This window comes from Amblyomma mixtum, chromosome 1 (genome assembly GCF_055824585.1).
Source record: "Amblyomma mixtum isolate Tamu chromosome 1, ASM5582458v1, whole genome shotgun sequence".
Lineage (NCBI taxonomy): Eukaryota > Metazoa > Arthropoda > Arachnida > Ixodida > Ixodidae > Amblyomma > Amblyomma mixtum.
Window position 1 is genome coordinate 103428049 of NC_143012.1, and position 72089 is coordinate 103500137.

General features: G+C 50.6%; 1 long non-coding RNA gene and 1 pseudogene across 1 annotated transcript; one reads left to right on the forward strand and one right to left on the reverse strand.

Annotated features, from left to right (window-relative positions):
- Nucleotides 1-6928: 6928 nt before the first annotated feature.
- On the reverse strand, nt 6929-28720 carry LOC149367373 (uncharacterized). The gene is made up of 2 exons (XR_016284831.1): nt 28491-28720; nt 6929-9352 (listed from the first exon to the last, which is right to left on the reverse strand). It is a non-coding gene; the product is annotated as an uncharacterized LOC149367373 (long non-coding RNA).
- On the forward strand, nt 15546-28282 carry LOC149367374 (uncharacterized; annotated as a pseudogene).
- Nucleotides 28721-72089: the final 43369 nt, after the last annotated feature.

Sequence of the window (72089 nt, forward strand, 5' to 3'; positions counted from 1 at the left end):
TGTCCTCGTACACCGTACCGGGATCTGCGAAATTTTCACCTGTTACGGTATATGCTGTGCTAAATCTATCTAATGTGGCTATCTGGGAGGAGCATTTGCGCAACACATTGCTTTTTCAGCTTCGAACCGTGTCATGTGCACAGAACTTTCGCCAAAATGGCAGTATTCGGTGCGGATCTCTTCGCTTCCCCATTCGTCTGTGCGGCGAGCACTATCAGAACGTTGTATACTGCAGCAAGAAAGGCACGCACTGTGTGTAGCCTTGGCCTCCAGTGGAGTGTGTCTGTCGTCGTTGTCGCCGGGCCTAGTGTATTTTTTTTCTGTATGAATCATCATGTGTCGGTTCTTTGGGAGAAATAAAACAGACCAAACAAGGGTACGCCTCTTACCTCGCATGCTCAACGGGCGGCCGACGCAGACTGTCAGCAACGCCGCCCAAAATGTGCACGATTTTGAAGCGAAGAGCTTCACTACCCGCACCACAGCCGCGCTTCCCGTGAGCCGTCGGAGCCAAGATGTGCCACAGCTGCGCATGCGCGAAACCGAGTGACGTCACACGTGGTACAATTAAAAATCTTAGTAAAAGACAAACAGTGCGCCAGGAAACTTTCATATCTCGGTGGACACCCGAACCGCGCCGTAAGAGAAGGAAAATGAAAAGAAAATTGGTTTTAAGGAACGGAAACGACGCCTGTCTCTCTCATATCTCGGTGGGTACCCGAACCACGCCGCCTTAAGGGCCTTTAAGGAAAATGAAATGAAATGAAAATTGCTTTTAAGGAAAAGAAATGCCTGTGTCTCATATCTTGGTGTACACCCGAAAGGAATGGACACCGCAGTCTCTAAAGCAACCTTCTAAGACAGCACCGTATTCACTACACGCGCGTCTCCTCCTCCGCCTCCGTACAGGCAGTATGTGGACGACCGAACGCCTCCACCGTTATCGTGGTGCTTGCAAAGATGCCCTGCGGCTGGCCAATGCATTCGTGACCAGCCGGATTTTATATTCGGCTCCCTACCTCCACCTACGCAAATGCGATGAGAATGCCTTAGAAGTAGTTCTCCGCAAGATTTATAAGAGAGCGCTCGACCTCCCCATAACGACGTCCAACAAGCGTCTCCTCGGTCTGGGGATGACCAACACCTTTGGGGAGTTACGAGAAGCTCATCTTAACAATCAATACTTGCGCCTAAGCAAAACACCTGCGGGGAGCCGCCTTCTGACCCGCTTACACATATCCTACGCAACACATACAGAAGAACGGGTCCGCATCCCTGAAGCCTGGCGCTTTGCACTCCAGGTGCGACCCCTTCCGAAGAACATGACTGCAGACACCCATGATGGTCGCCGTCTCGCGCGGGCGGAGGCTATTTCTCAACAATATGGCCATAAGCCAGGTGTCTTCTATGTGGATGCGGCCGGCCCACACCATGGGGGTTGGTACACGGCGGCCGTCATCCACCAAAACACTACAGTTCAGGGCCTTACTTTCCGTGCCCCAAACATTACATTTGCGGAAGAGATCGCCATTGCACTGGCCGCCGCAGATCCAGAGTCACGAGTCATTATTACGGACTCCAGGGGCGCCTGCCGCAATATTGAGCAAAGGTATATTCCGGACCGTGCTTTCAAAATTCTCCACGCATGCGAATACACAGGGTTTCCGACCCATCGTACCATCGTGTGGGCTCCGGCTCATGCGGGTCTTGAGGGGAACGAGGCAGCCGACGCTGCCGCCCGCGCGCTTACTCACCGGGCGTCGCCTCATCCGCAGCCTGATCCGGAATTCAATTTCAATCCGGCCATCACCTTTAAAGAGATCACCTCTCTTTATCAAAATTTTCATGGTCTCTATCCCCCTCCCTGTAAAGGCCTCACCAGGGTGGAGGAGCGCTGGCTTCTCCGCCTCTATACCATACTGTACTGTGCCCGGCAGTACTTAAGCACTTCAATTCTTTCTCGGGCGCGTGCCCACACTGTGAGGAGGAGTTTTCGGACACCTACCACATGGTGTGGGCATGCCCTTCCAATCCTGCCTACCCACCCCACCTCAACCCCACTCGAGAGGACTGGGAAGCTGCCCTGCGCGGCTGCTCCGAACTCCATGCCCAACAGGCTAGAGCCCGGGCCGCTGCGGAAGCTACAGGGATTCCGGACTAGGGATCCCTCCTAGTGTTTGTAAGGGGCGGGCCCTTCCGGCTCGCCCCATCGACTTCTCACTGTAAATAGGAATAAAAGTTTTCCTCCTCCTCCTCCAGTGCATTGTGCGCCAACTGCGACATCCATGGCGTCGAACCAAGCACAACTGCAGCTTTTCGCTTGTATATCCAGGCTTAACCAGAGCTAAGCCACTGCCTAAATTTTCTTTAGGCTCTGCAGAACACGACGGCTGTCAACAAATAAAGAAATACAGCATAGGCGAGACAAGTGCCAGCATAAAAGACATATTTTGCAGCATCATGAGCGCGGCCAGTTGGTTCATTTTTCTACTTAAAACAGTGAGCAGGAACAGGACAAAGTCGAGAAACACACAGACACAGCACTGACTGACAACTGAGGAATTTTCTGCTTTGCTTGCAATAAATACAGAAAGTATCGTCGAAAAATACAAAGAAAGCCATGGAATCATCATTTTGTCACTTCTGTCGTCATTGCTTGTCCAGATAACTCATTTCTTTTTTCGTCAACGTTAGTGACGGTGTGCTTACGCAGGTGGAACGATTCTTCTGAACGATGAACGCTTCGTATATCTCTCGCAGGCACCCAGTGCGGATGCCGTGGAACCTCCTACCCCACTACTAACTTACAATGACATTCTTCAGAACTTAAGTTTATCCCGTCGGGTCTACCCTCTGCCGGCTAAGACACTAGATAAAGGGGAGGAACATTCCGAAAGCTATAGACCAACACTTACAGCAACCTACGAAGACTACATGCCATAGACCCGGAGTAAACCCTCTTACTAAACCCTCTTAAATTTACTGAAGGCAGTTCGGCCGGAAGACGGCGCCACGAGAGTGCCCAGGAATGTGGCATTGCTCCCCCCCCCCCCCCCCCCCCCCCCCCCCCTCTGGAAAGCGCCGCCCTCGGCGCGGCAGGGCGTGTGGACCGACAGCCGCTTCTCCGAGCACGGGATTTTGGGGCACGAACACCTGCTGTTCATGGAGTGCCTGTGCAGAGGCGCAGTAGTCCTGGTGCATGTAGCCGTTATCGGCGACGGGCGCGGAATCCACTGTCTCGGCCGTCTTGATCTCGTACGCGAGGAGGAAGAGGCAATAACACAATCATCTTAGATGCGGATAGCTGGATCATATGGGCAGTCAGGATGGAGAAAGCCATGACCTTTGCGCTCTCAGTCGTCTGGACATTGGCTACTTCCAGTTCGAGCAGCACGCGGTCGTTCAGCGTTCTCGACACCGAGGCGTGGGTACTCTGTCCGACGAAATGTTCAAGCTGCAGCGTGTTGTGGTTGAAAAGCACGGCGAGTGTTGGATGGACGTTGACGTTGGCGGATTCCATGAGGCGGTTCTGGCCGATCACCATTTCGACGGGTGCGCACGTTGAAGACCTTAGTAGAGAGAGAAGGTAGAGACGAGTGAGCTGCTAGCGGGCGTGGTACGGCTTCATTCGTGCGACATGCACAACCTCGGACGTTGGTCGTCGAGAGGAACGAACAGTTTCTTGATGGAGAACTTCATAGTTTACCTCGCCGAGTTGGCATAACAATTTATAGGAGCCAAAGCTTTTCAGAGCGCCCTCGTTGACGGATTGGGCTCCACACCCAAACATTTTCTCCGGGCTGGTAAGTGACATCCCTGTGGCAATGGTTGCAACGGTGAGCATCTTTTTCATGTTGATGCCGGATATGCTGCCGAGCAAGTTGGCGGGCGGCCTCGGCTTCGTGAACAAAGCGGTCGGCCCACACGACAGTGGAGTTTTCACTACCAGGGAGCAGCATTGCGTCGAGCATAGTCATGGCCTCGCGACCATGGACTAAGCGAAACGGTGAGAAGTGAATCGTCTCTTGCAGCGCAGTGTTATATGCGAATGTAACGTAAGGGAGTACTGTATCCCAGTTGCGGTGGTCGTCGCCGACATACATGGAAATCATGTCGGCGATCGTCTTATTTAGGTGCTCAGTGAGTCCATTAGTTTGGGGGTGATAAGCTGTTGTTCGTCGGTGGCTCGTGCCGCTGAGTCGCATAACTTCCTGTGTCAGCGCCGAGGTAAAGGCCGTTCCTTTGTCAGTTATAATGACCGTGGGTGCGCCATGACGAATCACGTTGTTGTGCGTGAAGAAGGTGGCAATTTCCGCTGCTGATCCACGGGAAAGAGCCTACGTCTCACAGTATCGACTGAGGTAGTCGGTGGCGGCCACAATGTACCGGTTACCCAGTGAAGACTCGGAAAGGGGCCGAGTAAATCCATGGACTTGTGGTGGATCAATAGGCTGCAATAGTCCGGCTGGCTTAGTCGACGACGTCTTGCAACGTTGACATTCGCGGCAAGTTTGGACGTAGCGTTTCGAAACCTACGCGATATTGCTATAAATAGGGCTCGGTTATATTCGCATTTCTCTATAAAATGATTGATAGTATGAATACGGTCTGTTGTCGAGTATAATTTATGAAAGTCTACCTGATCATTTTGTTGATTGAAGTATAAGGTTGACCTGACTCTATTAGTGATTACCTCAGTAAACACTTTGCAGCCAATAGACAGCCAGCTGATTGGCCTTTAATTTTTCAAGTACTTGACGTCTGCTTTCAAACGAATTAAGGTAAAGTTAGCGCTTTTCCAAGCTTTTGGTACGATCGAGGTCACAAGGCATTGCCAGTAGAGAGTGGCTAGTTTTTCTACCATAATCTCCCCTCCGTCCTTCAACAAATCCGCTGTTACCTGATTCTCACCAGCTGCTTTCCCTCTTTTCATCGCTCCTAAGGCTTTCCTGAGGCTAATACCACGTGACTAAGACCTCGTGACTCGCTGCCACGCCGCTGCTCCGATCGCGGTGCGCCGACCATCGCTTCACTGGATGTGGTCAGGTGATTATGCACGTGACTCGAAGTTCGCTTAAGGAAACGACGCCGCTTCCTCATGCAGTGTCGCCATGCATAAGAGTGCGGCTGATAGCCTGCGAGGCGCTGCAGGCGTCTTACCAAGCGTAGCCAAGTGTAATGGAGCTATCGCTCTAACTAACTGGGTTTAGAAGAGACAAACCACTGCCAATTTTTGAAGCGAAACCTTCACTACGCTAGCTACGCTAGTTACTGCGCCATTTCCTTTCCTGAAAAACCACCACAACAACGTTGTTGGGTCGCTGCGCTAATGTTTCAAATATTTGTGGTAAATGACGCAAAGAAAGGAAGGCACCCTCAATCGGTGTTTAAAGTACTACGCACAGCTAAATTCACTGCGTGTTTTCTTCTTTCAAATGATGCCCTAGACAATAGCACACCTGGATCACCGTTGTTACAAACGAGGTAGCAACATCCCACCGCTGCCACCAGTTTGTTACGGACGAGGTAGCATGGACGTGCCCCGGAGAGCAAAATGAGGGACGCCTGTGACGAGGCTGCTGGGAAAAGACAATGAAGAGGAATTTATACATGAATATTTACAAGTGAGCTGCAGGGACGCTGCATCACGACAGCTCAACGGGAGACCATGATGACAAAAAGCCCTTCGGCCGTGCCGCTGCCGGCTTTTTAAGAGTCCTCTTCCCTAGGGTCTCTAGATGGGGGCCGGGTTTCACTGGCACCAATCACCGACACGCACGCACTCACTCACTCCCGAGAGATCACGCCGTCGTCACGCGCTGGGAGAGGGGAACGATGCCAACCACGTAGCGCAGACGCCGAAATGTCCATGAGCGGCGTTCGCGCGCATATCGAACGCGCGTTCCCACTCGGTGTACGGGAAACGCTCGCTCAACCGGGCAGACGGACGCGGCTTCCGTGGCCATCCAGGCGTTCACCCAACGCGCGTCTCGGGGTTTGTCGGCGTTTCGCTGCTGCCATGTCGTCGTCTTCCCCAGGACGAAGGCGAGTCGTAACAGACTGCCCCGCCGGGGGAAGGAGATCCCGATGGACAGGGGACAGCATCCGCTGTCCGGAGGGATGTCGCTTGGGGCTGGTCTCAACTGCAGTCGGTTCTCTCTCGGCGGTTCTGGAGCTCAGCGCACCCCGAAGTCTTCCTTCGCATGTGCAGGTTCCCAAAGGGCACTGCAAAGTGACTCGTGCTCCGCTAGCGTTAGAACCACGCCGAAAACCCAACCGCTCAGTCCGCAAGCACGACACAATCCCCACTAAGCGATGCCAGGCTCTTTCCCTCTTACAACCCAATCAATCCCTGGGAGTAGTTCCGCAGCACTGAGAAAATGCCCACAAATCGGCACATTACACCACAAAGCGCCTCTCCATTTTAAAACAATAAACAAAACCAATTGGTTCAAAATCCTACATCAGGAAGAAAAACCACCAGTAAACTGCAACTATGATGCTGATTCTTGCGCTAGGGACCTCAACTTAAGCTATCGGCATTACCTTTGAGACTCCCCTTTTTGTGATGTATTCCGATTCGTAATGACCCCGACAATTCATTCTGCATAGCAGCATACTACCGTCACCTTGTATATCCCCGCAAAGATTCGCTCAACATCGGAGCCAAAGTCACCTTAATTTCCCAAATTCCAAAAAAAATCTAGCGACTCCAGGCGCTTATGCTAGTGGCCTAAATGGCCCGTCTGGCTTGCACTTCGCGTTTTAGCGGACGCTGCTACACATGGGCACCACTAGTGCGTTTTTTCAAAATCTTTGTCAAAAGAAACGCTTTCAATGCAAACAACGCGTCCGAAACCTATTCCTGCTCAAAACTTCTTTTTTTTTCACTTTTTTTATTCTGCAAAACGCTTTTTCTGCAAAACGCTTTTTCTGCAGGAATGGTTTAAAACAAGAAAAAGCAAACAGCAGAGACATCCTCGGAATCCGCTGCTAGCGAGCCGCGCCGCGGCTCAAAGGGGTCGCCTATTCTTCAACCGCGCCCTGCGCGGACGCACACCAACAGAGGCTTTAGCAGCCGACAATTCACAAAATTCGAAGGGCTTAACTGCGCTTCGACACCTGCGAGCCTCAGACGCCACGCGACATTGATTTGTTTCGCACACCGGCCGCGTGTCTCCAACACCCAAGTAGCGTCTGAACATTTGAATGCGAGGGGTTGACGGACGCGCATGAAAGAAACGCCTACGAGAACTCCTTTCTCGATTCAACCGTGTCCTTCGACTGGAACGCGTTCTGCGGCGTTCTTCCATGCGGTAGCTGGGCGTCCTCTGCAGCCCGCTGCGAGTTTTACGCGTCCTGCTACCGTAGCGTCCCCACAATGGGTAAGGTGGCTTTCGCGCTGTCTGTAAACGCCGAGCTAGTCTGGCCTTAGCGCGGTGCCTGACGCATATGGAGTGCCGTGATGATAGCCTCGGACGATTACGCTGCTGGCCGGCCTTTAACTTTACAATGTCCTCGGCCCGTACTTCGTCCGTTCTCTCGAGAGCACCCCTTGTCTTGGCTCTCCTTGCGCGTGGTCGCCTTCCTAAAACTGCCTTCGCAGAACGGCCCTGCGCGCCTCCCTTTCTCGCGGTGCCCTCAACCTCCGCATCTTCTCTCTGACGCAGCACCGAGCCGCATTTCACCCTTAAGTTCGAATTATCGGCTCGTGCTTTCGGTGAGTCACCGCAGGTCGCAGTAGCTAGCTCTCCCGACAGCACTTTACCTCCTGCTGAGCATAACTTGCTCTCCTGAGGCTTGCTATTCGATACTAATACCCTAACGCTCTTGCCCGGAACTTGAACTATGAGACGCTGTTCGGCTAACGTAGCGTTATTGTCCTGGGTACTACCTTCTCGATCGCAGCAATCAGCCTCCTTCCCGGAAAGTGCATGCTTCTCTGGGCTCAAAACCAACGCATTGCCCCTTTCCTTATTTTTAGCAGTGCCTACATTATCGTCCGAGCCCTCATGGCTGGCAGATCTGCACTCTTCCTCGTTGCTAGCCTTAGTGCCTACATTATCGCCCGAGCCCTCATGGCTGGCGGATCTGCACTCTTCCTCGTTGCTAGCCTTAGTGCCTACATTTTCCCCCAAGCCCTCACGGCTTGTGGATCTGCACTCTTCGCTAGCTTTTCGACCGAACTCCTCGGTCCTCGCTGCCGAAGTGGCCTTTCTTTCCTGGACCAAACCTGTCCTATGCCGCCACTTCTGCACAGCACTCGTGTCATCCGGCGACTGAGCGGAGCTTCTAACTCGGTCCCTGACACTATCGCGGTGTGGCTTACCACCGTCAATTTGGCCTTCCAAATCTGCCTCCGCGGGAATACGAAAGTATCGGAGGAGCGCACTTTTGGTTATCGCATAGTTGCGGGCATCCTCGTCAGACAACCTCGCCCAGACATTACAAGGTTCACATGGGAGGAATCCCATCAACACAAGTGGCCAATAATCCTCGTCTAGCTGCTCCTCCATGCAAATTCTTTCAAAATTTTCCAGAAAAGTTCTGAAATTTTCGCCTTTTCTGAAAACACTTAAGCGAGATCGCGTTCTAATACTTCTGAGCGTGTTAAGTTCAGGCGTGAGTTCCCGCATCTCTCTTTCGTATTCCTCTTGCCGCTGCTCTCTTTCGCGTTCCTGTTCCCTTTTCTCTTGTTTTTCTTTACGTTCGCGTTCCTCTTGCTTTTCTTTACGTTCGCGTTCCTCTTGTTCTCTTTTTGCCAATTCCCTCTCCTCAATGGCCTCAAGGCATTCCGCAAGCTCGTCATCTTCAGCCTCCAACGCAAGAATAGCCTTCAGCAGTTCTGGTTTTCTGAGTTTGTCTGATACCTCCAGACCCAACTCTTTCGCAAGCTCCAGTAACTTTGGTTTGCGCAGCGTCTTCCAATCCATGGCTGCTCCGAGTACTGCTTCTCTACTGCCCGCTATTGTCTTGCTGCAACTAACCCAGCAGCAACGACAACCCAATTACCAGCTCTGTTCCCGACACTAACAAAAGCCTGGCAAAACTCAGCAGAAGAAAGTTCCGCACTCACCAAACCTCGCAGCCAAGAATCCAGCGCAGTCGGTCCGCTGCAGGCAACCAGTCAACACACAGGGCTCGTTGCACTGCCCCCGACTCGCCGTTCTGCTGCTCAGCGTCCCGTTGTCCGCAACTCTCCGCCGGCGTCCGACGATTCGCGTCCCACCGCTGCCAACCAGTTTGTTACAAACGAGGTAGCAACATCCCACCGCTGCCACCAGTTTGTTACGGACGAGGTAGCATGGACGTGCCCCGGAGAGCAAAATGAGGGACGCCTGTGACGAGGCTGCTGGGAAAAGACAATGAAGAGGAATTTATACATGAATATTTACAAGTGAGCTGCAGGGACGCTGCATCACGACAGCTCAACGGGAGACCATGATGACAAAAAGCCCTTCGGCCGTGCCGCTGCCGGCTTTTTAAGAGTCCTCTTCCCTAGGGTCTCTAGATGGGGGCCGGGTTTCACTGGCACCAATCACCGACACGCACGCACTCACTCACTCCCGAGAGATCACGCCGTCGTCACGCGCTGGGAGAGGGGAACGATGCCAACCACGTAGCGCAGACGCCGAAATGTCCATGAGCGGCGTTCGCGCGCATATCGAACGCGCGTTCCCACTCGGTGTACGGGAAACGCTCGCTCAACCGGGCAGACGGACGCGGCTTCCGTGGCCATCCAGGCGTTCACCCAACGCGCGTCTCGGGGTTTGTCGGCGTTTCGCTGCTGCCATGTCGTCGTCTTCCCCAGGACGAAGGCGAGTCGTAACACCGTGTGGTATTCGCCTACGGGAGCTGAATAATTTAGAAAAGAATTTATTCTGTAATGTTGTTTTGGTTTCATGAACCGAACGATGCTGTAACGTGTAGTTGAACTTTAGGTCCCGTGAGGAGTGGAAAATCTCATATAAACGCCGATACGTTGTTTTCACTAACTGAACATAAACCAGCCTATAGGCTAGAGTTACAACTAATGACAATTTAGCAGTCATATTGCAGTTTTCTACGTGTCTCACGTAACTTGATTTCGCCGACACGTCACAGCCATCGCCCTGTTGATGAAACCAAAAGGGCGTCACGAAGAAATTCAAATATAATTTATTTCTTGGTCGCAGGCGAATACTACGGGGTGCTCCATGCGAACCAATGTCGAAAGCATCGTCTGAAAGAAGAAGACATGCAAGGAAAATTTTGGTGTCTATAGTCCTTTATTGCGTTAGATCATTGCTAAGAGTTTGATTAAAACCATACGAAAACATGTAAAGGGGGAGGAGTAACAACTCAAGATTTCACATAAACCTGAGATACAATGCTTTAGAATTGGTGCTACTACATTGCAGAAGCGTCAATTAGGCTTCTTTCCAGATACCAGACTTCATTCAGTTTTCTTGTCGCATATACTAGGTGCCATTTTCGCACTGTAAGAAAGAGTTGGGGTTTGCTGCCCCAGCGGCTAGCGCCGACGAAGGAGAGGAAGAAGAAGAAAGACGAAGCTGACGAAGCTCGGGTGCGCGCTTGCGAACGCTGGCCTGCTGAGCAGCACCGCTGGAACAAGGACTCTGGCCGTCCATACTAACTGTGCGCGTCGTCTTATTACACTTGGTGGAGGTGCTGCCGGTTCTTCCCCTGGAGCTACGCCACAATGCCCAGGCTACCAGGCGTAGCTCCGGACGTCGTGGTACACCACGACGTCCGACACCCAGGCCCAACCTGCCCAACCCGCTGTCATCTGTTCCGGTGCCGTCCGTCAGAGCGACCCGACGATCTTCAGCGACACTGACGACACAGATGTCGACGACTGGCTTGCCTCCTACGAACGCGTGAGTGCTTACAACAAATGGGGTGACGTTTGTTAAGCTCCCGAACGTCATCTTCTACTTCACCAACGTCGCCAACTTATGGTTCCGCAACCACGAAGCAGATTTTACTACCTTGGCGGCTCTCGAAGCCAGCCTGACTGACGTCTTCGGCCGCCCCGCTGTCCGAATATTTCGTGCCGAACAACGTTTGCGCAGTCGTGCCCAGCAGAACGGCGAGAGCTTCACAAGCTATATCGAGGACGTCGCTGATTTGTGTTAGCGGCTCAATCCATCTGTGAGCGAGGCTGACAGAATCCGACACATTCTGAAAGGGATTCAGGACGACGCATTTCAAATGTTGGTGTCAAAAGATCCTTAAACCGTCTCCGACGTCCTCTCTTTGTGCCAGAGCTACGACGAGCTCCGCAAACAGCGTCATGTCACCCGACGTGCCATTTGCCCGGACCACAACCTTTTCAGCTTGGCGGTGGGTGGTCCTGCCCACGATCAGCCGACACTTCTCCAGCACATCAAGCAGTTTGTGCGGGAGGAGGTCGCTCGTCAATTATCGCCGGTTACCTGCCAACCCGCCCCAACGCCATCGCTGTCACCTTCTATTCAGCGTGTCATCCAGGAGCAAGTAGCTGAGGTCCTGCCGCCCACTTATCCACCCCCTCTGGTGACTGCACCGCTGAGATACGCTGAAGCAGTCGCCAGGACACGACCTCAGCCGGTTGTGCCTGCTTATGCGCCATCTGTCACCGTGTACCCACAGCGGCAGCCCGCACCTGCACTGCCACTCACTCACCACCCTCTGCCTCGCACCGGTCCCCGGCTTATGAATCCGTGGCGCACCCCAGATAACCGCATGATTTGCTATGCCTGCGGTCTCGCTGGTCATGTGGCCCGCTGGTGCCGCACGCGCGGATCCTGTTCTCAGGACTACGGGCGCCCGCCGATGTACGACGTTCCGTTGCATTCCGTACCTGTCTCTTCTGCTCTGCCTTCTCAGAATCCCTCTCCGTCTCGCTCCGACTCCTACAACCGAAGCCACCGGTCGCCGTCTCCTCGACACCGTTCGCTCTCTCCTATGCGCCGCCGGTCACCACCCCTCCAAGCGAAAAACTAGGCACCGCAGTTCCGGAGGCAAGAACTGCGCCGTCAACAACCGTCTCAAGCCCTATCACCGCTCCTATGAACGTTATTGAAGTGATCGTTGAAGGTCTTCCTGTTGACGCGCTTATTGACACTGGTGCTGCCGTGTCCATCATTAGTCGCAACTTGTGCCGCAAATTAAAAAAAGTGATGACGCCGCTTTCTGACCATTCGCTTCGCGCCGCCAGCGCTGACCCCATTCGCCCTCTGACAGCGTGCACTGCCCGCCTCGTCATCCAAGGCCTCTCCTACACAATTGAGTTCTTCGTTCTCACCCGCTCCTCTCATGAGGTCATTCTCGGGTAGGACTTTCTGTCCACGCATGACGCCATCATTGACTGTGCACGTGCTGAAATTGACTTGTCGCCGCTGTGTGATGCTCTTCTGGACGCCTCCCCTGTTACCGCCGCGCCTATTCTCGCCGCTGACGACGTCGACGTGACAGCTTTCTCTTCTGTTCTCATGCCGCTGACTTGTGCTGCCCTCTCTCAAGCTAGTGTCCTTTATTCACCCTCTCCTCTTTGCGCGCACTGCAAATCTGTCATGCTCCCTCATGCCGTGCTCACACTTTATGGTGGTTGTGGCGCCCTATACGTCACGAACCCGTTGCCTTTCCCCACCACATTACTTCGGGAGAATCGCTTGGCACAGTTTATCTCATCGATCTCGACGACGCTTGCCCTGTCCTTGATTAACCTGACGCCCATGCCATCAACGCCCTCACTCTTCCCGCCGACGTCGCTCCCCGGATATGTTTTCTCATTCTGTCGATGCCGCTCTACCACCTCACCACAGCGCCCTGCTCATCGCGTTGCTGCAGCGCTTCCGCGCATTCTTCGACTCTCCTCAAGCAAGTCGTGCAACGGCTGTTCGCCACCATATCGACACTGGCACCCATGGACCCTTGCGCAAACGCCCCTACCGCGTTTAAATGCCTTAACAGGTATTGGCTAATAAGCCTTTGGTAAGTGTAGCGCTCACTAACAATACACCGGAACGGAACCTTCTCTTTATGAGTCTTTGCAGTAAAAAACATGCTAAGAGTTTTTTCTTTGCACTTACAGTATTTGCCAACTGCTCCAGTTCCAAGTTCTTGCAGAGGGCGACAGCTCGCGATTTCACTTTACTCGGCTTGAGGCTCGTCTGAGTGAAGTTCTTTTCGAACGCACAGCGGGTCTTTTCTCCGTGGCTTCCGGGCGGCACCACGACAAACCCTCCTTCCTTGTGTGATTGCAGTAACCGCAGATGTCTATCCTTGAAAAAAGTGACGACGGTGTTGATTCCGGACCGGTCGCTCCGGACCGGTTTCGCTCAATAAAGTCAGTTGTCAGTCAGCGCTCTTTTCTGTCACTTCCTCGTTTCGCTTTCGGGCTTCTTCTTTAGCGCTGTTTTCACTAATGCCTTCGGTATTATTGGCGGGGTATGTACCGTATTGTCCGCCAGTACATACGCTCTTGCCTGGATTGTCAGCGTCTCAAGAACCCACCATCGCACTCACCTGCTCCTCTCCAACCGTTGCCCTGTCCAGCCTGGCCATTCGACCGTGTTGGAATTGACATTTATGGCCCTCTTTCTAGCACTGCCTCAGGGCACCGCTGGATCATCGTCGCCATTGATCATCTCACGCGTTGTGCGGAAACTGCCCCGTTACCAGCTGCGACGGCCTCTGACGTAGCCGGTTTCATACTTCAGAACATCATTCTTCGTCACGGTGCGCCTCAGGAATTGCTCAGCGATCGGGGTCGCGTCTTCTTGTCCGGCGTCGTGGAAGCCCTTCTTCGGGAGTGTCATATCCTACCATCCGCAGACGAACGGCATGACCGAGCGCTTTAACCGGACCCTCGGCCACATGATGGCCAAGTACATTTCTCCTGACCACTCCAACTGCGACCGCGTTCTACCTTTCGTTATCTACGCTTACAACTCTGCAACGCAAGCCACTACTGGTTTTTGCCCATATTTTCTTCACTACGGACGCGAACCTTCCTCTATCATGGACACCATACTCCCTTACTGCCCCGATTCGTCCGAATTTACAACCGCCTTTCAAGCCACTGCGCATGCCGAAGGATGCCAACTCGTCCGTTCCTTCAACTTCTCACGACCAGCACCGTCAGAAAAGCGCCCGCGCCGCTTCTCTCCTCGTTTACTGAATCCTTGGTTTGGCTTCGGGTGCCCTCCTCCAGCTCAGGGCAGTTACAAAACTGTTAAGCAAATATCAGGGCCCCTATCGCGTTGTTCAGCAGACATCCCCAGTTAATTATCTCGGCGAGCCCATCACGCCTTTGTCTGATCATCGCCGCCGCGGCCGTGAAATTGTGCACTTAGACCGCCTGAAGCCCTACTACGACCCAGCTATCGTCTCGTGCCCTTAGGCCGCCAGGATGGCGCCTTTTCACCCCGGGGGTATTGTAATAAAGAGAGTTGTGGTTTAGTGCCGCAGCGGCTAGCGCCGACGGAGAAAGAAGAATAAAGACGAAGCTGACGAAGTTCCGCGGTTTTCGCGCTGAAGAACGCTGGTCTGTTGAGCAGCGCCGCTCGAACGAAGATTGTGGCCGTCCACATGAATTTTGCGAGTCACCTCATTACAATAGTTATATTTATTAACGATGCGCCGACTCTGACTGCTTCTTTAGCACGACTCTTTCTCTGCTTCGATGAGTTCGGTTACATCAATGGCTCTGGTCGCAGTAATGAGGCATGCAATTTGGTCACCCACGGACGCCTTACGCTCCCTGTCGGAGCGGACAACTAACTATTTTATCAGTTGTCGTCTGCTCCAAAAGGGGGCATCAGACATCTGTGGGTGACCTCAGTACTGCGAATACGCGCACTCAGACGTCATAACCATTTCGACCATACGAAAAGCGTTACACCTCATCAGAAAACCTTCTATCGACAACGATGAGGCGTTAAAGGCTTTCGCCTAAATATGTGCTTTCGCTACACGCAGTAAGAGCAACCTGGCCTGCTGCTTGAGTTTTCATTTCCTTTCAAGCATGAACAAACAGGCGTGCCGGTTTTTTTTCAGACTTTAGTAAAGATCAGTGCAGAATGCCGAAGTATGAAGGATTAAGCTGCGCTTTGTGCGGTTTCAAATAGGGGAGATAAATACGTTCTCCCCGTTTAACCGCTGCTGACACAGTTCAAAATCCCGCGGACCCCACCCCGTGGTCGCGAGCGCTACCGAGCGCACGGCGACCACGGCGGGCCTCGCTCTGCGGGAACAAAGGAACGACACACTGGCTACACAAACAAGGCATTTATTGCTATAACAACAATAACGCCAGCTAGCAACAAAATACACTGAGGAATCGAGGATGTCCGACTCACCAGCACGGTTACGAGCGAACGTTCGCCCACGGTAGGGCAGGGGGGGAAACTCCGAGGCCGGACGGGACGAGGTGCGGGATGAACGTTCCTCCCCACGAGGGTTCGCACCAGCCGGCGAAGAGCGGAGCCTTACGCATTGGTCGGCAGCGGGAGCGGTCGCACGCCACGTCGTCTCTACCAATGATCGCTGCTATTTGCGATCCTCAACTTTATTCACAAGCAAGCTTGGAATCATCGTTTCCGGCAAGCTAGGCGGTATCCTTGGATACCACATTTGCCAAGGTCCGCTCAATTTTGTTGAATTTTCAGAGCCTTGAAGACCGCCACGCCTCTGCGGCGCTAAGCCCAACGGTGGCAAGGCCTGCACCGGCCGCGTTCGGGGATTCCCCGGCCATGGCGGTCCCAGGCCAAGTAACCGGCTACGATCCAACCTCCCTAAGGATCGTCAATATGGAAACCGTGCAACTTGAGGAGCCTCTTCCCAGCGAAGAGGAATATCTTCAAGATATGGTTCGCGTATGGCGCGGACGAAAGAAGACGAAGACCCCCAGGAACGCCAACGCGAACGCTGGCCAGCAAAGGGTGGCGGGGTGCTCTGCGCATATGCAGGGTGAGAACGCGTCGCGCGCTGATGCGCAACAAGCCAAACAGCCCCGATGGAGGCCACAGTACACGCCCCGCATCGGCAAAGAAGAAATTATGGTGGTGCTCAAGCCACGCGACACCATCGACCTAAAGGCTACCTTAGGTCCTGGCGAAGCCGGCGCTGCCGTTCGCAGCATCCTCGGGGACGCGGCAAGTGTGGGACTTGCTGTGTGGCCCGTGTGGGACCAGAACCTTCTCGTGTGCCTTCTGCAATCTGTCAAAGCTGCGGAGAAGCTGCTCCGGGACATCACGCTGCCATTAGGAGGCCGCAAGATACCGTTCCGGGGCCACCCCAAGCTTTCCGGGGACTTCTGCAAGGGCGTCGTTACAGTCTTCCCGGACAAGACGTCCGAAACCGTGAGGAAGAAACTGAGTGAGGACCCCAATGTGATATCTGTGCGGAAGCTGGGTAAAACACAGACTGCTGTGATCACCTTTGTGGGGACAAGGGTGCCGCGGACCATGCTCTATAGTTGCGAGCGTCTCCCCGTCCGCTTCTATAAGAAAACGATCCCTGCCTGCCCACGCTGTGGCACGGTGGGGCATCGGGCCGACGCCTGCCCACGGCCGCAGCCTGGGCGCTGTGAACGCTGCGGGGCTCAGGTTCCTGCTGCTCCTGACGGCGGCCCAGCAGAACATCAGTGCTCCCCGTGCTGCCTCATCTGCGGAGGCAGCCATCCCACCGGGGCGCATGGCTACGCGGGCAAGTACCGCAAGGTCATCAAGCCGGGAGCCCCACCCGCCCCAAAGCAGAAGCAGACGCCGGGACCCAAAAAGACCCAGACGCCCAAGGCCGGACCCAAACAGGCTCCGGGACCCAAGCCCGAACCCAAGAAGGCCCAGTCCAGGCCGCCAAAATTTGTGATGTTCGGGTACCCGACGAGGCCACCGGTCCTGAAAGCCGAGGATTTCCCGCCTCTGGTACCGCGCCTCTGGTACCGCCTCTGGTACCTCACCGAATCCGCTCTACAGCGGCAGGTAGAGGAGCTCAGGCGCCAAAATCAAATTCTCGCCCGTAAAATTCAAGAATTAGAAGCTAAGCAGGCCGGGCAGTCCGAGCCCATGCAGAACGCTGAGCCCGAGGATAGTGATGACGGATACTCAGTGTCATCTTGCCTAACTAGCGTCCCGCGGCGAACCGCGGACACGGTGGTCGATTCGGCCCCTGCGGAAGCTGGCCGCTTCGAGGTGCTGGAGCGTAATGCCGAGCATTTGGAGGAGCGGGTGGCAGCGCTCCCGAACCAAATTATGATTGCGATCCGCGAGTCCTTTCAGGACATGTTCAGGTCCGCATTTGCTGCAATGCTTCCCGACATTGCGGCCCAGGTGACTGACTCTGTCCTTAAGGCGGTGCAGCCCTGGGTCAACTCCCAAATAAAAAAACTCTCTCCTGCGACTCCCCGCAGCTGAAACGTAAAATAGCTCCTCGACAGGCAGCGGAAAAAAGCGGTTCCGGCCCGATAGCCGCGGCGTTGATGCAGCCCCTACCTGGGGCTGCGCCGGCCCCCGAACCGAGTGGCTACCCAGCACTGTAAAATAAAAACATTAATATGGCTGGCAAACCTTCTCAGAAAGCTAAAAAATTAGACCAATTCTAAATCATTCAATGGAACTGCAGGGGTTTCAGAGCCTGCAGAAAAAGGTCACATCTCCAGCTCTACCTGCAGTGCCTTGGTGGCATGCCGGAGCTTCTTGCTTTGCAAGAGCCCGGCAATAATGCTAAATTCTCTGGGTGTAGCACGTTTCAGGGGGGCCCCTCGACCTGCATCCTGGTGCATAAAGCATACACCGCGATTCAGGTCGATCTTGATCTGGAGACTGAGCAGGAATACACAATGGTGAGGATTCTGCCTCTAAGGCGTCGCGACCCGTCAATACATGTACTTAATGTGTATTGCCACCCGCATAAGCCACGTGTTACTTTTAGCGAAATTTTCTATCGTGCTCTCAAATTGGCTGACAATGAACCCCTGGTGACCATTGGGGATTTCAAAGCACCCAGTCTACACTGGAGCTATCACTTCGAGAAAGCCAGGGGACGCAAGCTGGCGGAGCTCAACTCCACCCTTCGTCTTACGTTGCTCACAGATCCGTCTTGCCCCACACGTGTGGGCAACTCGGTCACCCGTGACACGTGCCCTGACTTATCTCTGGTTAGGAACACTACAAACGCCACATGGGAGATACCCTGGGCAGCGGTCACTGCCTTCTCCGCATCACGCTTTTGGCGAAGACCGCCCGTAAAAAATGGGGACAGGCGAAAATAACCAATTGGCAGCAATTTCGAACTCATGACATTCCTCCCGTACTATTCTCCGACGGCTATGCAGAGTGGGCAACACAGGTCACCAACATACAGAAACACACGGAAACACTTCACACCACCGACGAGATCCCCGCAGTGGACAATCACCTCCTGCATCTGTGGGAGGCGCGCCGGAGCTTAACAAAACACAAGACGAATCGCAAGCTTAGAGCTTGCATTGCACAACTTACGGAGCAGGCTGCGGCATATGCCGCCCAGCTCACAGACACCAATTGGATAGAACGCTGCAACTCGGCAGCGCGTCAGGTGAGCTCGAAGGGGACTTGGCGTCTCTTACGCAGCCTCATCCACCCTTCTCAAATGAAAGGGGAGACGCAAAAACAGCTCCGGCGGGCTCTGCACGGGTACCAAGGTACGACGGCGCAACTTGCGGACACTTTGTGCGACAGGTATCTCTACCGCACAAATGACCCGGTTGGGCCCGAGTACACGTACTCCGGCAAGCCAAATCAGGATTTAGATGCCCCTTTTGAGTTGCATGACCTTAAGGCGGCCCTGGCTATAATGCGTCTAGGTGGGGCACCGGGTCGAGATCGCATAACAGTGAAACTGTTGGCGAACCTCTCCAACTCTGCATTCCTCTACTTGCTACAATATATAAATCAGAACTGGGATGGGTGTCCACTCCTACTCGAATGGAAAACATTGCTTGTAACGTTCATCCCCAAAGCAGGTAAAGCTGTGACTACGGACAACTTGAGACCCATCTCATTGACCTCGTGTGTGGGAAAACACATGGAGACGATGGTTCGGGATCGCCTTTCTCCATACATGGAGGGTAAGGGCCTCTTTGCAGACACTATGTTCGGGTTCCGCCCGCACATGTCTGCACAGGATGTCCTACTCCAACTACACAGGGACATAATACGACCCACAGCCATGCAACAAAACGACAAGGCCATTCTCGCCCTCGATCTTAAGGGGGCGTTTGACAATGTTAAACATGCCACCATACTCTCTAACTTGAACACCACTAACTGCGGGGCGAAGGCCTTCGCCTATGTCAAAGACTTCCTCTCTGCCCGTCAGGCACTCCTCCGGATCGAGGACGAGGAATACGGCCAGTACTCTATGGGTACACGCGGTACACCACAGGGGGTGTTGTTATCACCGCTCCTTTTCAACATCGCCGTGATGGATCTGCCCGGCCGCCTGGCTCAGGTGGAGGGCATAAAACACGCACTCTACGCAGACGATATTACAATCTGGACCACCAAGGGGAGCCTTGGGGAGATGGAGGACCGCCTTCAGCAGGCCGCCTCCATAGTCGATGCATATGCTGCCGACTGTGGTCTCCAATGTGCTCCCGCCAAATCAGAGCTTCTACACGTCAGGACAAACCACATGGACAACACGTCTCTACACATATCTCTGTCGGGCGGTCCCATCAGAGAAGTGGCAGAGCTCCGGATCCTGGGTCTGTTCATCAATAACAAACTTAAGCCGGACTCTACTATAGCGAAACTCAAGAGGATAGGTGAACAGGTAGGGCGCATGATCCACCGTGTTTCCAACAAGCGGGGTGGTCTGCGGGGCAGGGACGCGCTACGGCTCGCCCATGCCTTCGTGACCAGCCGGATCATCTACGCCGTGCCGTACCTACGCACCACCAAACAACAAGACGAGCGCATTGACGCCATCATCAGGAAGGCAACAAAGCGAGCATTGGACCTCCCGGTTGCTACCTCCAACGCCAAACTGAAGGCGTTGGGAGTGGTAAACTCCTATCAGGAGTTGCGGGAGGCCCACCTCGTGAACCAATATATACGCGGCTATCGCAGACGGTGCCTGGGCGCCGCCTGCTAAACCGCTTACACATCCAACACACATGCATACCAGAGGGGACGGAGAACATCCCGGTGCTGTGGCGCCACCGGGGAATGAATGTCGATGGGCTATCTTTTCGGGCCCCAAATTCAACACGAGCGGAGGAAGTCGCAATAGCTCTCGCTGCCGCCGATCCAAAATCGAGAACAGTTATCACAGACTCTCGCCGGGCCTGTGAACATTATCTTGCAGGCGAAATATCCCCTCTTGCCTCCCAAATTCTAAGACGCGCTCCCGCCGATCCAACTCGCACAAAAGTGATCTGGGCTCCTGGCCACCAGGGTCTACGAGGCAATGAGGCTGCCGATGCGGCCGCCCGAGCGATCACACACCGAGCTCCTCATCCTAGCTCTCCTGGCTCAGAAGCTCATAAACCGCTTCTGCGGTTCCGCGAAATACTAATTCATTATTGCGACAGCCACCGTCTCTGCCCAGTACCTGCCAAGGGGCTGAGTAAGGCGGAGGAGCGAACTCTGCGGCGCCTGCAGACAGGAACTCTTCTCTGTCCTGCTATAGCAAAACACTTCAATCCAAAACACAGATGGGCGCTGCCCGCACTGTGGAGAGATCTGCGATATCTTTCACATGGTGTGGGCATGTACTTAGAATCCTCACCTTCCCCCTTCGCCCACCCCCACCCGAGAGACATGGGAGACTGCCCTCCTCAACTGCTCCACACTGGAGTCTCAAAGGGCTCTAGTAAAGCGGGCGCGAGACAGGGCCTCGTCGTGCGGTGTCCCGGACTAAGGATACCGACCATGTAGCAAGGTTTTTTGACCCTCAAACTCTCTTTGCATATTAAAGTTTTCCACCACCACCACTACGCATGAACGTCCACTCGCTTCCCCGGTCCCGAGCAAAAGAGAGCGGCTCCTCCGCACGCGCGCAGCAAAACGCCATCCGTGGCGCTGGTGTCGCTGCGATGCGAGCGCCCTCCCCTGTTAGTTAAAGTAACCGAACTGAGAAGAGTGTGTTGCGGGGGGAGCGAACAAGAGTTGGGGTGCACTGCAGGAAAGCGAACCACGGGGGGGCGAGTACATCCCCACAGCTTCTAAGTACAAGTCGATCCTGCTTTTTTGTTCAACAAAGACTTGCAAAGGTGCGAACAGTTCACGCGTAAGGGCTGCGCGGAGAACGGCAACACTTAGAACGAAGCAGCGGATTGCTGGAACGAATGTGCAGCTAAGTTTACTGACCCACTTACAAAGAATAAGTGATCGCTGCGGCACTCCTTCCTCCTTTTTCTTAGCTTATGATGGGAGAGTTTAACCGCACCATGAATTGGAGTTTTTCCAAAAAATTGTTATTTTTTATATCGGTCCGAGCTAGTATTCGTAGCTGTAAAACCAGTACGGAGCAAGCACATACCTTTCTAGTCAACTTAGCGAAAAGGTGTCAACTAACCTTGAGTGCAGCACATCTGGGAGCATTAGAAGTAGGGACCGTCTTGCAGCTTTAGCGTCATAGTAAATCTATTGCGCCATGGGCGTTTATTGCTTGAAGTTGTTTGTATAACATGCACTGCTATAATTTTCACGCGTTTGAACATTTGTTTTGTGGAAATTAAAGATTCAGTAGATATCTCACTTCTCGGTGGACACCTCAACAGCACCGTGAGGGAAGGGAGGAAGGTGGGAGTGAAAAAAGAAAGAGAAAGAGGCGCCATAGTAGAGACCTCAGCAATGATTTCGACCACCTGAGGATCTAAAACTTGCACTGACATCGCACAGCACACAGGCGGCGTTTGCGTACTCATCCTCCATCAAAACGCTGACGCCGCGCCCGGACTTGAACACGAGTATTCAGGCTCAGTAGCGGAGCACCTTTACTACTGAGCCACCGCGATACCATTGGTAACCAGGAAGGATTGTAGTGAAAAGAGATAATGCGCTGTTTATTTTTATTTTCTTTCAACGCCACGCTAAAGACCGCGGTCACATGCCATTTTCGAGCGGCTGCTTCTGCCCGAATGGTACACTACAAGGCAAAAAGTATTTGGCTACAATTGATCTACAGAGAGGTGTGAAGGGCACATATATTTCGGCTGTGGCGGATATGATAACAGTTTTAATGCACCTCAAGAGTGCTGGAAGACATGTGGACGCAAGCATTCATCCTTTCGCTATCGTGAACGGGGCTGATTTTAAGCGAGCACTGCACGATGACTGAAATGCGCGTTGATGAGAACAATTTAGACTAGTTAAGTGTGACCCCTGAGGACCCTCCCTCACTTAAACAAATATCTAGTGCAAGAAACTTTTCGCACTGCACGCGAATCAAGAGAATTGCTTCTAGGTTTTCGGCAATCGAACTTGCGGCACCGTGCACATTGGCTGCCTACCATCTCGGCAGGCTGCATTTGAAACGCATTTTATACATTTTATTTAGCAACATAAAATTACATCCGGCGCCACTGTCAGTGTCTCATCTTTTCAAGTTATAATCATTTCTTTGTTGAATTATTTCTGCTGAAAGTATAATTTTCTAATATTTTGTTCAGCACCTCGCTACTTGCTTACTCGCCTCGATTTTCGTTTTTTAAAAAATCAACTGCTTCTAGTTTCGATTCTCGACAAAGTAAGGGGAACATCGTCCGAACCTGAAGCCGAGCATGACGGTGAACGTAAAGGAAAATCTGGCGGCGAACATTACACAGAACTAATCCACAATATACGGAAATTTCCGTCCTAATGGGGTCCACCAGAAAAAAACTTTTAGCCAGGAGCGGTATTCAAACCGACATAGACGGAAGGAAATTACCTCCGTTTTTCGCTGTTTTAGGACACTCGGACATCCGCGCTTTATTTTTTATTTAGAGTTCAGTGTAAAAAAGTACAGGGGAACGCATCTCAAACTAATATGACAACGACATACGAAGCGGCACCAAAAACTGTTGCTGCGGTGTGTATGAAAAATTCCGTACGATTACGTTACTTCCTAATGCGAACTTTTAGCGCGGCTCATCAGCTGTTTCAGCTTTTCGGTAGACTAGGCAAAAATTCGGCGGAGGCGACGGTAAGCTTGGGGGTTGACACCCGCGCGCGCGCCCGACTAAGACGTGTGGCGTGTCGGCTCCGTCGTTTCTCGGCTGGAGCCACGGCTCAATCTTCTTCACCTCTACAAGATCGACGTATTTCGACGCAGCAAGGAATCTGGACCGCTTGGATACCAAATTTAGCCAGGATACCTTCGACAAGACGGAGGCGTTGTCTGCCACGGCGTCATCACCGTCAACAACTCAGTCGCAACTGAATCGCTTCTGCAGCAGGTGCAGTGGAGGACAGGCAGCATCGCTGAGGTTCGGAAATTCGGCTCCTCTAACAAAGCTCGGATGACCTTCGCCGGGAGGGAAAAACCGTGTTTTGTGCACTATGAGAACATGCTTATCCCTGTGCAAAACTACTCCCGGACGATCCCGACCTTTGGCCTGTGTGGGGCCGTTGGCCATCGAGTGGAAGCTTGTCCCAACCCGCAGCCGAACACGTGCGGGCTCTGTGGGCAACAAGCCCCGCTTCAGGAAGGGGTGCAGGCTCCCCACGAGTGTGTGCCGCGGCGCTCGATTTGTGGCGGTGCACAACTCGCGGAAGTGTGCGGCGAAATTCCGCAACCACAAGATGGCCGCCCCGAAGGGCGAAAAATGAAATTAGCTGCGAAGAAGAAGAGCCGCCACCTTGGCCGCCCCGGTGGCTTACCAAGCCGGGAGAACAACAATGAGAAGCCGGCGACACCCAACGGAGAAGCCCGCAAGCGCCCGTCGACGCAGCCGCCATCACACGGCGACACTGGATGGATGGATGGATGGATGGATGGACGGACGGACGGACGGACGGACGGACGGACGGACGGACGGACGGACGGACGGATGGATGGATAGATGGATGGATGGGTGGGTGGGTGGGTGGATGGATGGGTGGGTGGATGGATGGATGGGAGCCTCCCTTTGAAACGGGGTGGTGGCAATTGCCACCATGCTCAGCTTTTCTTTCTTTGTTATTTTTTGTTTACTGTGTTGGCACTCCTCATTAAGATTCGCCATCATCTTTACCTACGGTTTCCTACAATTCTAACCTTATGCCACATCTCTGCTTTTCAGCCACCAATCCTCCAATCGCTTTTTGCTGACTTCCACTGCAGATTTATTTACATGACCATTGTTATCTTTAAACCCTAGGGCCTCAGAAAGAGTGACTGTGCCTGCATCGACATCCGGATGGATACCATCACATTTGATTATAAGGTGTTCAATTGTTTCCACAGATCTACCACACACTGCACATGTGTCATCTTCTTCGTTAAATTTCTTTTATGCGAAGCATACTAAAATAGCCCAACCCAGCTCCTCGAGCCCGGCGGTGTCGTTGCCATTGACCTTATGTGACCTCCATGTCATACCACGTGATGCGTGACGTCACAGCAGATGAAAAACGGGGGCCCAACTCGCGCCGTCACGCGAGGCGTCGTGACCAAGGATGACCACGTGGTGCGTGACGTCACAGCAGATGAGAAACGCGGGCCCAGCTCGCGCCGTCGCGCGAGGCGTCGCGACCAAGGAGGACCACGTGATGCGTGACGTAACGACATAGGAGAAACGGGGCCCCAGCTCGCGCCGTCGCGCGGGGTAGGGTGCCTCGATGCCAGCGCCGCCGTACAGGGTGGAGACAACATCGCGGGCGCCGCCATATTGAATCACACGGGATCAGCTGCGCTAGCGAGTGTAACGGCGCCACTCTTACTTTAGGCGGGCGTGAGAGTGCTTTTGACTGGAACAGTCTTTTTCATCAACATCGCACTGCGTATCTTTTCACTCATAATAGCCATTTTAACATCCGAGGGTCGAAGACGTAATTGCATGACTTAATTTTACAGCCCCAAGTGGTCGAGGTTGAACATTTACTGTTGCGTCTGTTGGTTTGAGAAACGCGCTAATATTTTAAAGATCTGTTGCCTAGCAGGTGCTGCTGCTCCATGTGGATAGAAGAAATTGCTGCCTCTTTTTTTTTCACCATATTTGGGATTTTAATGCCCACGTTCTGTTAACGCCCGCGTGTCGTCAGCCGCTCGAGCGCTGCGGCTGGTTTCGCTATCGTCGCGCGGGCTGTTTCCGCTTCTTCTGCTCGCAAAAACTAGTGTCTGTTTGCTTTCTAATCTTTCAAAGGGTAACTGCGAGTTGTTCGCCCGTTTATTGCTCACAAGGGCGCAATTACATTGCTTATGGGGCGGGCGCTGGTATATACAAATGATGCCGCCGTACACCGACGTTGCCACTGCTCCTGCGTTTTCTTTCTCGGGGCCAAAGAAAACGAATCACCCCTCGTTCGCGATAGCATAAAGGATTATTGGAAGTTTCTCACTCGTTTCATTTTTATGAGGGGCGCACAACCACCGAATGTCCTTGCGTGCGCACGCATGCACACTTCGCTTGCGCCCTGGACATACGCACCGGTTGCTCTCCTGCGATTCCTCAGTTTGTGAAACACAATTCTACATATATTTTTCATAATTTATTCAAGCCAATCGGTGTTCATTAATAAACCATGCATGTAAACCTGCCCAAAAAAGATTCGATTTTAGTCATAAAAAAACTGCAGTAATTCTGAAAATTTTAAATTCGAAATCGAATTAATCGACATTGAAAAGTCCCGCTTTTCGAAAAAAATTAACCATAGAGGATTTTGTTAAAAAAAACAACGCGGTTTTTAACATTGGCTATCCGTGTATTTTCTATTCTGCCTACAAATATGTGTGCTGATGGGTTAGGCTGTTCGAAAAATAACTCCTACCTAAATGTTTATCTTTATTACTGAGGAAGACAAATATGTAACATAGCTTTTCAGCCTACCCTCTTACAGAGAGTACAGAGAACAAAACAAAAGATAATGCAAATTATTCATTTAATGTCTACTGTAATTGCAGGTCATCAAAAAAACACGAACTACAATATAAGCAAGCAAGACATTGGGACAGAAAAGTGGGGCATGTACCGTGGGGTGTAACCTTAAAGGAAAACATAAAAGCAAAGCATGAAAAAAGGTTCAAACCACGAAATAAGTCAACAAGATTTACGGGAAAAATGTTGTAGTGCACAGTGCGGTGCAACCTTCGCCGCAAACATGAAAACAAAGTATGAAAAAAAAAAGATGCAAACCACGAAAGAGCAGAACGAGACAGAGTGGTAAAAAAGCACAGTGAGGTGTAACATTTAAAGCAATATACTCTAGAGCTGATCCCGCTTTACTTGAGCTTCCCATTTTTTCCTTCGCCCGGAGTCCCGGGGGAAGCGAAAACAGCGTAGGCCTTTACGCGTTGACCCGGCGCACATTGGCACACAACAACCCGTCATGCTGCCTCGGCGGACTTGACAAGCTCCTCAGTCCAAGCAAATAAAGCGATCGTCCGCAGCCGCGGGCCTCGAAAAACGGAAGCTCAGCTGCTTGCACCAAGCAACTGAGACCAGCCCGACCGACCGCTGTGATTCAAAATGGCGCCGCAGGGAGAGAGAGGCGGCGTTGGAGCGGTCAAAGGATGGCACCACCCTGAACGGCGGCGCTGGCATCGAGGCACCCTAGCGCGGGGCGTCTCGACCAATGTGTTTGCTGCTTCTGCCGCTAGGTGCGCTGTAGTGAACACGTGATGCCGGAGCGGCGGTATACAAGCGGGTGCACCTGCCTCTGCTAGGCGTACACGGGATAGAGATGCCTCCTGGAGACAGGGCTGCTCGTTGGAATGAGAAGCAAAAGTTGCGGCGTGCTACAGAGACTGATGAAGAGCGTGAAGAACGTCTAGCCAAGCGGCGTGCTCGATATGCAACTCGTCGACACAGCCATTTTTTGTAGCTGCGCGTTCTAAGACACCCTGACCTAGCTTCAAAAAGTAGGGCACTGCCTCTTGAGTTATCATAGCAAAATTCTTTCCTGATCTGTCTTTTCCAGTATCGATATAGTTCTACACTATGTTTTTTTTTCCATTGAATTCATCCAATTTTTAACTTCCGCGTTTTTAACCTGCCGTTTAATGCTCTTTCTTTCTCCGTCCTCATGACCGGCATACTTACTGGTTAGTTTTCTAGTTCTTTTCCGCCACTGTGAGTCAACGTTCATTCTGTATAAATATTTAAATACCTTAGCTGCCCACCTGTTATTGTCCAATTTCCTCAGGCGTTCTTCATATAGTATTTTACTCTTAGCTTCCCGTGCTTCGAATGATGCCCAGCCCATATCCCCTTGTACTGCCTCGTTTGTGGTTTTGCAGGGGGCACCTAGTGCTAATCTTCCAACAGCTCTCTGATTTACGTCTAATCTCGACTGAACTTCTGCCCTTAAGCACAGAACCGCATTGCCGAAAGTAAGTCCCGGCACCATTATTCCTTTCCAAATACCTCTTAGTACTTCATATTTGTTGTACCCCCATAATTCTCATGTGTCTCATTATCCCGGCGTCTCTTCGTCCTTTTGCCCTAAGAGCCTGTTCGTGCTTTTCCGTGTATATCTGCCTTTCATTGAGCCATATCTGTGGCGCTGTCGACTGTACAGCGCCACTACACGACAAGCGCGGGGCCTGGGTCAACGCCGTGGAACATGGAACGCAGGTGAGCGGTACGGACAGGGCTTCCTCTTCCTCCCCTCCCTCCTGCACCCCCCCCCCCCCCCCCCCTCCCTGCGGCATGCAGTGCCGAGCAAACCAGAAGAGCAGCTCTTCAGGGAAAAATTGAGACGCTGCTCCAGGAAATTGCGCTCCTAGAATCGCAACCAAAACAGCCTATCACTCCCCCCTCGCACTTCGCTACCGATTCAATGGAGAGTGAGCCCGCGGCATCGAACGCAGCACTGAACGCGGAACCTGCACTTGAGGTCCGTCTAGAGGCCCGCATGGACGCCCGTTTCAATGACCTAGAAAGTCAATTTTCCGCGGCAACCACCTCCGCGATCGCAAAAATAACCGAAATTGTACCCACAATCGTCGCACATCACATCGCACAATCTTCGCGTGGCGTCCGGCGAGTCGGCGGTCTAATCAGAGACGTGCTGGCCGCTATCCCAAAACCTTGTGTCGCGCCATGGAAACTTTAGCAAAAGACGACAGCTGCTTGCTCTCCGGAATAGAGGATGACTGTGAGGATTGTGTGAGATTGCAGGTTTAATTTACACAAACATTAAAGGTATAAGCAATAAACGAGGCGGCTTTTATAGGAAAGGACACTAATCTCGGTATGGGCTTGAAAAGGAAAGAAACAAGAGAGCAACGCAACAACACACGGAAAAAAAACACGGGGGAACAGAACAAAATCCTTGCGAAAAGTACAGAAAAAGAAAGTCAAAAAGGAAAGGCACACTACTTGTCTCTCATACGAGCATCGAGCGGGGAGGACTGGCTGGGTGTCGGGCAGTCAGGCAGTCTCTGGGCGTTCCAGTGCCGATGCACTGTTGTCGGCGTTTCCCCCGTTGGCCTTCAACGTTGCCGCAGCGTCAGCGTCTGTGGGCTCCCAGCACGGCTCCTAGGTCTGGTAGCCCGGGTGCGCCACGTCGGCGCCAGAGGCGGCCTGTGTGGAGCAGCTGACGGATGGACGGAGAAGAGTGGCGCCTAGGCCTGGTGGTTGAGGCTCTCGATGACGGATGTCCAGGTCTGGTGGCCAGGACGTCTGCGGCTGAGGCCCAAGCCCGGAACTCGGGGAGCCAGCAGAACTCGTCCACGTCCGTCGCCTGCTGCGCTCTTCTCTTCTCTGCCACGAATCCTCTTCCTCCTCTCCCGGCGTACCCCTCCGCACGCGCTCCTCGTGCTTTTCGTCTTCTCCTCACAAACGACGCTGGGTGGCGCTATCTCCTTACAGAAGGCCCCCTCTTCGGAAGTTTTTTCCCAGGGAAAGAACTCAACTTCAGGAGAGCGACCCCAGACGCGTTCGACGATCGCACCACGAACAGCACACCACAGCGCGCACACTACGCACCACACACAATCCGACGGTCATCAATGTTCGAAGCGCACACAGACATTCGCACACACAGCACAGAGAGTATATGAAAAGTCAACAGAAAGCGTCCATAGAGGGGCGAAGAAACACGGAAGGCATAAAAAGTAGGTAGCCGACACTCAAAAACAAGCATGAACAAACAAAGACAATGCCAACAAGAACAGGTGTGGGCTACATTCTTCCGTATTCCATCCTTCACATCAAATCACTTCACCGCCCCGAGAACTCTTTCAGCTATTACTTCCGTTTTCCTTTGTGAAACCGGTTTCTCGAAACCGATCTCGGTCACCGCCAGGATTTTACATGTTTCCGTCCTATGATGTTATTTACTCTGTTCTCCCTTGCCTTCGACACAGTCCGTTGACACGCATCACACGATCTGACATAACTTTTAATGTCAGCCTGTACACCGGGCCAATAAAACTCACTGAGCACCTTAGCTATCGTTTTGCGTATCCCTCGATGACCGGATAATGCGCTCTCATGCGCCGACATGAGGACTTGCGTGCGTAAGCAATTCGGTACCACCGCTTGCTCAACGACTCGGCCGGGACATACTTGGTATGCTCGGAAAAGAACCCCGTCATCTGTATGAAAAGTATGGGCTTTCTGTCCCTTGCCACGAAATGTTTGCCCCAACTTTTTGCGACACACCTCTAAGGTCGGGTCTTCTTCCTGTTTGAGGCGAAACTCCGGCCGTGACAAGTGGAGTGTATTTAGAGTGGGGCTTTTGCTACTCTCTGAAACTTTCGCTGTCACCGTAAGGGAAGGATCATCGACCGAACTCGTCATGGCAAGGGAAACTGCCTGATCAGTTAGAACTGGCGGGTCGACCGAGAATGGAGGTTTAGCGCCAGGGACATTGCCTATTATGATGTCGTAGAGGGGTGTAGACAAGCACCGCGGGATGGCCTTACCCAAAAACTATGGTGAAGAAATCACCACCACCGCTTCCGGAACTTCTGCACGGGTCCCATTGGCCAAGAATAATGTAGCCTTTTTCCCTATAAGTGCCGCTGTCGGTACAATGGACTCACGCACAACAATGCCGGTGCTGCCCGTATCCCGTAATACCGAACCAGGCTGGCCGAACACCTCACCGTGCCCCACGGGAATAGCAATTTCCACCGGGTTGGAAGGACAGACCATCTCCCCCAACTGGCCCTCTACGCGCGTTACCTCTGCAGGGTTATCGGGATGTGAATATCGAGGTGTCATGCAACAGGCGGACTCCTCACGGTCTCCTGGTCTCTTAGCTCTGCATGACTGGGCATCATGTCCTACCTAGCGGCACCAGGTGCAATACAATTGCTTCGGCTTCGTCCGACAATCCGACGCCTTGTTCCCAGTCTTCTCGCAAAGAAAACACCGAAGGCGGGATTGTGAACCCGAAACCTCGTCCTTGGCCTTATTTAACGTATGCTCCCCCTGCTCTTTAAAGAACAACAAGTTATTTTGCCGCTGTGCTTCGAGAAAATGATCGGCAGCCTCCGCCAGCTTGCAAACTGTCTTGCTTTCCCGCTCACGTAAGAAAAGGGCTAAACGGGAATGACAGTGTTTCAGGAATTGCTCGCTCACGACCATTTCGCGAACCACCTCAAAAGTGCGGCCTTCTCCCCGCATCTCGACCCAACGCTCAAAGAAACTAAACAACCTGGCAGCATATTGCGAGGCCGTTTCGCCATCCTGGGGCTTTCTCTGGCGAAACGTCTCTCGGTACCCTTCCGCGGTAAACCTAAACCTCGTTTTTGCGCGGTTGCAATATGCATTCTATTGTCAACCACCAACTAGCCCGCCTGCACTTGTTACATGTGCTTCATTCCTACAGTTGTGCTGAAATACATGGGTTGCTTAGAAACTCTTCGAGCATTGCCCTGGGGCACTCTCAAGGCTTTCTGAGCTGCCAAAGGACGTCTTGGTCTGTATCCCCTTCCTGCGTGGCACTCATGCAAAGAGAATGCAGAGTCACAGCCTAGGGCGAATTTATGCACCCTGCCCAGCAAGAAATTTCTCGTTCGAAAACAATTCTGAACGCAATTTTTCTTTACCAACAAACACACACATGGTTCAAATGGGACCGCTTCCTCCAAGAGTGACTTATAAATCTGCCCCTGAGCACAGACCCTAATAAAAATACCCCAATGCTATCAAGACGCATAAATTCAGACTGTATGCTACAATCAGGTAGTGTGATTTGAGTCTGAAAGTCAAGTGCTGAAAGGAAATCAGAGGTTGTGGCATGGATGTGTTTAGTTGCTTGGAGACCCAGAATAATACTTTGAACACAATGGTTCTCCAGAAAAGTGCATTGAACTCGTAAAGTGTGCAATGTATCAACTGGCGAAGTGAAAATAGCGGCATGGTTGTATCATTCCGAGTGTGAAATGCTATTCTCGCCTGATAGCAGTGTCCTTGAAAATCCAAATATATGTTGCACTTAGTATGGCCCTGCAGGGCTTTTCCTAAACAGGATTTTGGCTAACTGTTAGCCAGGGCGCATTGCATACGAGCGCAAGTAAAGTGATCAATACAGTTTCTTTAGGCATGGGTCAAAAGACCAAGCATAGTGCATTACTGTTGGCTAATAATGTACCATCACCAGTGAACTGTTCAAATTGTGCTATAAATTTTCCTTTCGCAAGGGCTTTTGTCAAATGTCTGAGTCTTGACCCTTGAGATGTTTATCTGATTCATTCAAAGATTGCTGGATTCTCCACAGCACATTCATCATCCCCAGTCACAACGTATTTTGGAACAGCGTCTGCAAGAATAAAGGGCAAGGCTATTTTGAAAGAAAAGAGGGATGGAGCTGACTAACCAATATTTGTTTCACTGCAGCAGCATTTGGACAAGGCCAGCACACTGACAAGTTCTGAGGCCCAGTGAAGTCAAGCAGATGTTTACCATATGTGCCAAGGGAAACTAAACTATGTTCATCAACACACCTTCAGAGCAGGTTCCCTATGCATATAACGTATTGTTAGTAAACGACAATTTTTTTACTTTGATAATGCTAGCATTTAAAAACTAAAGAAACAAGGCAGTGTTTGGCCCTATGTTGCAGCTAATCCTCTTGTAGGTCAGCATGATGGCAATCTTCTTTTGGTGCACTAAGTGACCGCATTGCATGTAGGTAGTATGAAGACCTTGCAGCCTCTTGTGGCGAGCACTCTGCTAGGGTGTTAGTGCAGCTGTAAGGCAGTGACTAGTTATCTGTTAGCCGAACTCAATGTTTTCTTTGTGCTGTACCTGCTAGTACAGAACCCATCCCATGTAAGCCAAGTGAAGACCCCGCCACAAAGAGTCATCATGACGTGAAGGAATCTCAACAAGTTTGCACTGGACTGATGTCACCTGCGAACAGCTGGTTTTACCTGCGCAGTCTACAAATGCGGAGGCAACAATGGTATGGTTATTTTTGCCTCCTACTTTGCACCTTGAATCGTAAGAAGTATGCAGACTTGGCTGAAAGCAAATAATTAGTACCAAAATTTCTGAGCAAAACTGGCTTGTAGCAGAATTATGCACACACATGCTTGTAAGCATACAAATGCAGGAAGGGAAATTCATTCCCTTTTTGTTTTCTTAAATTCATTCCCTTTTTATTCAAAAGCGGTGCTGTTAGACTCAACAACAGGAGGGTGATGGGGGCGCAAGGCCTTGTAATAGAGCAGCTGAATAAAGTATGACAACCAGAGTTAATAAAAAAATTCTTTCGGCAATAATGCGTGCAAGGGGAGCATCGCTGTGATGAAAAACAGAACTGCCTAGTGGGTCAGTCTATTGTGCCAGAAGTGATCAATGAGGTGCGTGAGTTATCTACAGTTCATTTTGGGTAGCACAATCCGTCCGTTACAGGAGTCTATGCTGACTGCATCAGATGGCCCGTTTTGAATGGATTATTTTTAAACGTTATTGGTATAGGTGAGGAAGCGTTACTCATTTGTAAGCTGTTACCTCACAATTGCTTGCTGGACTTGTTGGATCATTTTATAATGCCATATTTGAAGCAGTCACGGTGGCGAGTGTTCTAGTGCAGACATAAATATTACACAAACTTATGGCCAGTCATAAAAGCACTTTATTTGAATTAGCATACGTGCACCCCCTCATCTCAGTGTTCTTTATTACTGCAGCTGGTTTACACAAGTTATACGCATCCCATACATTACCTGAAATTGTTGAGGTAGGATGCTTTGACTGTAATGAACGTCTATACTGCCACGCACGGCAGCAGTGGACTCGTTTAAATCACGGATGCACAAACCTGCAGTGCTCTCTTCTGTTATACTTTTCTGCTTTTGGTTTATTTTTCTTCCCATTCTGGGCGCTAAGAAGACGCCGCCACACCGCGTTGTAAAGGGCACACCTATTATCAATGTGCCGCACAAAACAACGCATTTTTTCAGTAGCGCGCTTCTGCATAGTGCTGAGGAGGGACGTGGTCCGATTTTTTTTCTTTAGCAGTAGCTGCCGCTCCCAAGCGCATCTTGTTTTTCTGCGCCTGCCGTCCGCTCTGCGGCCGAACGTATCCAGCTACACCTGTGACAGCGCCCCTTTACCGGGCTGTGCGTGGCTAAAAGACACTCTTCAAGCCGCACTGGACACAGCACACAGAACGTGTGTATTGGATAGAACTCCACTTACCGTTTGTGTCTGCCGAGCTTGCGAAGAAAAAATACCGAGGTGTAAAGGACGAAAGCATTCCTTTCTCCATGCATGGAAGCAACCGAGCAGCACCTTTTGAAAGCAGGCGACCGCGGTGGCGTCCCACCGTTGTCATGACAACAAGGGCTGTGTTCCAACAACTACTGCTTAAAAAATAATTTTATCATTTAAGGAACGTAACTTGTAAAAACAATCCGAAACAGTCAAGTTTTCTTCACAAACGCAATAAAGCGCCGGACATGACGTGGTGGTGCTCCCAGCCAATCCCGTGTTTCTCTTCTGCATCTACAAGCTAATGCAATAGCGCAAACGGGCGGCAAACAACATTCCCACCGCCTACCTTGGCCCACAGGCCCATCCCACTTTCAACATCTCACGCGACACTCATCACCCTTCACCCACCTGGCCACCTTGACACTTCCGAAGAACGACACCTACGAGGGGGGACCCAAAAAAACCCGGATTTTTTGTATAAAAACATTATTTGTTAACTTTTGCACAAAATTCCTTCAGTCACCTTCAAAGTACTCTCCATGAAATGCGATGCATTTGTCAAGTCTTTTTTCCCACTGTTTGAAGCATCTCTGGAACTCTTCAACTTTGATATCGTCCAGTGCCCTTTGCGAAGCTGTTTGAACGGCCTCCACGTCACCAAAACGGGCCCCATTTAGACTTTTCTTCCTTCTCAGAAAGAGAAAAAAGTCGCACGGGGCTAGGTCTGGTGAATATGGAGGGTGGGGAACGACAGTCCATCCCCGAGAGGCCAAATAGTGGGTCACTCGTAAGGCCATGTGTGCGGGGGTGTGGTCGTGATGAAGGAACCAGTCATCTGATCGCCAAAATTCCGGGCGTTTCCTCCGCACACCCTCTCGCAGACGTCTTAAGACTTCAAAATAAAAGTGCTGGTTAACAGTCTGGCCAGGCGGAACAAATTCTTGGTGCACAATTTCTCGAACATCAAAAAAGGCAATGATCATTGTCTTCACATTCGACTTCAACTCTATTGCTTTTTTTGGTCTTGGAGTGTTGGGAGACTTCCACTGGCTTGACGCTTGCTTAGTTTCTGGGTCATACCCGTAACACCAACTCTCATCACCTGTAATGACATTGGTGAAGAAGTTTGGATCACTTTCAATCTCTTTTTTTTAAGTCCCGGATCAAATTCAATCGAATGTTCTTTTGATCGTGTGTGAGAATGCGAGGAACAAATTTAGCGGAAACACGCCTCATTTGCAACTGCTCAGTCAAAATTCGCTGACACGAGCTCCAACTCACACTGTCTGTTCTGAAATTTGGTCGATCGTGAAACGACGATCTTCATTCATTTTTTGGCGGATTTTGTCAACGTTTTCATCGTTTCGAGACGTTGAAGGACGCCCAGAACGAGCACGGTCTTCGATACTCACCTCACCACGTTTGAAGCGCCCAAACAACTCGAAAACTTGTGTGCGGCTCATAGCATACTCTTTAAAAGCCTGTTGCAACATTTGGTAAGCTTCCGTTGCCCATTTTTCAAGCAGGAAACAAAACTTCAAACACACTCTTTGTTCTTTTAAATTTTCCATAAAGATTTCGCAGGCGGAACAAACTAACTGCAAGCGAAACACAACATTGCGCTCAAATGTTTACCTACAAACTTATGTCGTCTGCACAGCTGTTTCGTGAAGGTCTCTACTAACCCTATCTCGCGGTAGAACTCTCTACTACGTCTACGAATGGCAGCACGCTCTCAGTTCGGTTTCTTTTGGGTCCCCCCTCGTATGTAAAGTATCGGCACGGAGCGTAAGCACTCACTAGAATAGCGGTGTCAAAGTAGTCATCGAGGGCAGATACAAGAGCTTATACACCTTACTTGCATTAGGCCTTATGATCGCGGAGCACGTATTATTCACGACAGATCATCTTATCTCCTCCCATTAATGAGGCATTGGGCAGTGACAATCACTGTATTAGTCGGATTGCCATTCAAAGTTCTAGAAAGTTTTGGAGTATTTTGTTTCCTGAGAAGTTAGGATTAACGGAAAGTCCCAGGCACAGAAGTGCCCTTGCGAGCCTCCAGCCGGCCGCCATGCGATTTCTGACCCACTGGCCACTGGCAAGCGATTCACAACGTTTAATTGAAAACGGTGCAGCACGTTGATATTTATTCAGTAAAGGGAACTAACGAAAGCAGTTCGGTAATTAAAACACCGTTTGAAGGGACCGTATATTCTTCTATTGCTCTATAATTTCCCTCACGCCGTTCCATCCGCTCTCGGTATTCCAAGTAATACCATGGAATAAGAACTACCCGCTAATCTCGTGAGTGCTCCTGTCATTGTCCCTTAATGCGGGTCTTCGCAGCAGGACGGCGCAAAATGTGGGCGTGCACAAAACCGTTAGGAAGCGCACCTGAAGTTTGCTCCCACTGCACCAGCGCCACTTCTCCCCTGCCGGTCATTTTGGCGTTTCCGTCAGGGCACGTCGCGGGCGGAGCGCATTGAGCTAGCAGCCTGTCGACTGGTACGCGCGTGCTGCTCGCGCAGCTGGCACTCTCTCTTTCATTGTGAGCACGTGCCGTGCTGCTCGCGGGCGCACAAAAGTGTTGTTGCCGCTCGCTGTGAATTCCGCGTCGTTCTAAGAGTGGAGAAACTTCTTGTGTCTGGGGCTGTCACAATATCGACGGCCAAGGACTGAATTCTAGAGATTTCCTGGAGATGTCCTACATTCTTGGGGGAAAAAATTTAATATTGCGAAACTGTAACGTACAGTAACGGAAATATTGAAGGTAATGGTCCACCCTTTCTATATGCAGCAAAATCTTAAATATTTTTCATCGCTCGTATCGAGCAGTTGACGATAGGAAAAACGTTAATACAGAAAAAAATGCAAGCCTAACGATGGAAGATTGCTATAGTGAAATCTTCCAGTATATGAAAAAAAAATGCGTTCATACACTTTTTCCTATTAAAAAATGTTTTTGTCCGGAATTGTTGGGTATGAAATGGATGAGAACGAGAAACGGCAGGCCTCGATAACTGTTATGGGCAGGGTGAAGTAAGCTTTTTCCAGTTGCTAAACACGTTTGGCATGTTGCACGCGTAATATTATTTGTGAGCAGTTTTTGCTGTAATTCACTAAGCATATAGTGTTTAGTAAAGCTCGCGCTAACGAAACTCATTTCTTTTGCCATTTTTTATTTTGGAGACTAACATTATGCAGACGCGTGTGAGGCAAGGTCAGTGATCGCCTCAGTTGTTCCGACTTGTGACGCCTGGCTCAATTTTCGGAGTTGCTTTACATGTAAAAAAATTTCAAAAAAGAAAAATAATCAAAATGTTTGCTTACACATGAATGAGCGTTTGAATATGAGCGATGGCTCTGCAAATAAATTGTTTTGGGGATGCGCGTGCGCTGCAATCGGCATTAAAATAAATATACCAACCGCTTATCTCCGTTGTAGCGATTGACCAAACTAGAGCATTTTTTCTCTTTGCCGTATATAGCAACAAGCTGGTAGGCGCATTTCGTGAGTGTTTTCGTTTTTCTCCTCAGCCTCGCGTGTCGCCTTAAGGCCACTTTATTTTAAGTTAAAATAAAAATTATTTACATTATGTTTCAGCGAAACACGTAACAAAATACTTATTATTTGGCCAACAAACCTGCATGCACCTAACTGCTCAGCCACCCAACGAAATTAAGCATCTTGCAAAGATGGCCGCGGCAAAAAAAAAAATGGTATTTACCTCGAATTCCACGTCTTAAATGACCTCATTTACTTGCGATACACATTTCGCCGTTACGGTACCGGCTTTGTCGTCAACAATCTGCTTCACGTAGTGCGCCTGATCCATTAGCAGTTCATTTTTCAAGTTTGCGCAGCGAAAAAAAAATTCACTGTCCACTATTTCTTTTATCCTACATCTCAGAGCGTACTGCCGCGACAGAAAGAAATGCCAACAGCGCAGTGCCTAGGCGCTCCCCTGTTGGAATTTATTTTCGTCACGCTTATACTTGGCTCGCAACACAAATACGCTGGCGACATCCGTGATACAATAATGTACCACTCTAGCGTCTTTTTGTTACTACCGAGATAAAAACGCACTGAAGATAAATTCCGACTGCGCAGCGCGTGGGCGCCGTGCTGTCCGCATTTTTGTCTAGCGCCCCTGTACATTTTGCTAATCCTCTGACGCTCGGCAGCGTTCAAGCACGAGGGAAAAAGCTCGAGACTGCTCAAAGAGATTTGCAGGCTGGCCAACACGTGCAAAGTACGTGCAGAACTGGCTTTTTTTTTCAGGAGAAAGCGCGCTGCTCGCGCAGCTACTCAATGGGAGGGAGTACGGTTTGCCCGGACAAAAGTGCGGAGTCGGCCGGAGAGGGCGCTTTTCAGTGGCGTCCGCAGCGCCCCCCTGCGAAGCTGCGGTCCCCTATACGACTCCGGAAGGACATCGCTCGCATTCCAAGCACCGAGTGGCGGCCACCAGAAAAGTGACCACCGGCACCCTTGGACATTCAACAATAAGTACCGGTACTCTACCGAGTGATGGACTTCTACCGAGGACTATAAACTACAGCCACTCTTCTTTTGTAGGGAGAGCTACACTATGCCAGCCACTTCGCGAGGTCAGCGTGGCTGCGTGCTGATCCATGGCACCACGCTCCGCCAGCTGTGCGCATGCGCGCAGTGACGTCAGAGCACGCAGCTGGCATGCGCTGGCGCCGCTGCTTCGACGGCGGAGCAGACGCCACCCGCCTCGTCAGTTGTGCGCATGCGCGGTGTGACGTCAGAGCCCGCAGCTGGTGTGCGCCCGTGCGCCTCGCCGCGTTGATAGAGGTCAGCTGCGAGGGTGATATGTCTTCTCCTTCTACTACAATGTGTTCCATGTCGCCGTCGAGGCGCCGACGGGCCGGTGGTCCGAGGGCGAAGCTACGTCATTAGCGGCGTTCGGCATCAATGGCTGCTCCGTCGCGAGGCTTAGCCTCTTTGCGCAGCGCAGCGAGGAATATATATGGACTTCACTCTTGATGTCGGATTCCAAAGCGGCAAAGGTTGTTCTTGGCAGGTTCCTGACGAGATGCGGAGGCTGATAATACTAGCTTCACACCGCTGCGATGAAGTAATCCGGTCGTAAAGGATAAAGTTTGCGGAGCGCATTGTGAAGCGCGTCCGCTCACTCGGCCTCCGAACGCTGCGTCGTGCGTCTTACTTCCAAGCGAAATCTAAGCGTGGCCAGGGTATATACACTTCTCGCTGCTCTACCAGGTTTGACCAGAGCTAAGCCAGAGCCATATATTTATCCTCATTTCCGCTCGTCTATAAAAACCGAGTGATGCTCAATCTATATACATTTTTATCGACATTAAGTTTTGTACTATATTCCCCAGAGTACGAAGCGCTTCACAGCGCATAAAGTTTTTTTTTAGTTTTATCGAAATAAACGGCATGAATTAGTGAGTGGATACAGCGTTTTATGAAGAACAGTCCCCAGAAGAAAGGGAAATATTCATAAACAACAGATAGCATACGTCTTTCTAATGGACGCATTTACTAAATTTAATTTCAGCGGCAAAACAAGAAATGCATTTTCAGCTCTGCGCACAGTCACGGCAAAAAACATTTCATCTCAACTCACACAAAAAGTACCAAAATATTTAAATTCTCAATGAAATAGTTTTCGGAGGCGGACGCTGTTAAAAGGAACACCTAATGCACGGCAATGCTTCAAAGATTACGATACCAATCATATAATCATTACTGAAGAAAAAACTTCGACGATAGGTTGCCGAGGTCTTTTACAAATGTGCGCATACCGGCTAATTCCATAGTAGGATCCGATGCCTCCCTTAGACCAGGTCATACAACAGTTGAAGCTGGTAACACAGGGCAATAGGCTCCGTGCTACCAATAGGTTTCTTATTGAAATAGGTGGCAGAGCGACTGGTCGCAAAAGCCATATTCGCGTGTGCAGTTCTTTAAGGTTAATGCAGCAGTGAACGGGAGCAACATTACCCATTTTGGTGGCACAAGAGACGCTGTATTCAGAATACAAATATTAACTGAGCGTACTTCTGAACGTACTTCTGAAATTAAAGATAATGCAGCCAGTACTTCCGAAGATTTTAGTGCCTCCTCGAAGTGCTGTGGCTTTACTCACCTACTGCTTACGCCTTCCAGTAATGTAAGCAAATAGCTCAAGATCTGCTCGGGTGCACTTCGTATGGGACAATACAGGCGTTTTTCTGCCCGTCAATTGAGCCCTCCCGGCGAGCAATCACTTACCTGAGTGAATGAGGAGCGCTTCGCTAAGCTTCTCAGCAGTTCCTGTATTATTCCTACAGTGGCTAGGCATAATATTAAAATAATAAAATAATAATAATAATAAAGATAACTATGTTTATTAGGGATACGACGTGATCAAAGCAGGTATAACGTTTTTCCACAAATAAGCGGAGACAACCAAATTTATTACTTGATGCACACATGATGCGCGCAAGGGCGAGAGCTGCCTGCGACACTGAGAGCAGTCTAGGGGTGTAAAAAACGATGCGTTAGATACAGAACAATAAAAATTCTTCATCCCCGTTCTGAAGCCGGGAAGCTAAGTTGGCAAGCTTTTTCTGAAAAATGGAGATTAAGGGGCATTAAGCACTGCTGTAGCTTGAAGGAGAGAATTAGTTGGGCGACACCGAAGGGACGTTAACATGGGCACCGCGTTTACATAAATGCCACAGTAGCGCATCGTATTTCCTAGGTGCGGGGCTAGCTGGTAATGCATTTTATTTTCTTAAATTTTCCTAGTGTATCTCTCCGAGGGCATACGCCATGCTTGCATGCACGCATGTAAGCATACGGCACACGGGGGGGGGAGGTGGTGGCAGCCGCTCACATCTTGACGGCAATCTGCTTTGTTATCCGTCTGAGGGGGTGTTGTGTAGGCACCCAGGGAGGAGGAGGGGGTCCTCTAAACCTAGGGTGCACGGTTTGGGGGCGGGGGGGGGGGGGGGAGGGGTGGGGGGGAGCGCACATCTAGGCGCCCTACCGACACCTGTTTCTACACACCTCAACAGCCGACTTGTACTTCTCGACCTGCCCCCTGCATGAGGGATTGGGCATTTCCCTTGTGCATCTTCCCTGTTTAAATGACTGCGATACGCCACAATGTTTATATGGTGCGCTGCTCTCGCATTTAGCTAACTGCGGCTTATCAGCCACCCTAGTGCGATGCGCTTTTCCTTCCGTTTATTTAATGATTCTATCAACTAACTTTGACAATTAAATGGGGTCTAATTCCAAATTGTTTAGCCTGTGAGTACTTTCCAGTAATTAAAATTGTGGGCAACTTCACACCAGCGACATTTTACAACTCCATAGCCTGGGATGCCAAGGTACAGAAAAAATAAGATGGCAAAAGAAACAGCGTTCACTACTCTGCCTCGTCCGCAGCTTAAATCTATACTCAAAAACTATGATACGATGTTACTACCTGGAGCCAGCTGTAGTTCACTGCAAATCTTCTAAATGCCGTCGGCAGCCCATACCGCAGTTTAAGGTAAGATTTCTGCGTGGAGTGTTCATAGCCTGAGAAGATATGAATTATGCTTTTAGCTTCCACTCTTGGCAAAGACAGAGATGAACGTCGTTGCAATTAAATGCCTCCCCCACACCACAGAAAAAAAAACAAATAAATGCGCTGTTTTCGTTACTACAATTTAACTAAGTCAGAAATATATGCATGGCGCATTTGGATAGAAGAAACGATCTGATCAAAGCGAGATTTAGGTTTTATCCCAAATAAAAAGATAGATACAGACAGAGGAGAGGCAGGGATTTTAAATAGATACAGACCGAGGAGAGGCAGGGATTTTAAAATGAAAGGTTTCCGGTTGGCTACCCTGCACTGAGGAAGAGAGTGAAGGGATTAAAGAAGATTGAGAGAGGGAATGGGAAACACAGCCGCAATCAGTCAATCAAGGCAGTCTCTCGCAAAAAAAAAACAAAAAACAAAACAGTGCCTTGTAAGCCTTGATGGCAGTCGGCTGTTGTTGCCACGGACCGAGGACGTTCGCCTCTGTGAAACGGTGAGGATCAAGGCTGTCCAAAGCACAACGCTCACAGCTCACAGCTCACAGCTCACAGCTCACAGCTCACAAAGCTCACAGTGGAGATGACTGATTGTCTCTTCGCAGACACAGTTTACACAAGAAGGGCTGTCGGCCATCGCGATCCTAAAGCATATTGATTTGTGAAGGCAACGTAGAGCCATAGACGGCGTAGTAATGTTGCTTCGCGACGCGCTATGTCACATGGAAGACGAAGGCGCAGTCCAGGGTCCAGTGTTCTGAGGCGACGGTTTCAGAACTTTCCCGTGTTTCACGCTGAAAGTGTAAGCTCCAGCCACAAAGCACGAAGCCCACACGCTGCGACAGTTCGCGTTACAAGGATATTGACAGGGATTCCATCATTGTGGGCAGAAGCGGCAGAAGTCACTGGGCCATCTGTGTAGACATGTATGCGCTGTTTATGGTTAAAAAGCAGATGACGCAATGTCATTTGTTTGAGAGCAGGCAATTATAGACCAGATTTCTTAGCAATTCCCAGAACAGAGAGGTGCATTCGAGGTTCATGGAGACTCCACATGGGTGAGCATGGCCTTCAAGCATGAGCGAACTTCGAAGGAAGGTCGCCACGATGAGCTTGAATTGCTTTTGCAAATGCAGTATGTGGTCTGAGTACTGTAAGAGCTTTAAGACGATGACTCGGAACTCGTGTGAGGTGAAGAATGTGTGTTCGCATGGTTTCAACAACAATGTAGGTAGTAACAGGATGCTCCCCGGCAAAAAGAAGAGTGGCTGCCGTTGAGGCGTATTTAGGCATTCCAGGGCTGACTCGTAGAACTTGCTTTTGAACGCTTTGAAGTGTGTGGGTGCTTGTGTTTTTAATATTGCTTAAAATATGATCGCTATACCGCATGTATCCCAGGAACAGCGAACGGTACATTTTGAAGCATCGAGTGCACAGATGCGTCCTAGGACTTTCCTTCGAGGAAGGAGAGGATATGAACAATCGCTGTCAGTATCTTTCGCATTTCGTTGAGATGGGTACTCCACGAGATGTTCCTGTCGGTATAATCCCAAGGAAAGGGTGGCTTCTCTCAAGGAAATGGCGTTGCCATTAATATATATGGATAACTTGTCATTTTCTTTTGCGTTTGAACGCCACGAGGGAACATTTCTCGGTCGATATATTTAGGCCCTGCTGCCGAAGGTATAAAGTCAGTGTCGTCGCCGTCTTTTGAAGTCTCGCACGAACTTGGGGACGGGTCACGCTTGCTGCCCAAATACAGATATTATCGGTATATAATGAGATCTGAGCAGATTGCGGCAATGAGTCAACTAGGCCGATGAGAGCAAGGTTGAAGAGTGTAGAGCTCAGCACTCTATCCTGATGCAGTCGGCGCGAATTTAGGTGTAAAGGGGTTGGTCCGGTTTCCGTCTGGACAAAACACGACCTCTCGGCCAAATAGCGGTGTATCCAGCTGAACATGCAGCCTCCAATCTCGGCAGCTTCTAATGCGTCCAAAATGGCCTGATGTGTTACGTTGTCGTTGTCGTAAGCTGGAAGCAGAGCACGCATGACATTCATCAGGGACGTGAACATCGCAATCACTTGTATATCTTGGCAATGGCCCGAATCGTGCCTTTTGCCCGCATTAATCGTAGGTTTTGCAGACATTGGGTGCGGCAACGTACCTGATGCAGTGCGCGCTGTAGGCTTTGGTAGCGGTGGCCACGTTGTATCCGAGGCTGCAGGGCGTGTTTCACCACTCGCTGGGCTTTCCTGATTTGTTGTCGGTGGAGGCTGACAAACTGCACTGCCGCTTGGGGTCTTCTCTTCAATGGTATTTGTTTCCTTCAACGAATTTCGGCGGTGCCGCGAACGACGTCGTCGCACCTTTGCAGGGGCTTCTCTGTGGGTGGAATGGTCACGCACCATTTGCTTCAGTACCACCCTCTCTGTCTTTAGGCGAGGGCAGTCGTTCGAGGAAGAGTGGTGAGGGCCACGACAGTTGGCGCACTTCAAGGCAGTCGCGCGGCAGCTGTCCCCCTGTGTGGCTCAGAGCATTTTGGGCACACGTTGAAGATTTGACAGACGCCGCTCACATGACCAATTTTCATAAAATTCCGGTAGTGTAGCGGCTTAGGCACGAATGAACGAACTGGGTGAAGAAAGTGCCCCACCTTCACGAATGATGGAATGTAGTCACCCTTGACCGTCAGCTTGATGCATGTATACCTTCCAAGGCGCTTAACTTGCTAATAAAAATGCTGTAATGGCGGGACAAGGCGCCTAGCGAATTTTAATGTAGTTGCTGCTGAGAAAAAGCCTATTCACTAGTTTCTGTTTGTTTCTGTTTTTCGAAATTTCGGTCCAATAAAAGCATAACTCTGAGAATCGATAGGGAAATGTCAAATTCAATAAATACTTCCATCAAATATCACATGATATCGTCTCCTCGCCAACACCGCTTTCTGCTTGGCAACGATAGAATCTGGATAGGCCCCCTCCGTAAGCAGCTGGAAAAGATAAACACCATATATAACAGTGAATTTAATTTTTGCCTGCGCAGATGCATCCGTGGAACTTAGGAAATGTGGGCCTCAACCTGCAGCGACGCATTCGATTTCTGAAGTCAAAAAGAGTGGTGCATTTGCAAAGTCAAAGCCTGTTTCGTCGGTTGCAGCACACCACGCGCTTTCACTGCAACCTGCCGATATTTTATGATCAGGAAATTATAATGCGTAACAAAACTTATAGATTGTACTCAAGGGGTGGCAGGCGTGCTACAAATGCCGGCATCGGCCCCTCTGCGCCAGCCGAGGGGAACCTCCGGCGCCCACAGCGAACCCAGCGGGGCAGCCGCCCGACGAAATGAGGTGAGAGGGAAAATGTATATCGACTGAAACAGAGAAGCAGTCCTAGTGACGCCCCCAAGGAAGCAGCGAGTGCGCAGAAAAGAAAAGCGGCGCAGAAAGGTCACCTGATCACCTCAGCGAGCTTGCGCGTATTCTGGGGCCACTGCTTTTCATTTTGTATATCAATGATATTACTTCTATAAGCAATGACCCTAAATATGTTATCTATGCAGACTATACTACGTTATTATTTCAAGGTAGTGACATGCAGTCTCTGGTGCACACAGTTAATGACACCCTGTTAGCATTAAATAAACGGAGTGAACTAAACTCACTACTTATTAATACCTCAAAAACAAAAGCTTATTTTTTCATCCACGGCAACGTGTGATGCCAACAAACTATGAATTATACCTTGCAAATTGCCGAATAACTTTTGTTGAGACAATAAAAACTTTAGGTGTTTACTTTAACGCAAACATGTCATGGGATGCCCACTTCGAACATTTCGAAGTACAACTTTCAAAAAGTGCCGGGATACTCGCTAGATTTGGCTATTTTGTTTCTATTTCTATTAAGATTTTGATCTATAACGCCTTGTTTTTTTCTTATCTTAATTACTGTTTTTGGTATGGGGAAATTCTACTCAGAAGAATGTTACCAGAGTATACCTTTTGCAAAAAAGGTCAATCCGTTATATTGCAAACATGAATTATTATTCTCATACTAAAGGACTATTTAAACGTTACAATATTGTTCCTGTACATAATTTATATGACTACTGTTTATGTGTTAAGTACAAGAAATGTGTCAATAATAACCAGCACGTGTTTCTGCAGCTAGCTGATCTTAAGGCCAGTGTACCAACTTACGTACTTCGGCACCAAGAATTCTGGCACGTTCCAAGTTCTAGAAACTCAATTCGGTTGCCAGATGTTGTGTTCCACTATGCCACGACTTCTAAATACCTTTTGTACCAGCAACGCACAATTGGAGAAATGCAGCTTGCGTTCCCTCAAAACCAGGTTCCTCTCATGACTTGTCAATGTTAATGAATGGTGGAAGAGTGATCTGTACCATGTGTATATTTTTGTCTTCTTAATAGTATTTCATCTACAAACAGAGTATTAATTGATATGTGATTACCTTGTAGGCTGTTTCGCTGTATGCCATGTACAGGGGGGCGCCGGCGCATTCAAGAGAAAATTTCTTCGCTTTTTGCCAGTGTCTACCCACATTTTTTTGTGTAAATAAAAATGAATGAATAAATGAAATGAATGAATGAATGAATGAATGAATGAATGAATGAATGAATGAATGAATGAATGAATGAATACTTCAGCACTTAAGATTTTCCCATCGGGTCTACTCTCCGCCGGCTAAGACACTGGACAAAGGGGAGGAACTACTCCTTCGAGAGCTACAACACTTACAACCACCAGCGAAAACTACGCGCAAGACCCGAAGACATTTGACTCGGAATGCAAATTCTGCGGGGAGAACGCGGACCTGTACCGTAAGGTATGTGCCTGCGAACGAAATCAGGCGGTCACTGTTAGTACCCAGGAAACGCAGGAGGGGTGGGAGGCAGCTCTGATCAGCTCGGACGACACGAGTAAAAAATAACTCATTGAAAGAGCCCGGAGAGCAGCCTACGCCACTCGGATTATGGACTGCGAGCTCCAAGCACCGCTACAGCGTGCGAAACAATTTCGTTAAAATATTTTCACCACCATGCACCACCATCGCGCTGACGAGCGCCTCCTCATCAAAATTCTCACTAACGCTGTACTGTGCCGGGCGGTGCTTAACACATCCTCTGATGGCGCGTGCCAGTTCTTTGGAGAGGTGGCTGACACCTTCCACATGGTTTTGGCGTGTCAGACAAACCCATCTATCCCCCCCCCCCCTCCCCAAACCTCTACCCCACCAGATAGGACTGGGAGGCGGTCCTGCATGGCTGTCAATACCTAAAGGCCCAAAAGGCCTTGGTTCAACGGACTTGGGCGGCATTGCTTGCCAATGGAGCCCCGGAATAGGGGCTCTACCAAGTATTGTGAGGGGAAAGAGCGATATGGCCCTTACCCAATCACCAATCTCTAAAAAAAATTAATTGACAATAATAGTTTTTCAACACCACCCTCTGATGTTGGTCTTCGCGCGAACAGGGGACAGGACCCGGTTGGATACCCTGAGCCAAATTTAAGGGGAGTAGAGATGTCCACGGGTTGCGCGTTAGGCAATGCTGCGGGGTCCCACACATCATGACCGCGTTTAAACACATGTCTTCTCCCCAACTGCTGATTAATATACGCCAGTATATCATTCTCGACGCACGGATTTCCGCTTTCGCAACGCTGACAGTTTATCACAACAAGCGGCGTCGCAATTCTTAAGTTCGCAGGCAATGGGAAGATGGTCGTGCATTGGTCCCGCCTGCAGTCACGATTAGCAGAAAAAATTGTGGATGCGCACGTACGCAGAGCACTCACTTTTGCACGCGAGCGCGTTTGGACAGCGTCCATGCTCCCAAAAAAACGAAAAATTATGCCGGCGTTAGCGAGAGGGAACTTTTAGGCCATCGACCATCGCTTTACCGATACCTCCGCTGCCCGCACAGGAGGCCTGGTCACTCGAGCCGACTATGCGACGGAAGTCGAGCAGGGCTCGCTAGCTCCCTCCAGCTATAGGGAGATGGGCATCCGTCATCGATCGCGGTACAACGTCACATGCGTGACCGCGAAGACCTCGCATGCAGTGCTTTGGTTCCTCCTTCTTGCAGCCTCATCCGAGACGAGACACTACTCGAGCTGTCTGTGCCCATGGAGCGGTCGACCAGTGTCACGTTCTGTCGCCCCGAAGTTGCAGCGTCAGTTCAGCTATCGTATTCGCTCGGAGGACAGGCACCATTGTGTGTCTCTGGTGATGGGCTGCCTGCCGTTACAATCCGCCGAAGCACTCGCGCTGAAACGGAGGCAACCCGACACGCTTTCTTCATCGGAGCAGATGCTGACGTCGCGGCACTCCCGCCGTAAGTCCCGAACCAAACTCCTGTCCTCTGTGTATGCCTGATCACGTGACATGTAGACAACAGCAGTAGCTGGTATCAGTCGAATAGAGACATAACTTCAACGTGCAGTTAAGCCAGCGAATCGTGCAGAACCTATTAGGGGGTCTCCTAACCTTGTAGCGATTTTATCAGAATTTCACGAAGGAAAAACCAGATTGCGAGCGCATGTTACACGAACACTTCATCACTTTGATATCAACTCTTTCACCATGGCACGTTCTGCAAACAACTTAAGTTATTCGAGAGAAGAATCACTGACACGGATGTCTGCATTTGGTTTGGTTTTGTTTATGGGGTTTAATGCCCAAAGCGACTCACGCTAAGGGGGACGCTGTTGAGGACATCTAAGAATAATTTCGGAACCGGAGGTTCATTAATGTGTTCTGACGTCGCACTAGTACACCGGTCTCGACTATTCCGCCTCCATCGAAACGCGTCCGCCGCTGCCGGGATCGGACCTGCGTCTTCCGGGTCAGCAGCCGAGCACCATAACCACTGAACTATCACAGTGACTCTCTCCACTAGTGTGCTCACGCATGTCCCGACCATTAACTGCGAGGAAACATTCGCATCAGAAGCCGGAGCTGCTCCAGCGAAAGATCATCGCGGACGACCTTACAGGGAGACGGAGACGACAGCAGCGTGTTTGGAAGCTACAAATCACTCGCAGTCGACAGCTTGCTGTGCTTGGGATGCTCCCCCAGCCTAAGTGGTTTAAGGCAGCGGACTCCCTCGACCGGGGTGACCACGCCGGCGGCGGCGAAGGTCGAAGGCGAAGGCGCATGTCTCATGTGCGGCCGCTTGCACAGCGTGGGAACGCACACCACTCGGGCAACGACCTGCAAGGCCTATGTGCGGCCACCTGCAGACCGCGCAGACGCCACTCGCGCTGCCTGCGCGACTTGGATGGCATTCCCTTCGTCGTCAATCTCATCACATGACGGGGGAGTGTTCAGGGACCCTAGGGAATGAAGAGCATATAAAACTCGGCAGAGAGTGCGGCCAAGAGACTCCCGTTGGCGAAGAAGCTCACTTCCGCCGAGAGGCACTCTCTGTAGGGTGAGGGCCCGATGTTTGCGATTCGTTTCGCCAGACCGCACTAGCACAGCCAGATGTTAGTAGTGGGATTTTGGATTTCTGGGGAATAAGATTGGGGCAGATTTCAGATTTGCTCGCTTCAAACTGAGGCTTCCGTATTAGCGGGGATTAGCGGCACGAGGTGCGATCTGCGATGGAGAAGTTCAAGGTGAAGGACCTCTTTTAAAGGTTCGAAGAACTGGTCATATCAGTCGACCCCACTAAAATGAGAGAGGCGATTTTAGATGTTATGCGGGCGGAAGAGGTGACAGTCGAGGAGGCAGACGAGACGTGCGGGACGATTGTAGAAGCAAAAGCGGTTAAAGGAACGCGAAGGCTTCTTGAGGAGAAAGAGAAGCGAGAGGAGCCGGAACGGTTACAACTCCGTGAGGAGAATGAGAATACAGAACTGCTTCAACAGCAGGAACGGCGAAGGCTCCGAGAGGAAGAAGGAGGAGAATGGCAGGAGCAATGTCGTAAGAGACGCGCTGAGCTCGAGGAACTACGTGAACGATAGCAGCAGGAACTCGTGCGTAAAGTTCAATTTCTCAAATGGCGTAGAGCTCGAGATCGCTTGAGGAATTTCCGAAGAGGCGATAGCTTAAGAGCTTTCCTCCAAAACTTTAAAAGCATCTGTACTGAAGAGGAGCTAGACGAGTGCAAATGGTCAATGATGCTGGCGGCCGTTCTCCCTGGTGACGTCTGCGGCGTATTAGCGCGCCTGCCCGACGAGGAGGTCGACAGCTATGCAACAGCGAAAAGTGTCCTCTTTCGCTTCGTCGGCACCAAGACAGAGAACTGACATTCGAGTGAGTTGGTACAACATGTTGGAAAGTTTTCAGCGGACATAGGACAGGGACAATGAAGAGAACACCACAAGCGCTGACTCGCAACTAAGCGTTTATTCGCAAACGCAGAAAATCTATGCTCGCAGGAAAAAAAAAACGTCAAAACTTATTCAATCACGCAGGCGCGTCCAGGTATGAAAATTCCCGTTCATGCAGGACAACAGATGGGTCACTAACACATGTAGGCTGGTTTTTGTAGATATGATAGGCTTCTGATACCTCTCTAGTCAACTGATTAGGATGCCTAAACAAACAGTTATTTTATTGAGTAAAGGCTTACAGTCCCTGCATTCCATACAGTGCTTGGCAAGATTCGAAGAAGGCGGTTTTGCCAACAACAAGTTGTGCTCTTGTAAGCGAATATTCATGCAACGGCCAGTTTGACCGACGTACATGCTCCCACAAGACAACGGAATCTGGTACATAACACCTTTTTCGCATTTGATGTACCGGTTTACATGGTTCATATCGCACACCTTCCGCTTATCACGAACAGCACAACTAGAGCGCTTCTGAACCCTGGCATAAATACTCCCAACTTTTTTCGGGGCACAAAAAATTACGTCCGCGTTATATCTCTTGCCCACATTTTTTAGTTGATGTGAAAAGCGGTGGTCACATCGAAGAACCGCTACCTTCTTTTTCTTTCCTTCATCAGCACTCCTATGTGATATCCTGTTGTCATCCTTAATTCTTTTTAACACCTTACTGCAGGCAAGAGTCAAGACATCATCTGCAAAACCAGCCAATCTTAATTCATTTACTTGCTCAGAAAAACTATCAATCAAAGAGTGAGTGCACGACTTGAGTAAAGAAGACGACAAACAGGCCACAGCAAAACCACATTCAGCAATTTTTGAATGACCCGATTGAAAATTTAAAAGGAGCGTAACAGACCTTGGGAAATACATCCAGCATAAATGGTCCTGCTTGAAAGAAAGTCTAATATCTAGGAACTGCAAACATACTTCTTTGGGGGTTTCAAAGGTGAATTCCAGACCACATCCATTTGATGTGGTCTGGAACCTTGAGGACATCCACCACGCGTCTATTAAAGCCAGGTCTATCAACGAAAATTAAATAATCATCAACATACCTGAAAATCATTCTGGAAAGACCGCACAAATTCTTTTCGATGCATGTGTCAACGCGAGAAAGGAAAATACCACTGAGGACCGGAGCAACTTTAGAGTCTATACAGACACCGGTTTTTTGGAGAAACAACCGCCCATTCCAGTCAACAAAGGTTGAAGCAAAAATAAAACGATAACAACTCTAAGAACGAGGCTAATGAAATCCCGCAGGAACTTACAAAGCTTTGTCCATCATTATCTTCAGTAAAGGAATCACTAACAAATTTCAACAACCTGCCATGCTGGTGGCAATAGAAAAGATGCTTTACATCAATACTAAAGGCAGACACTCCGTTTGGGTTGTGATGCCTAAAATATTCAACAACTGCCAAACAATTCAGCGTCTGATACGGGTCCCTCAATGAAAGACCGTTAAGGTGTTTTAGTAGGAAGCCTGAGACAGCATGTTGTGAAGTCAACCGTTCAGTGACAATAGCACGAAATGCAATGTCATCCTTATGTGTTTTGGCCGAAAAAAAAGACCTCAAGTGTTAGGCCTTCACTTGTTTTTACAGTTGAGCATAAATGCTGCAGGTTCAAACGTGTCAGAAGATCCAAAGCCGGTTGTTTTACCTTGGCTGCTTTTACCTGAATAGGCCTAAAATTGGCTACGATTGCATGCTCAGCCATATCCTTGAATAACGCCTCAGGGAGAACAAGAAAATACCCCTGTTTGTCCGGAACACCACTCGCTCCTTGCTAGATGTAAAAAATTCTTCCAAGTAGTTGAGGCAACATTAGCTCTTTGTCCCAGCACACGATCTCTTCATTGCAACAACGCATTCCACAGTACACATTGAACGATCCTCCACAGGAACTTGCCTCGGAACTGGGACTGGGACACGAACTGGTACAAAGAGCAAATGTTGCCTCCGAGTCAATTCATAATCCTAATAAATTCAGTAGAGAGGTATCAGAAGCCTATCATATCTACAAAAACCAGCCTACATGTGTTAGCGACCCATCTGTTGTCCTGCTTGAACGGGAATTTTCATATCTGGCCGCGCGTGCGTGATTGAATAAGTTTTGATGTTTTGTTTTTCCCTCTGAGCATAGATTTTCTGCGTTTGCGAATAAACGCTTAGTTTCGAGTCAGCGCTTGTGGTGTTCTCTTCTTTGTCCCTGTCCTCTGAGCGCTGGAAATTTTCCAACATCAAGGTAGAGGTTGACTGCGAAGGTCGAAGTTGTGGCAGCTGGCAACGCTCAGATCAGTGTCAGCAACCACCTTAAGAACCCCGCTTGGTCAGTCATGGACACAACAGTCGCTCAGGAGAGCAGTGACCGGGCACCTTCAATTTCAGAAAGAACTCCCATTTCGGCAGGAGCAGGGACTCAGAGTGTAGGTCTAAAAGCAGAGAATTACGGCGCCGCCAGTCATAGCAAAAGCACCAACAATGTTTTGATAGCAAAAGCAGACAATGGGAAAATGAGTGACAAGGTCGGTTATTGCCCTCAGATAGATGCCGCTATGGCAAATAAGGCGGAGGTTGCGCTTCAGAAAGTCTGTAGTGAGCTTGTATGACTCCGCACCGAAAGACGGCTTTCCGTGAAAGAGCGTCGCGGAGAGTCACCGGATGGCAACTCTGATGCACCAAGTCAGGGCGCAGCATCAGAAGAAAAGGGTGGTGGTGAAAAACATTTATCGGAAATTAAGTTTTTTTTTCAGAAAGGTGATTGGGGTAGGACCCCATTGGCCCTGTTGGGACTGGGTGTCCGAGCCAGGAAACGGTCGAGGCGACGGTGAGTCAAATGAACTTTATGTACAGTATGTACAAGGGCTTTTACATGATACAAGGGTCAAGAGCACCACGGGCAGGCACACAGAAGAAGGGCGGCCCCGGCGGCGAGCGTAGCTCCGGCGTGATGGCTCTTCTGCTGCCCGTCTGCTGCTCGGGTTCAGCGCGGCTCCGCTTTTAAAGCCGCTGGTAACGGTTACGGCAGCCAGCCGTTCAAATCCTCCAATCACTGGCCACCGTTCAAATTAGACCAATGGTCGAGAGCCGGGGAGCGTCGAAGGAGTTCGCACCGACGGAGAGGAGGAGAGGAGGAAGGGTCCGTGTCGGCGCCGCGGTGGCGGGATGAGTCGCGCTGCATGTCGCGACTTGTCCGAGAAAGTCTGGGCCTGCTTTGAGCGTCGGCGAGCGCGCAGCGCTTGTTTAGACAGGCCCGCCAGCGAAATGTGGGCGCCGGCACGACAGCACCACCGCCGCCAGACAATGCGCCACGAAGACGAGCTACTTCCGCGTGGCTCGGATGCGGGGCGCGCTCGTACGCCAGGCTCCTCCAAGTTCTCGTCCGGTGTTCAGCCGCAGGTAGCTCCAGGCTCCTTTCCATGAACAGGTCCGGCTCGTCAGGACAGGATCACTGCTCCGCAGCTTTGTCGCCTAGGCGACTGGATCAGCTTCGCTCAGTCCTTCGGAAGAGCTTGCTTCACAGCATCGGTCGTTGATCGTTCTGCAGGTTGCCAAGAACCGACCGACAACAGGCAACACCCAACACGAGCAAGTGCCCTCCGTCACCCGTCAAAACGCCAGACTTAAAGGTCATAAAATCTCCGCTAGCAATAGTTCTGTCTCCTTTTCGCTCCCTCTTCAACAAGGGAGACATGTGGGATGCCAGAACTCTTAAAATAATAAACTCAAACAAAGTGCCAAACGCAAGCAACACAAGGAATGAAATGAATGCAAAATAAATTCGCTCTCTTGAGATCACTCGGCCAGAAGAACACTCAGCTGAGGCCACAAATGAGGACATAAATTTTTCCCCGATCTACGAGCGAACTTAAAACAGCTGTTCGCGAAGAGACAAAATGTAGGTCACGATGAGGCGAAGGCAGCCTTGCTTAGAACACACGGCTTAGTGCGTCTACGTTCGCGTTTTCCTCGCTTCTAACGGACGGTAAACGACACCCGCTACAGCGGAAACTAGTGACTCTGCCTCTTTCGCTGTGCTGCGCTTTTCTCTCTCTCTCTCTACTACCGTGGTAGCTAACGTCTCTGCCTCTTTCGCGGTAGACGCGCTTTTCTTTCTCTCTCTACTACCGCGGTAGCTAATGTCTCTGCCTCTTTCGCGGTATACGCGCTTTTATTTCTCTCTCTACTTGTCTTTCCAGTTTCTACGGGAGCTACAGTACGAGAGCGATTCGCTTTCATAGACTGGCAACTTGTCCCTTTCTTTGCGCTTCGCGCGCCAGTCGCGACGTCCCATAGCGAGTGCGCAACGCTTCCGATGGGACCGTTCTTTCTTTCTCTCTGTTCGTGGGGGCAAGTCAGACCTTGCACGAGTCTTGACTTTCTCGCGCATCCGTTTGCCTTTCCGCTCGGTGTGTAGTTCGCCTCTACACGGCCTTTTGATTTTACGCCTACTAAGTGGCGTCATTTCGAATCGCGGCTTTCTATCGCGATAACTGTGCTTGGCGGAGCGCTTAGACGATTTCTTCTTGGCAATTTTCTTGCCCCTGTCACTGCGGCCTCGTACAATCTTTCGCTCTTTGAGCCGTACACGCGCTTTCCTTCCGCGCGCGTGCCGCTTTCTATGGGAGCGCGGTTTCTCCCGTGAATGCAGCGGAAAGCGAGAGCCCGCATGAGAGCACGTGCGTTTGCGCGTCTCGCTCTCTCTGTGCTGGCGGCGGCAAGATTAACACTTGTCCCGCTCCTTAATTTTTCGCCTCCCGGGCAGCGCTCTCTTGAATTTGGTTTGGTGCCTTGGTGCACTTTTCCGCGCGAATGTTTGCACGATTTCTTTTTGCAGTTTATTCTACTGCCCAGACCTGTGTGCCCCGACACACTTATGCGCTTCGCTTTGCGCGATAGTAATGCCTCGCACATTTCTTTAGCTCTGGTTCTGACGCTAGTTTCAGGGCTGACAACGTGACTGACTTTACTGAAGTCATTTTGCCGGCGACGCTGGCGCTTCCGATGGTGGACACCCGTTTTCGCGCGTTTGCCCTTTCTCTCTTTTCGGCCGCGCCTGTCTTTCTGATGCCTGCCTTTCATCTTTCGGCGGCACCACTCTTTCTTTTGCCTGCCTTCCATCGTCTTTCGGTGGCAGCTCTCTCTCTTGAGCTTGCCTTTACTGTCCTTTCGGCGGCAGCACTGCTTGTCTATCACCTTGTGGTGATAGCTCACATTTCGGAGCTGGCTGTTACTTTCCTTCCGATTGCAGCTTTCTTTATTGTGCTTTCCTTTCATTTTCTCCTGAGGAAGCACATGCTGCTTTCGTCGCCTAGGTTCCTGTTCTCTGACAATGTCACTATGATTCTCAGCCGATTCACGTGCGCTACCTCGATCAGACCTGTCTTTGGCGCCTTCACCAAGTTCCTCAAAGCTGCGCTGTTCCTGCTCAGCGTCTCTGAGTGCGCATTCGGCCTCATCTTTCTCGGACGGGTTGACGTCTACCGCCGCTATGTTGTCTGGAACGTTCAGTTCTCCACTGTCGTCCAGCGCCTTAGCTTCTTCAGGCGCAGACGAACCAGTGTTTTCTCCTGACATTAGTGTTGACACGCAGCTCGCGTCGTGCTCCTGGAGCGTTTCAGCTGATAGCGGATGAGGGTCGGCTCTGCACTCAGTCGCGGTGTTCCCGCTACTGCAGCTGCTTTCTGGAAAGTCGTAAAGCTCAGAGCAGAGAGAAAGCACGGGACTCGTTTCGCATCGCTCGCTGCAAACACCAGCGCACAACTCCGCGTCCGCAAACTCTATATGCGTCCGCATCCGTTGATCGTAAGTGTCGGGTTTCTGCATTTCTGCCGAACGCGCTGCACAACACGGTGTGCCGACCTCATCTACTTCGCTTGCGTCGGCGCAGGCGTTTTCATTCATGTCCAGACGGACGTCCTCTCTGCCCTGTTCGGCAACTTCTCCTGCTTTCGACACGCTAGGAGATTCGCTTTCCGGTAACTCCGCCACAATCTCAATGGGCGAGACCTCTGTTAGTGCATCGTCCGATGCTGTGACTACCTTATCCGATGGTAGAGAGGTTCCCTCAGTTCGCGAATGCGAGGCAATTCTCACTGTTACAGCAGCAGTTACATCTGCGAAGTACGGACTACGTTCCTCTGTGCCGCACTGGCAGCTCTGCTCTACAGCGACGCACTGTACCTCTGTGTCACGATCTTCCGACCCTTCAGCATTTTCGAGCCACTCTAAAATGTCGGCTTTAAACTGGTACGGAAAATCGTTAAACGATGGGGTGCTATTCTCTCGCAGGTACCTTTGGCGAAGGTCCAGCGGTGACACGTTATATCTCGCCAGTAAGAAGCTTTTCAGCTCATCGTAGTCTGCCAAGCCATCGTCCAACAGGCGCTTTACAACGTCATACGCTTCGCTAGAAAGCAGGGCTACCAACTTCTGTGCCCAACCATTCCGCTCAACGCGCTTTCCCTCGCAGACGCGCTCGAACTCCGCAAGATATTTCGCCATATCTTCGGCGATCACGAAGGGCTGCGGCCTGTCTCTCAGCTGATGACCGTTGGTCTCACGCAGAGCGAACAATGTTCTATCTCTCTCATAAAAGATCTCGTGTGCTTCAAACTCCAGGTCCATCAGTTTCTTAGCGCGAGCACGTCATTTATTCTGAAGCTGCCTCTGTTTTTCTGCCTCTTCGCGCTCAAGCTGCTTCTGTTTTTCAGCCTCTTCGTGCTCACGGCGTTCTGTGATCTCTTCCCAGGCCTCATTGGCTTCCTCCGCCGTTACATTCTCCTTTCGCATGATCTCAAGAATCGCGCGCTTTCGTTTTGCGGGGCCCAAATCAATGCCCAACTCTTCACAAATTTCGATGAGTTCCTTCACTTTGAAGTTCTCCATCGCTCACAATAGCCTCTTGTAGTTTGCCCTTTTCTTAGAATTCCCTTGCCGTTCACTACTATAGCGCTACTAGTATGACACGCGCAAGTAATTCTTTCCAAAACGCCTCGTTTACTCCCTCTGCACCAGCTTTCGTTTCAAAGCGCTCCGACTTGGCTCGAAACAGCAAAGCCCTCCTACAGTGCTACACACACAGCCCTACTCTAGACTACAATCACGTGTGCTAGAGCAGTCTGGCGAATTGAGGGGAAAACATCAGGCACTCACCGCGCCGAGGTAGCTGACGCCGGTCGATCCCGCAGCTGCCATCCACTGTTGGGACTGGGGCATCCCACCGCTGCCACCACTGTTGGGACTGGGTGTCCGAGCCAGGAAACGGTCGAGGCGACGGTGAGTCAAATGAACTTTATGTACAGTATGTACAAGGGTTTTTACATGAGACAAGGGTCAAGAGCACCACGGGCAGGCACACAGAAGAAGGGCGGCCCCGGCGGCGAGCGTAGCTCCGGCGTGATGGCTCTTCTGCTGCCCGTCTGCTGCTCGGGTTCAGCGCGGCTCCGCTTTTAAAGCCGCTGGTAACGGTTACGGCAGCCAGCCGTTCAAATCCTCCAATCACTGGCCACCTTTCAAATTAGACCAATGGTCGAGAGCCGGGGAGCGTCGAAGGAGTTCGCACCGACGGAGAGGAGGAGAGGAGGAAGGGTCCGTGTCGGCGCCGCGGCGGCGGGATGAGTCACGCTGCATGTCGCGACTTGTCCGAGAAAGTCTGGGCCTGCTTTGAGCGTCGGCGAGCGCGCAGCGCTTGTTTAGACAGGCCCGCCAGCGAAATGTGGGCGCCGGCACGACAGCCCTTTCCCCTTACAATACTGGGTGGAGCCCCTATTCCGGTGCCCCATTGGCAAGCAACGCCGCTCGCGTCCGTTGAACCAAAGCCTTTTGACTGTTTAGGTCTTGACAGCCGAGCGGGGCCGCCTCCCAGTCCTCTCTGCTGGGGTTGGGGTTGGGGGGGATAGATGGGTTTGATTGACACGCCCAAGCCATGTGGAAGGTGTCAGCTACCTCCCCACAGAACTGGCACACGCCATCAAAGGATGTATTGAAATGTTTAAGCACCGCCGGGCACAGTACAGTGTTCGTAAGAATTTTGATGAGGAGGCGCTCGTCAGCGCGATCCAGACCCTTACAAGGGGCCGGGTAGCGCCGGTGCTCCTCCTTGCAGTAATCGGTGATTTGTTTGAATGTAAGGGCCAGATTGTCTGTTTGGGAGTACCCTTCCAAGGACAGGGAGATAGCCCGGGGAGAGAGTGCGCGGGCGGCCTGATCGGCCTGTTCGTTTCCCTGGAGGCCCTGGTGACCGGGGGCCCAAATCAGGTTGCGTGGAGTTGGATCTTCGCATCGTCAGCTATATTCCAGTATGCGCCAGGCAAGCGGGGGAGCCCAGCCCAACTCGTAGTTCCGACAGGCCCCTCGCGAGTCGGTGATGATGTGTTTTGACTTGGGATTCGTGAGAGCCAGAGCAATGGCAATCTCCTCCGCGTGTGTTGCGTTGTAGGCTTTGAAAGTGAGCCCGTAACTGTGTTTGTGTTGTGTACGACTGCGGCCGTGTACCACCCCCCGTGGTGTGGCCGGCAACGTCCACGTAATACAAGTGTTCTTGGTTACCATAGTATCGCGCCAACACTTCCGCGCGCGCCTGGCGACGACCGCTATGGTCTTCTCTGGACATGTTGCGGGGAAGGGGTCGGACCCGGAGGGCGCGTCTCCAGGGTTCTGGCACTCTCTCCATTTCCTCAACGTGGTAGTCATGTTTGATGTGTAGCCGGTCCAAGAGGCGGCGACCGGATGTGGTCTGTGCAAGACGCGTGTATTGGTTGACTAAGTGGGCTTCTCGAAGCTCCCGAAATGTGTTCACCACGCCCAAGGCCAGAAGCCTCTGGTTGGACGTGGTGACCGGGAGATCGAGAGCTCTCTTGATGACTTTCCGCAGGATGACCTCCAGTTGGTCATCATCGTGTTTGCGCAGGTGCAAGTAGGGAGTTGAGTAGAGGATTCTACTCGTTACGAAAGCATGGGCAAGCCGCAGTGCATCCTTGCTTCGTAATCCGCCCCGCTTGTTGGAGACCCGGCGGACCATGCGGCCCACCTGGTCTCCCACCGTGCGAAGTTTGGCTAGGGTGGTGTCGACTCTGCGTTGGTGGTGTATGAAGAGGCCAAGGACGCGGATCTCCTTGGCCTCCCGGATCGGTCCCGAGGGGAGACTGATGCGAAGCGGTGTTGTGTCCCGAGGGGAGGGACGTAAGTGCACATATTCTGATTTAGCTGGGGCGCACTGGAGTCCGCAGTAGGCCACGTAGTCCTCGACTAGGGTCGCCGCTGCTTGCAGGCAGGACTCCATGTGGCCCAGGTTACCTTGCGTAGCCCAGATTGTAATGTCATCCGCATAAAGAGCGTGATGTATCCCGGGCAGGGAAGACAATTTGGAGGGAAGACGAAGCATTGCCAAATTGAAGAGCAGGGGAGACAGGACCGCGCCTTGAGGTGTTCCCCTCGAGCCGATGGTGTATGGCCCGTGTTCCGTATCTTGTATGCGTATATAGGTTTGGTTTGGTTTTGTGGGGTTTAACGTCCCAAAGCGACTAAGGCTATGAGAGACGCCGTAGTGAAGGGCTCCGGAAATTTCGACCACCTGGGGTTCTTTAACGTGCACTGACATCGCACAGTACACGGGCCTCTAGAATTTCTCCTCCAAAGAAATTCTAGCCGCCGCGGCCGGGATCGAACCCGCGTCTTTTGGGTCAGCAGCCGAGCACCATAGCCACTGAGCCACCGCGGCGGCTTGTATGCGTATATAGGCTTGACGGTCTGTAAGAAATCGTCTTATGTAATGGAATGTTTTGTGGCCACAGTTGGCGTTACTGAGGTGGTCCAGGATTACTTAATGTTTGACGTTGTCGAATGCGCCTTTAAGATCCAAGGCCAGGACCACCTTGTCGTTGTGGGGACATTCTACAGGATCTAAAATATCGTGGTGGAGCTGCAGAAGTATATCCTGTGCTGACTTGTGAGGAGGAAATCTGAACATAGTGCCCGCGAAAATGTGCTGGGTTTCGAGATAATCGGAGAGTCTGTCACGCACCATCGTCCCCATCAGCTTGCCGACACAAGACGTGAGGGAGATGGGGCGAAGGTTCTCCACATCAATAGGTTTGCCGGCCTTCGGAACGAAGGTCACGAGAGCCGATTTCCAATCGAGAGGGAGAGGAGTTTCTCTGTCCCGGCGATGGCGCTCTAATTGTTGCTAGAATTCGGAATGATAATGACGCTGCTCCAGAACGCATAATTCAGGACAACGAGCTGTTGTGCTCAGAGGAAACAGCAGAGACCAGCTTTTCAGGGAAACCGTCGCCGAGCACAGAGAGTGAGGGGCATGTTGACTGGCGCTGCAGGGCGAATCCCACCCGTGAAGAGCCTCCGAAAATTTCTAGGTCAGTTTTTTATGCTGCGACGAGGCCGGCAGCTTAACATCTGACGGCACCGCGATAACTCGAGATGCGCGCAACAGTTACAGACCCACTAGGGCAGTTCCCAAAAAGCGGCGGCGTTCAAAGAAATCGAATATCAACGCCTGAGCTGAAATGAAAAAAGGTACAGTCATAAAGCCCGCGAGTTTGAGGATCGGCCAACCCTGTATCTTTTCAGAATTGGCGCCGCGGCGCTCCAGGATTCACAGGCGCCGCATGAAGGCCCAGTCGACAAAGCGTGCGCATGCAGGGCGTAAGCCACCTGCTCCATTGTGGGACCACAGCAGGGGTTGACCTGAGACATGTGACGCGTGCGGCGTGCTAAGGAGAAGGGTGCAAGGCCGCCACACTAAAGTTCGCCGCAGAGCGCGCGCAGGTCAGAGGGGGACACAACATGCGAGGAACCGAGAGAGGAGGGAGATCCTCTTTCGCGTTAGGCTTTCCCAGCGCTACCCTGGCTTTGGAAGTGTGTCAAGCGGAGACGAAACTAATCAGCCCCTCAGCTTTTGTGAAACATCAGCAGGGCGCGACTGAAAAATAGGGGCCAGGGGACTCCAGGAATCACAACACAGAATTCCGCACTAAATGCTTCTTGTATTTTTACTGCTGTAAAAACTTTCGAGCTTTGCCTGAGCGGAATTTCATACTTTTATTCTTTTCTTGCCATAATGACGTAGCTTAAATATGCCTGTTTTTATGTTACCAAAGTTTTGCCCAGTTTAGTGTAGCGCAAACGAGCGCTGTGGCAACGACCATTTCCTTCGTAAGTTTTGGTCTTACCCGCGGATTTGCCTTGCTATGTTCAGTTCTTTTTCTGCCACGGCATCACTTAGTTGAGATTTGATGTGAATTGTCCTGCATCATGCACTTGTACACAGGTTTAGCTGCACTGCGACTGAGAGTGTCCGCTGATGAGCGGAAGTACAGCGAAGTAACTTTGCGGACCAATGAAGCGTAGTCCCTCGCGTGGGCGCTACGGGATTATTTCGAGCTTTACCCTCGTTAGGTATGTTTAACCACAGTAATTGCTGTGCGCTAGTGTACGCTCACACGCGAGCACAAGCGAGGCCACTTTTGACCATTTTAGCTCAGGCAGCTGGCGTGAGCTCTCAAGAGATGCTACCTTTTTAGCCGAATAGAGCTTTGCAGAACGTTAATATTTTAAGGCGGAAGCCTTTAATGTCTCATCGTTGTAAGCAGCAGTTGTCGAGAGAAATGTCACACTTTTCAATTGGTCGAAACAGTCGTGACGTCACAGTGTGCGAATTTCAAACGGGGCCAATTGTACTTTGGCTAGTTAACCATGAGTATAGGATGCCCAATCTCAGTGGGCGGCCGCGCTGCTCAGCTCGGACCCGGAGGTTCAACTTCGAGTCACAGAGCGAGCCGAAGAGGTCGCCGAACGGCATCGTCGGTCGGCCACCTGGCGTCCGGCCTAGAAGAGGAGCCCACCGCGGGGAGGGGAACATCACCCCAATCCGCGCCTAAGACCTCTTCTTTAATAAAGTTTACCTCCTCCTCCTAGTTAACCATGGAACCAATTGAATGGATCGTATAGTGATGATCGAAGTAAGTGGGACTAAGCTTAGTTAATTGATTGATTACCCAATTAGCCTAATTAACCTTTCTAGTGAGGCCATATAAATAAATAAAACCGTGTAGGAAATTGGTTGAGCTCGGGAATCGAACCCCGGTCTTCGGCGTGCGAGACGAGCATGCTATCCACTCCGCCATGCCAGCTCGATGGTTTGAAATGAACAAAGGCGCGTCTAGTGAATACGGTGTCTTCGCTCACTCTCATCCTCCTCCCTTTCCTTCCGGCGAGGTTTAGGTGTCCACCGAGGTATGAGAGACAGATACATTTCCTTTCCTGAAAAACCAATTTACCGGCGAGCGAGCCGTAGAGCCGAATGGGCGATGGCGTTCTATGGACTCCCTGGCAGCGTTGCAAGACGCTGTCGCGTTCCGCTCTTAGAGGCGAAGCTTAACATCTTAACCACACATCAGTGACTACACTTTAGGTAAAAAAAAGTGCCCTCCTGAATTTTGACGGGTGTCCACCGAGATATGTGAGACAGTTACTGCGTAATTTCCTTTCCTCAAATACAATTTTCATTTTCTTCATTACGGGCCCTCTTTGTCTTCTTTCACTCCCGCTTCCTCCCTTCCTCTACGGTGCGGTTCAGATGTCCACCGAGATGACAGGGCATTACTGCTCCATTTCCTTTCCTCAAAAAGCGTTGCGTTCAAAGGGCAAGGCATCGCGCCGAACCGGTGGTGGTGTTCCGTGGACCCTGGCAGCGCTACAACACGCTGTCGCGTTCCACTCCTAAAGGCGAAGCTTAAGCGTCATTAATTAGCAGTTACTTAGTACTCAGGCATTAATCAGTAATTAACCATTAATTAGCGATTTGTCATCAGTTAGAAATTAGTACTCAATTATATGTGACGCCACCAGTGCCACAGAAGCAGTGAAAGTGGTGCGGAAAACGCTTTCGCCTCTACGCACTTTAGACAGTCAAAGTGCCCCCTGAATTTTTCGGCAGTGTTTGCTGTGCAAATTTTGGCACATTGTGCAGAACGAACCGAATCACACGCATGTGCATTTGTGCTAGTTAAGAATAGCAAGTAGTTAGTGGCAAAATTGAAAGCTTCAGTCTGACCACTCGGCTGACTCCTCCCCGCCCGGGTGAGATCCGAGATCGGTTCAACCTTTGCGACCGATTCTAGACCAATTCCGATTTTCCCTCTGTCTCATCGTCTCACGCATGGTGACGAGGCTTTTAAGAGGTACGAAGCCCCTGAACCTTGTTTAGGCTACGCACTTCGTGTTCGTTGAGGGAAAAAATTTCTTTCATTACTGGTTTTGCTTAGAGGGATAGCCAGGCATAATGCGTTTTCCTTTGGCTTCGGTCTGGCGGGACGGGTGGGTTGCAGACGGCACTGGTTTTTGGTTGTCTGACTTGGCTCTTGTTGCCCCGTTTGGCTCGCCTCCCAGAGGAATTCCGAAAGCTTGACATCGACAGGCAAGGAAGAGGGGCCTGGAGGAGTGCAAAACGAGTGCCCGTCCTCGCACGTCCAGACAATCGAGCTGCGTGAGAATGGCTAATCTTCCGGACGCATTTTCTTGCTGCGGGGGTGGTGTGTTGCTTGGGATGCCCCCTAGTCTAAGTGGATTAAGGCAGCCGACTCTATTGACCGGGGTGACCACGGCGGCGGCGGCGAAGGCCTAAGACCGGCGAACTCCGAAGGCGAAGGCACATGTCCAATGTGCGGTGTTGTGATCCGGGGCCCAGCCAGCGGAGACAGGCGAGCCGGCTGGCGCCATCGGGCTACGCTGATCAAAGGCGCTGCTTTTCGGAGGAAGCACAAGAAACGCCGGCGTGGGGGCGGCTACTGGCGGCGGCGTCGCCGTAAACAAAGGCGTCTAATCCCTTCGCCGGGGATGCTGAGTGCGGTGTTTCTCCCGGACTGCCCGTGGACCGACGGAAGCGACCCAGTGGCGGCGACGGCGGAGGCACGGCGGCGCCAATTAAGTGTTTTCAGGACAGGCGATAATGTCAGCACTTTCCTTGAAAGTTTTGAAGGAATTTGTACGGAGGAGCATTTAGACCAGGGTTATTGGTCAATTAGACTGCTGGGTATCCTCCCGTGTGAAGTCGCCAACGCACTAGCGCGCCTGTCGGACGAGGATGCGAAAAAATACGCGAAAGCTAATAGTGCGCTCCTCCGATCCTTTCGAATTCCCGCGGAGCCCGATTTCGAGAGTCAAATTGACTGTGGTCAGGTACACCACGAGGGTGTCATCGACCGACTTAGGAGCTCCGCTCTGTCTCCGGAAGACACTACAGCTGCTCACAAGTGCCGGGATAGGGCATGTTTGGTCCTAGAAAGAAAGGCTACTTCAGCAGCAGGGACCGATGATTTCGGTCGAGAAGCTACCGAACAGTGCAGATCCGCAAGCCACAAGGGCTGGGGAGACAGTGTAAGCACTAAGGCTAGGAATGAGAAAAACTGCAGATCCGCAAGCCATAAGGGCTCGGGGGATAGTGAGTGCACTAATGCTAGGAGTAAGCAAAGGTGCATCGCGTTCGTATTGAGCCCAGAGGAGCATGCACTTTCTGGGAAGGAGGCGGTTTGCTGCGGTCGAGAGGACAGCACCCAGGAAAAAAACGCTACTTTAGCCGAAGAGCATGGCTCAAATGAAGTGTCGGGCCAGAGCGTTACGGTCGTAGGGTCAAACAGCAAGCCTCAGGAGAGCAAGCTGCTGTGCTCAGAGGAAAGTTAAGGACAGTCGGGACAGTAAGGTACTGCGAAGTGGAGTGACTCACCGAAAGAGCGAGCCGGTATTTCGAAATCAAGCGGGAAATGCGGCTCGGTGCTGCGTCAGAGAGCAGATGCGGAGGGTGATGACACCGCGAGAAAGGGAGGCACGCAGGGCCGATCTGCTAGGGCAGTTTCCAGAAGGCGGCCGCGCGCAGGGAGAGCCAAGCCAAGGGGTGCTCTCCAGAGAACAAAGTACGGGCCGAGAACACTGTAAGGTTAAAGGCCGGCCAACAGCATAATCGTCCGAGACTGTCATCGCGGCACGCCAGCTGCAATAGACACCGAACGAAGGCAAGGCTGACTAGGCATGTTCAGACAAAGCGAAGGCCACCCGACCCTTTGTGGCGACCATGAGTTAGTTCTTTCAGGACGGGTAAAACTCGCAGCGGGCCACAGAGGAGCACGCAAAGCTACCGCGCGAAAGAGCGCCGCAGAACGCGCTCCAGACGAAAGACAATCCTGAATCGAGACAGGGACAAACGTAGGCATTTTTTTTTGCACTCGATTGTCCCCCCCCCCCCCCCCCCCCCTGGATTTAACTTCCAAAGTGCGGCTCAGTTGTTGGAGATGCGCGGCCGCGGTGCGGAACAAATCAATGTCGCGTGGCGTCTGGAGCCCGATGAGGTGAACGTGCACTTAAGCCCTTCGTTGTTGTCGGGTGTCGTGTGCCGAGGCTACTGTCAGTTTGCGACCGCGCCGAGTGCGGCTGAAGAATAGGACCCCCTCGTGTCGCGACGGGGCAGTTAGCAGAGTCTGAGAATAAAAGTCTCTGCTGGTTGCTTTTTCTTTTTTTGCACGTGCAGAAAAGGAAAGCTTTTGAGCATTATATAGTTCTCAGCTGCTGCTTGTTAACTTTCACAACAGTGGTCTAGAGTTTGTTTTAATGCACATCGCTTGGCTCAATGCACTGGTAGTGCCTATGTGTTGCAACGCCCGCTGACACGTGAAAGGGCTAGCAAGACGGACCGTTGTAGGTCACTAGCATAAGCGCCTACGGTCGCTTTGTTTAAGGAATTAGGGAAATTAATGCAACCTTGGCGCCGATGTTGAACAAAGCTTTGCAAGCTTTTGCAAAGGTGACGGCGGGATGTTGTCATGCAAAATGAAGGGAAACAAGCGCATTCGTAATTCCCATGATGATTACGAATTTAACTTCGCTGCAAAAGGGCGAGAAAACGGCAACGTGACGGCCTCAAAAAAAAAAGTTTTCTCAGTAGCTCTGTAGGAAGCGTTTAAGGTCCCCGAGGAGAACAATTTGGATTTGTTTTCTTTACATTGCATCTCTGAAGCGTCGCCATTTTGTTTTTTCTCGCCTAGTTTGAGTGGTTTTCTTTGGTCAAAATTCGGAAGCGAGTGTCTTCCAGTACAAAAGAAAACACAAAATTGGCTAAACTAGGTCCGGTAGGCCACCTTTCCAGACATGCGCTTTTGAGGCGAAGGCTGTGTTGGGCATCAACATTTACAGCCTGTTTAACCTTATGAAACCTGGCAGATCTCGGAGGTTGGCCGTGTGCTGCCCTGCTGGAGCTATGGGCTTAGCGTAGGCCCGATCACTAATGCTCCGTTGAGGACCATTGCAAGCTGTGCAGGGTTTCCTGGCCAACCTGTCGGCCAGAATGACTCGGACGCTGACGCACATTCGTGGTGTACCGATCAGCTTCAACCACTTTGAGGCGTCTTCTTGGCGGCGGACGGACTGTTGTGATCGTGGGCCCAGCCAGCGGAGACAGGCGAGCCGGCTGGCGCCGTCGGGCTACGCTGATCAAAGCATCTGCATGAGCATGAGCATCTACATGCATGAGCATCTGCATGAGCATCTGCGAAAGACGAATGAAGCATTGCAAGAGCGATGTGACTGACTAACAACTCAGACTAAAATCTGCGAGGCACGCTTGGTGCAATGTGAACAATATTCAAGAAATGCTAACATAGAAATCAAAGGTATACCCGTTGAACCGAAGGAGGATCTAGCGGAAATCATGGGAAAAATCGGTAACGTTATTGGCGAAGAAATCTCGGCCTCAGACCTTGATGCATGCCATCGCGTTCCTGTGTATGGAAACCCTTCTGCATTTAACGTTGTTGCCCAGTTTGTCCTCCGCAAAAAACGCGATGCAGTCCTTCTAAAAGCGAGAAGCAATAAGAACCTTTCCTGCAAAGAACTTGGGTTCAAGGAAAAGACACAGGTGTATATAAATGAGCATTTATGCCCTGATCGCAAGCGTTTGCTAGCACTGGCAATCAGAAAGAAAAGTGAGGCAGGCTGGAAATTTGTCTGGGTCCGTGGAGGTCAAATCTACGCACGGAAAATGGAAAAGAGCAAAGTGCTAAAGATTATGACCACTGAGGACGTGAACAAAATGACCTAAGTCAGTGCACTAAATCGATGGCTCCTCTTGAAAATGGAGAGTTATCATTTGCTTGCTCCGATAGCTTTAAACAAGGTTGCCGAGGAACCAAGTCTGAAGATTTTCCATTTGAATTGCCGATCGGTGAACAACAAGAACGATGAAATACAGTCACTTTTCGACTCTTTTAAATTTTCCTTTGAAGTCGTAATGTTCACAGAAACCTGGTATCATGACGAATCGAACTATTTAATTTTAGAGGGCTACACGCATTTTGCCCTCAATAGATCTGACCGCAAAGGTGGTGGCGTTTCAATCCAAGTTTTGAATACTCGCGCAGTTACAGAGGTAAAACAGTTCACTTTATCTACTGCTGACTATGAAATGCAAACTGTTGAGCATGATCGCGAAGTTTACACTGTTTTATATCGCCCCCAGACGGTAGTTTCGAGAAATGCCTTGATATGCTTGAAAGCCTTTTTGATTATGTGTCCACCAATCGACAATCACTGGTTTTAGCGGGTGACGTGAACGTTGACATGCAAAGCATCTCGACCAGACAAACAGAAATTATGTCCCTTTTTGATGCTTACGGACTTTCAAACCTTATCAATACTCCCACTCGCATAACCTGCTCTACATCTTCCTCTCTAGATATCATCGTTACTAACTCGGAAATTTCTAATGCAAAGGCTGGCACACTTATATCAGACGTAAGTGACCACATTCCAACTTTCGCTTTCATTCCTGCTGCAAGGTCCAATTCTGCCCGACAAAAAGTTTGCAATAGCTATCAGCGCATAGATATGATAACCCCGGAACGCTTCCGAACGGATATGTGTGCAGCTAGGTGGGATGATGTGATGCGCTCAAAGGATGCGAATGACGCATACAGCATCCTGGTTAAGAAACTAAAGGCTGTGTACGATAAATGCTTCTTGGTTGATCGTCCTCGCAAACAAAAAGCTAAAAAGCCGTGGTTAACGCAAGACCTACTGCGCAAAATAAAGGTTAAAGAAAAGCTGTTTGCACAGTTTATTAAATCCCGCGACCCGTCAAAGCTAGAGAAATACAAGAAATACCGCAATTCTCTTAACCGAGAGCTGAAATCCGCGAAGTTCAATTACTACAACAGCACTTTCTCATCCATGTCTGGTAAAAATGTGAGTGCGAAATGGTTCCAACTAAACAAACTCTTAAACCGAAATCCCAAATCTCCTGTTACCTCAGTAACGAAAGACGGCATCGTTATTACCGGAGACGATCTCTCAAATGCATTTAATGAACATTTTTCGAGTATCACAAAAACCCTACTTTCTTCCACCGCACCGAATCCCGGCTACGCTTTGCAAACACCAATTGTTGCCGAGTCTATATTCCTTTTCCCCACAACTGAAACTGAAGTCGTAACAGTTTTTAGCAACCTAAAATGTAGCAGTGCAGAGGACAAAGATGGATTCCGCATAAAACCTTTTAAGTTTATTATTGACTTACTTGCTGTACCGTTAACTCACATTTACAACATTGCCCTCGCTACAGGGATCTTTCCGACAGAAATGCAAGTCGCAAAAGTTATTGCCATTCATAAAGGAGGCGACACATCAGAATTATCAAATTACCGGCCGATCTCGATCCTGCCTGTGTTATCAAAGGGTTTAGAAAAAATTATGTGTTCCAGAATAACTAAATTTTTAGATAAACATGGTGTCCTATCTGACCAACAGTTTGGCTTTAGGCCTAAAAAATCGACAGAGACAGCTTTGATTAAACAAAAAGAACTAATAGTTGAAGCCTTTGAGAAGAAATGCCTGGTCCTTGGCATTTATGTCGATTTTTCAAAAGCCTTCGACTTGCTTAACCATAATCTGCTGCTGCAAAAACTGGAACACTACGGAATTAGGGGAGTCACTTTGTCTCTGCTCAAATCATACTTAGCTCATCGCAGACAAATGGTTTCTCATAATAAAAAGTTATCTAGCCTTGAGCCACTTCTCTCTGGTGTTCCCCAGGGCAGCATAATGGGGCCCTTACTTTTTCTTGTTTACATTAATGACATCTTTTCTACCCCTACCGTTGACCTCGTGGGCTTTGCTGATGATATTACAGCACTGTTGTCGGGTAGCACAGAAGCCGAATTATTTTCGCGAGCAAATAAGTTTCTGGAATATCTTCACGAGTGGTCAAGAAATAATCATCTAAAAGTTAATTCTGAAAAAACGAAGGCCGTCTTATACCGAACAAGAAACAAAACTGTTCACACCAATTTCACCCTATCATTAGGAGGCAAAACAATTGCAATCGTGAAAAACATAAAATGCTTAGGAGTTATCTTCTCAGAGTGTCTCACCTGGGACGAACAGGTCAATCATGTTCGGAAAAAACTGAATCGCTTCAACGGTCTTATTTGCCAACATAGGGACACACTTCCGTCTCGAGTAAAGGTCCTCATTTATCAAGCATTCTTTCTCCCATCACTGACTTACTGTCTCACAGTTTGGGGAACGACGACCCAGCACAACATATCCAAACTAATAACAGTACAAAAGCGGGCAATTAGACTCATAGCAAGCGTATCGAGGCAGACCCACACACATCCATACTTCATTAAATTTGGCATTCTAAAGTTCACTTCTTTGTTTCCTTTCAGATTGCTATCAATGTACAAAACTGCGGTTTTTACTAACAATGAAACCACTCTCTCACTTCTAAAAATGTCTCGCTTTTCAACCGTCTACGATACCCGCTCTCATTTTTCTTGGTCACTGCCTCTTTGTCGGACCAAATACGGTATGCAATCTTTATCTTTTATTCTGTCGAAATACCTTAACATTTTAGAAAATAACAACATATCGCTAAAATGCATCACGGTAAAGAGCTTAAAAACCATTTTGTATCTTTTTGAAGACATTTAATTACAACTTGTTCCGAACTGTGATTAAAGCTGTAACACGTGTGAATTCTGCTGTTGTACACCTGGTTGATGTGATGCTTTTGGTTTTTTTGAGTATTTATGACGCTTTTTGTTGTGATTGTGATACTAATGTTTAAGTGCCACTGTAGATATTATATTCATGTTGATACTTTATTTATTGTTTTCGAGTGCCTCACCTGTAGCTGTCTTGTAAACTAACAACTGAGGCAATACGTTGTCTCAGCAGTGTGGGCGCAGGGTGCCTCTCAAGCTGCATTCAAGCAGCTTTTTTCCCTGCGTCCTCTCTCTCCCAGTAATACTTGTACTTGTACCACTGTAATACTTGTAATACTGTAATACTGTAAGTAATACTTGTACCACTGAGAGCGAGAAATCAACTTCAACTTCAAAGGCGCTGCTTTTCGGAGGAAGCACAAGAAACGCCGGCGGGGGGGGGGGGGCGGCTACTGGCGACATCCTCGCCGTAAAGAAAGGCGTCGTCCCCTTCGCCAGGGATGCTGAGTGCGGTGTTTCTCCCGGACTCCCCGTGGACCGACGGGAGAGACCTAGTGACGGCGACGGCGGAGGCGACGGCGGCGCCAACACATTGCCCGCGTGCGCCCTGAGCGGCCGACAAAGCGGGGGTGGCCACGGCTGATTTGTCCCTTCTACCCACCTGAAGAGGTCAGCGGTGTGAGGCGTCAGCACGCGCGTCTCCCACCATCAGGATCGTCACACAGCAGCTAACGACGTTTGGGCCTAATCGGCCCGCGGCAAACCAAACAGTTCGCGACGGCGAGGCGCCAAGTTCCTCCTTGCCAGTGTGTGTGTCTGTGCGGCGTGCACGGTCACGAGGGGAGGGCGAAGCCTATGCTCAAGGCCCATTGGACCCTCGACCAGAGTTCGGATTCCCTAGCTGGGGGCCTGGGGAATGTGAACTGTATTTAAGTAGCAATCTGTGCTGTGTAGCAGGTTCGGCGGGCGCGGCTTCAGCCGCTTATGTGATTTTTTTAGCAGCGTCCCCTCCGGCGGACGCAGTTGATGATGATGATGATGATGACCACGGGCTGAATGGCACATACCCACGGCGGGGGATTGGCCAGGGTTCATAGCGGATACAAACGCACTGGTGTACAGGGAATGGAGTATAATTAAATCTAAAATTTTGGGACGCAGAGCTAGAATTTGTACAAAACAAAAAATACGGAGAAAGAAAAGTTGTGAATTCACATTCTAGCAGAGGAATCTACCAGATGAAATTATATAATCGTGAATAGAATCGAACACTGGTTTCAGGGCATATCCCTTGGCGCTTGCCCCGAAGGATAAGAGAATCGGAATAAATAGAGGAAGCCCAAGCCGAGCGAGGGGGATCTCCAAGTAAATTCTACGGAGAGCAGCGAGCCGCCGGCAGGAGAGGAAAAAATGTTCTATAGACTCAGTTTCGCCACAAGACTCACAAAGGTTGGATATCGAAAGTCCCGATCGGCATAAATAAAGATTTAGCCGCGGTATCCTGCAGCGCAAAAGGGTCATGGACACCTCACATTGCCTCGAACTGCACATGCGCACATTCCAAGGAAATGCCAGGTGTTGAAAATCCGCTGCAGCGAGGAGAGGCTCATGGCTCAAGGAAGCAGTTGTTGCTGCGACACGCGTCTTTTCTTTCCTTTTTGTCTTTACTCTGATCTCTTACCTCACCTCTATCTGCACGTGGCAGTGGTGGTGGCTTGGCTCGAGCCAGTAGAGGAGTATCTGTTCTCGCTTCGGCGAGCGCGGCTTCGGCCGCTTTTTTTTTTGAGCAGCGTCCGCTCCGGCGGACGCAGTTGTTGCTGCGACGCGCGTCTTTTCTTTCCTTTTTCTCTTTCCTCTCATCTTTTAACTCTCCTCTATCTGCACGTGGCAGCGGTGGTGGCTTGGCTAGAGCCAGTAGCAGGCCCGTGCAATTTCCTCTTCATCCTTCTCTCAGTCACAACAACAACAACAACAACAGGCCCGTGCATTTTCCTTTTCATCCTTTTCTCAGTCACAACAACAACAACTGTGTACCAGAGCTTCTCCCTGACCTCTTGTCGACAGCCTTTTCCCGGAGCTTTTGTCTCTCTGTTTATACTACAAATAATGTAAATAAAATCTTCAAGTTTCCTGCTTTTCCTGAAGAGTTCCCTCCGTAGCCTGCCTGCTTCGTCCTCATGCGGTGAAGGCCACGGTCCCGATCCACCGAGCACATCAGCGGTCACTTGCACAGCGTGGAAACGCACACCACTCGGGCAGCGACCTGCAAAACCGGGAAACACACTCCCCATGCGCGGCCACCTGCAGATCGTGGAGACGCCAATCGCGCTGCCTGCGTGACTTAGACGGCATTCCACTCATCCTC